The 72089-nt window shown below is 39.6% G+C and overlaps 1 protein-coding gene across 2 annotated transcripts; it reads left to right on the plus strand.

The window, feature by feature from the left end:
• Window positions 1–2379: 2379 nt before the first annotated feature.
• alkal1 (ALK and LTK ligand 1) lies at window positions 2380–58311 on the plus strand. Of its 2 annotated transcripts, none has more exons than XM_060824343.1 (6): window positions 2380–2748; window positions 3522–3782; window positions 7758–7811; window positions 7917–8000; window positions 49063–49137; window positions 58166–58311. In XM_060824343.1, the coding sequence occupies exons 2-5, from the start codon at window positions 3524–3526 to the stop codon at window positions 49125–49127; spliced, it is 462 nt and encodes a 153-aa protein (XP_060680326.1). In that variant the 5' UTR covers window positions 2380–2748; window positions 3522–3523; the 3' UTR covers window positions 49128–49137; window positions 58166–58311. The 2 variants fall into 2 exon arrangements, with proteins under 2 accessions (XP_060680326.1, XP_060680327.1); XM_060824344.1 differs by having other exon boundaries at window positions 7920–8000; window positions 58166–58310.
• Window positions 58312–72089: the final 13778 nt, after the last annotated feature.

Here is a 72089-nt window from a genome sequence, read left to right on the forward strand (position 1 = left end):
AGAGGCCTGATACTCCAACCACAATGCCATAAACAAACACATAGATCTAGACTCCATCTATCAACCCTTCAGAAAACGAACAGGAAATGACATCACCTCAAACCCCAGGAACCCCATCCAGGAGAAAGATATAAATAGAAAGCAGGAGACAACAGCTTCGATTCACTTGGAGGTCACCACTGATGATGTTACCTGGCCAGGTAATGAAACATCTGGATATCAAACCTACAGCTCAGTGAGCAAACCTACACCCTAAACTAATAAGCCTGTTTGGACATAATTTGCAGACTGAGGCACAGTTGATGATGATGATGATGCTGCTGATCAATGGGTTATCTACTGAGGGCCAAGCCTGAAAGGTGCTTCAAGGTAGATGGTTCACAAAGCCACCATGAGGCCACAGCACAACCTCCACAAAGACTTTTATGGATGGAAATTAAATGGTCGAAGAACTTAAAAAGTCCACATATGAGAGCAGAATACTAATAGAACCAGAATACTAATAAGGACCTTCCTTTGATGATTATGTCTGGTCACAGTGTTCAGTAGTGTTGCATGACTGAGAGTGGACATCAGGTTGCAATCTTCATTGCCACTTGTAAGAACATGCAGTTTTATGTTCACCTGGTAAATTTACATGTGACTCAGTAATTATAGAACAATATATAAATTCTTTAAATTATTAAATGCATTGTTGAGGCATGAAGATATATGTATATATGCACTGTGAAACATTACATTCATGTGAACCTATCATTACTTCCCTTGCTGTGCCACCACGCACTTGCACACATACTTACATTGTGTTTTTTGCGTTCTCTTGGCGGAATGGGACACAGGCTGCTGACCTGCCTGACTGCACAGTGTTCAGGAGTATGGCTGACAGCCTCTTGGGTCTGGGACCCAATGTGGACATGCCTAAGGGTACTGGTCCTACAATTTTGCAAGGGCAGCCATAGTCACTGAACCATGCAGCATTGATGAGGGTTTTAGCAATGTGGCTCAGGTAACGATGGATGATAAGGGTGCAGTTTAGTTCTGCTAACATCCACCTCATATTATACATTGTAGCATATTGTTACCCACTAACACTACTAAGATTCAGCCACCGATATGGCTGGACATGGTAAATCTTTGCTAATAGTAGTTGACTGCTGTGCAGATACTCTTTACTCATGCACAACAAGCAGACTTCATAGTCTGAACTTTTCAATGGGAGGCCCATGATGAGCTGTCTCTTGCAGCATGAATTACTGTTGGCTAATATTTACAAGTTATACTCACATAAAACATCCTACTTCTTCTCCCACAAAACCCTGAGACTCTTGTAACTTCCAGAACCTCATGAAGAATGTTGTGCATGGCAGCGCTCTAGTTTAGGTCTAGGTGTGAAATACCATTCTCTTTATTTAGGCCCATTTCTACCACTGAATGGTTTCCAGGGTTTTTCGTAAGGAGGACTATCATTTCAGCAGCTCAGAGCCATAGAAATGGTGTGAAAACCAGATATCAGTCTTTGAGCTGGCTCAACTTCAGCAGAAGTAGCAGAAAACACCCAACTAAATCCCAACATTCCTTACCTCAGAATGAAAGCTACAGCATTTAGGGCAAATTTCCCAGAGCTAGGCATGGGAGCTGTGGAATAGCCTGCCCCAAGCTACCAGCCTTAAAGATGAAAATCTAGCCATATTTCCAGGAGGGTGATATTTCAATACTCACTTAGACTGAGGTCCTGACCCTGCCAGCATCACAAATTGGACCCATTACATTTCTATCTTTGTCCCTCCAAAAATGCAGAGTACTACCAGCACCTTTTTTTTCAGGTTTGCAGGAATGCTCCCTAATTATATTCCTTGAGATGAATTTGTTATTCAGTGGAACTGAAAACTGTGCAGTTGAGGAGCAGTGACTCGCTATTGGTTTTTTTTTCAAACCATTAACAAACTAATTTCCACCAGTAACATTTATAAATGCTTGCAAGACAAATTTGCAGAAGATGAAGAATCTCAGAAGCTCACTGATATCATTCATTGGGCTGAATGTTTTTATTTGCACTAGCACACACTGTTGGGAGACTGACATTAATGGAGGAATTTCTTCTAATAAAGTTGTAAACTTGAAGTTAATTGTATTTTAACAAGGATTCCCCAGACCGTTTTAAATCAAGTACAGACCTAGTTCATAATTCCATGACTTATTTAGTGAACCCTTCTTTTGTTATTTGCAGATTGGTCTCATGTTTAAAATTGCTGAAAGCATTGCAGGCTCCACCAGACAGCTTTGACGTCAGCAGCTTTCAGGGAATCCCAAAATTGTGAACATAATCCTTACACAACACGGCACAGCCGCGCTTGATCAGATTTGCAAGTAACTCGACAGGCATTTCCTGCTCTTGGGGAAATCTCAATTTGCAGAAAACTTCAGATCGATCCTAATTGATGACCCTCAATGCCAGCCTACCGGGAGAAAAAGGATGTGCGCCAGCGGGAACTTCTGAAGGGAGATTACCAGGAGATGTTTTCATTGTCTGCCACCCACCTAAGGTCGATAGTATCATATTGAACTAACACTTGCTTCGTGTATATAAGCCTGGTCTGTGGATGGATGAATGCAGAACATTGTGCATTTCAGTTTGATCCACTTAGCGCAAACGAGCTATTTGAAAATTCTGGGACACCTTTTGGGGTCATTTTATTCTTCTTCGGAAGAAAGTTGACTAAAGCCCAAGACAGTTTCTTTGATCTTCAGGTGAGCTTGCGATATGTATGTTATAGCAAGAAAGGTTGAAATGCTCGGCTAGCTGACTTTTTTTTAAAAAAAACATGGATTTGAAAAACTTTGACTTTCAATTTAAATGTTTATCATACTTTGCGCCGGCTCATGTAACGAATGATTTTGGAAAGAAATGTTCTATTGGCATAAGAACAGTCAAACATGGGGGTGCACACTCACCTTAGTCAACGCGTAAATATTGAAAGTTACACTCTGATTTCCCGTATAAATTTCGCGTGGCTTTTGCATGCGCTTCTAGCCCCGAGCAACCTCCTCCAGTTAGTTAAATAGATCGGTCCAATGATGCGTGCAAAGTTGATCTGAACTAAAGCCTGGATTTCAATGTGCTGCTTTGGCAGTACCTTTCTTAATCCGTGTCTATAAATGTGAGCTCGCCAGATATTAAATCCGGAACGAAACAAGTGTTACGGGGAGGGTTAGAGCAACAGCTCGCATGATGTAGAACCGGATAAAAACTCAGGAATGTGGAGATTGAGTTGTCCTTGTGACACCACCTCATCCCGTGATGAGAAGGGTTAGATTTGGTTTAAGCAGTCTTATGTAAAAAAAAGCGCACACTTTGTGCTCTGGTACTCCCGCTCTGACTTAATCCATCCCTGGGCAAAACTGAACACTGTCTCGGTCAGCAGGCTGTCTGACAGGATTAGGAGAGAATTCCTGATTGTCCTTTCATTCCAAAAAGCTTCTAAAACAGATGTTAATCTTCTCTCGTCCTCTCTTTTATCTAGAGATGGGCCAAAGGAAATGGCACACCTCGCTGGGCATCCTGCTTTTGTTGGTCACTGTGGGACACTGTGAAACCAGAGCAGAACCGAGGCAGAAATCGAGACAATCACCTCTAGCTCTCATTTTACAAGGCGTGAAAGACAGCAATCACGGGGACAGACAAACAGCCAAACGATACAGCACTTTATATGCCTTGGACCAAGACTACAAGCACTTCACGAAAGAAAAAACCGCTCTTGTCCCGAGGTTGGACAAACCAATAGGTAAGAGCTGAAAGTGTAGGTGAGTGCTCCTATGTCTGTTAGACACGGTGTTCTCCTCTCTACACTAAGACTTTAATCCCGGGTTATCATGTTTGAGTACGTGGAGGTGTTTGGACCATTCCATTTATAATAGGGTCAAATATTTAACGGCAGGCACACTGCGCATTAGGAATGGTATTAAAACACGACAGGATGAGTCAGTTATTGTTGCTGCAATCTGAAATAAATAATTGTAGTTGTACTGTAGGATCACAACTCATGCCTTAAGGTTCTATCCGTCAGGTCGTGACTGATCTGAAATCAGATGATGTTTTTCGTCTGTACAATTCATACATCAGTGCCAATACATATTAATACATTTCGCTAGAAGTAGTAACTTATAAACAACCGACTCGACAAAACAGCCCTTTTTTTGTTAGTTTTGATGTCCATGTTTTTGTGCATCTTAAAACAGGTCAAATGTATTGTAAAAGTATGCGCGCTCCTTTGTCAAAACAAAACAAATGCAATGAAAGCTGTCCTTGTTTAGCATGTGAAACAGTGTAGACCCACGGCAGGGTCATGTGCTCCATGTCTACAGGACAAATTATTTCATCTGGGTGCACCTCAGTGGTCTGCTTGTGATCATGACAGGAGATGATTTGAGAGTCAGACAATGTAAATTCTGAACAGTTACAAAGTAGGAATTGCCCTGTTTCAAATGGACATGTTGTGATTGGGCATTTACCAGTTGGTACAGTTTATCATTCATACAGTATAATCTGGAAAATAAAATTACTAACAACATACAGTAGCAATAAATTCAAGCTTATAGTAAAGCAAAGCAACAACAAGTGTCACATTTTGAGCTTGGATTTGTTATTATTGCTTCAAAATCATATGTTAAATGGGAACTTGGGTTAAATTTAATTTTCAAATTCACAGTTACTGAAACTTCACAAATGTCCTGTTTTCAATTATTCTTTGTGGCAAAACACCCCAAAGGGACTCCAGTATATCCGTCAGAGGCATTTTAGCATGTTTTGCTGAATTCATGAAAAATAATAAAAATGTGGAATAGTGGCAGAACTAGATTTTACCCCATTTTGCAGCCCTGATTCAGAAATGTGGGAATTCTGCTTGTCCCTGAGCAAACAAATTTTCCAATCAGTTTTACTAACTTAAGAATAGGACTTTCCTGTAGTGGACAATGTAGAAATCACAAATGCCACAAAGTAGAGATCTTGTTGAATGCTGGCACTGTAATTTGAACTCACAGATTAATTGTGCAAACTAACATCAAGCTTAGTTGCAACAAAAGAAATGATATTGTATTGTTATATTTGATCTATTATTTTAATGGAAACAATGCATATTTAAGAAAATTGGATGGTATGTGTTAAATAATTTGGTCTCAACAAGTGTAAATATGAAATTCTTGGACTTGGGTGGAGGCTGCAAGGGATGGTTGGTGGGGTCTGTAATGCACAAAATTGTCCTCTTTTCTCATAGTGAAACAGCAATACTGGGCACTTTTGTTCTGTTGCCTTTTATTCTGGATACAAAGAGGAGGCAGATGAAGATAAAGTTGCCTGTTGAAAACCTAGTTATTCCCTCTCTACTTGTGCCCACATAAAATATTTTGAATTGAAGATATTGAATTGGATATGAGCACCACATAGATCCATCGAGTCATACTGCATGAAAACAGACTCTTCAGTTCAACTGGTCCATGCCAAACATAATTAGATTAGATTAGATTACTTACAGTGTGGAAACAGGCCCTTCGGCCCAACAAGTCCACACCAACCCGCTGAAGCGCAACCCACCCATACCCCTACATTTATCCCTTACCTAACACTATGGGCAATTTAGGATGGCCAATTCACCTGACCCGCACGTCTTTGGACTGTGGGAGGAAACCGGAGCACCCGGAGGAAACCCACGCAGACACGGGGAGAACATGCAAACTCCACACAGTCAGTCGCCTGAGTCGGGAATTGAACCTGGGTCTCAGGCGCTGTGAGACAGCAGTGCTAACCATTGTGCCACCGTGCCGCCCAATTCCAAACTAAAATAGTCCCACTTGCCTGCTCTGACACAACCAGGCTGGGGCTGCACAACAAGAGAAGTTCTACATTATACAGGATCATAGTCGCAGGCCATTCAGTCCATTGAGTCCACACTAATCATCCGAAGAGCATCCCACCCAAACCCAAGCCCCACTGCCCTATCACTGTAATCCTTCAATTTAACATGGCCAATCCATCTAACCTGGACATCTTTGGATTTAAAAAAAACAATATTCCTTCCTTTAACCAATTTTTCCAAATACACTATACTTGAACTGATGATCATATTTATCAATAGCTTGAAATTTGCAACAATACTGCCCTCTGTTGACTCAATTAAGAATAGTAAGTTGGCTTTTTTGAGAACAAAAGATGAAGATCACAATGAATCAGGCAGCATCCATGGAGAGAGAGCGAAAGCGAGCAAATGTTTTGCTGACTGATGAAGACTCTGATGAAGAGTCATCTAGACTCAAAAGTTAGTTTGCTGTCACTCGATGGATACTGCTTGACCTGCTGTGATCACCAGCAGTTTTTGTTTTCAGTACAGATTTCAGCATCTGCAGTAATTTGCTTCTAAGATTTTGTCCTCTTTATGACCTGTAGAAACAAAAACCAAAAATCAAGCAAAAATGGTCCAAGACTATGCAAAATTTTAAGTCCAGCAGGCAATCATTGATCTCTATTCCATTTGCTTCTGAAGTTATTTACTAAAGACTTCTACAGATGTTGCCAACATCTGGATGGTTGTGATGATTTCAAAATCTATCCTTTAAAAATTTGCAACTTTGCATCAATATTGGCAAACTAAATACTTATAAATGTTCTATGCAACTGTCATGATTGTATTTTGGATCAGGAGACATGCAAATGAATAGAAATGATACTGCATCAATTGTCACTTCAGACAGACTGAAATTGTGAAAATGACAATGGTAGTTATTGACTGTTTCCTATATGTATGTAATGATGCTACAAATATCCCTTTGCTAGAAAGCAAAGTTGAATAACTTTGCAGAGTACTTAAAAAGCTTCAGCTTGATTGAAGATCTTTTTTTTCCCTTGCATCTTATGAACTAATAACACCTTCCCCTCTTCAATATAATGAAATGCACACAACAGCATTCAAATCCCACCTCGTTAAAAATTATTTGTTTTTATATATTTGTTTCTGATATGAAGATCAATAGAATATTGCTGATCTCAAAAACCTAGTGAAATGTCATATGTATTTGTTAACGTCTTTCCATTGGATGTGTGAGTTCATGGAAAGGTATGGTTGGAGAAGGCAATTCCCCTCCATGGTTTTCATGTACTCTAGAGTTCATTAGAATTTCTTTGTTTTCATCAGTAAGATAGAGAATGCATCTCAATGAACTTGCTCCAACATTAGGGATAGATTGGGTAACCAAAATAAAATATTCATTAAATTAACAGCACCCTTATTCATATGTCCATAGCTAGAAGGAAAGTCTCAGGCATACAGTGAATATTTAAGGATACGACAAATAATGAAAAATAAAATATAGAAAATGTTGTAACTATGCAGGTAATCCACTATCTTTTAATAAGAAGCCAAGTTAACATTTTTGGTGAAACCGTCTGTCAGTATAAATAGATTTTTTAAAATACCTTTCACTTTAGATTTCCAGTATTTAAAGTTTCTATTTTGTAAATTAGGCTCCTTATTTGAATGGTGTCTTTTTAAATAATAGGGCTGGGGTAGCAGCCTCAAAGTAAGAGGGTCTGTGTAAAATACAATTACTTTTGTTTTCAAAATTGTACTTTTGATATTTGAGATAATGAAAATATGTGTCATGCAGTTTTTACATCAGTGTATACTTGTACAAAATATATTATAATTATCATCCAGATAAGAGTATAAGGATTAGCAATGTGGTCATCTTTTAATTTTCTTTCACAGAGGTTATCCATACAGTCCCCAGTGCAAAAGAAAAGTTCATAAAGCATTTTGCAGGTAGGAATATAGTCAATATATTGAGCTAAATTAATCAGGATGCATTAAAATAACACATTTTCCTGTGACTGAGCTAGTCTTATAAACCTTTTCCTAATTATCAAGCAGGACCAATCTCATTCTCATCCGAATGCAGGAAGCAGTTTCTCCGCCTCTATTATAACACAAGGGACTGCTCTACACCAGCTTGTGAGTACTAAACTCTTTATTTATCGAAAGCTTATGAATGGATTGTCTTCTTTATTTTAAAGCTTTGTAAAGTACCATTATGAACTTACATTGAAATACTAATTTGATGAAAAATTGTATTTGGCTAAAGAGCAACTAAATGTCAACGAAAACCTGATACATTTGGATATTAATCAACAACTAATGATTTGTAGGCAAAGAATATTATTTGCAGATGTCACAGAATGCGTGTTATAGTCTGCTCCTAAATAACTAATTTGTTCCAACTTAACTTTTTAAAGATAATATTGACTGCTGTTTTCAACTGCCATCTAAACTATTTGGAAATGTTAAACCCATGGTGCTGCAATTCTATGATATTCTCCAGCATGTTAACCAGCCTGACATTAGGCATGGAAATACCATTGACTTTGGTGGGCAGGATCCTAATTTAAGTAGCAAAGTCATGATTCAGTAGTGTCATCAGGCATGTATACTATTTTATCAGCTGAATTGACTAAATGCCACAAAGTCTCAAACCTGCCAGTCAAAAATGATAACATTGAAAACAAGGCCACATGAAGCCCACAGAAATAATTATATGTTTTACAACTACTAAAAAGAGAGCCTGTTCTTGTCTCAAAAGATTACAATGGGCCTCTCATCTCCTATGTTTTTCTTGCACTCATGAAAATGAACATTTCTGTTCCTCCTCCCAAGTTCCCATTCCGAACTTATTTTGTTGGGTACTTCTCGTGGGTCCCAGTGATCTTTCAGTGAATTTTCTTTGTGAGTGTTTTTAAAATTGGAAAAATATCCAATAAGTCACTTTTCAGGGACTCTGATATTCTGCTGTTCCTTCCTTACACTGAATTAAAGTTGAGCTTCTGACATTAAATGTCAGAGGATTCAACTGCAATGTTAGTAATAACTTTGATAACTAGCTTTGGATATTATAACACTATTTGGTTACTGATCAAAAGTTGGACAGAGACTTAATCTGTATTTACTTCATCTGCTTTCAAGATTTATGTGCGTTCAATTATATTCTCAAACCATGGTCAAAATTGTCTGGTGATAGTCTATTGAGAATCATATGTTCATTTTTAGTACTGACGTGTTGAGCTAATTGTCATTTTGTGTACTAGAGACAACCAAAGTTGTTCAAGTACAATGCTTCCATATTTTAAATAGAAAACAGCTTTAATCCAAAGAATATTAAATATACAGACATATTTTGTAAACTTTTGCTCCACTTTGGGAGGATATGTTGGAAAGTTGGACCTGGATTTGTAATCTCATGACTGCCTGGGATTTAAGTGTGTAAAATGTAGAAATGGTCAGTTGCTAAGGAAAAACAGTCTTCAGCATACAATGAAAGAGGATGGTGAAAACTATCAGGTGTAATTGATGCTCAAAATGTAAAGAACACTCATTATATATCAGAAGTATTCTGACAGCAGTACCACATTATATTCAGGATATTTCATCCAATCATTGGTAGTGGGAGACACTAACAAACCACACATTGGTTAAATGATGATGACCAATTTGTGTAATGTATCATAAAACAATATACAAAAGAAGTTATAAGAACGGATCACCCTGTTCCTAAGTGTAGAGGTTTGTACTTATAATGAGAGTAAGAATATACGAACGGAAACAGAAGTAAGCAATTGAAGCTTTCAAGCCTGTCTGTTCCAGGTCAACCTTTTCTTTCATGTGAACTTATCATAGGCCTCAACTCAAAGATATTTCAAAAATCCATCTTTTCTTTTACACTTCCAGTGATGTAGCCTTCACAACTCTCTGGGATCAAGATTACCAGACCTTTACTAACCTCTGGGAGATGAAATTCCTTTGCATGGGCAGCATGGTGGCACAGTGATTAGCACTGCTGCCACACATTGCCAGAGACCTGGGTCCAATTCCTGCCTCAGGCAACTGTCTGTGTGGAGTTAGCACATTCTCCCCATGTCTGTGTGGGTTTCCTCCCACAGTCCAGAAATGTGCAGATTAGTTAAATTGGCCTTGGGTATGGGTGGGTTGCTCTTTGGAGGGTTGGTGTGGACTTGTTGGGCTGAAGGGCCTGTTTCCACACTGTAAGTAATCAAGTCTCCATTTTAAATAAATGTCTCCTCATTCTGTCACTATGTCCCCCTAGTTTGAGATTCCTTCACTGGTGGAAGCATCATCTCAACATCTATCTTGTCAACGCTTACCCTGTTTAACCATCATTGAGAAGTCAACCCCTTCATCCCAGGAATTAACCTAGTAAACCCCTTTTGAACTGTCTCTAATGCCAGCATACCCTTTCTTACATATGGGGACCAAAACCATACATAGTACTTCAAGTGCAGCCTCAGCAATACCTTGTACAATTGTAAAAAGATGAGGTATAGTCTTGCTTTGGATACTGCCGCAGTGAGGGATTTGGAGGGCCGGTTTGGAGAATACAGTTGTCTGGCATAAGGAAAACATTTCCCTAACGTGGATGCATAGGAGATGAGTTGACATGAGTCAATACCCTACTTGGGTGACTGAGCAGATCTAGATGCATATGAACAATACATCTCTTCAGGGATGTTTCAGAGATTTGAACCTGCTGCGTTCTCAGCTTAGGGAAACTACTTTTATAACCTTTGCTGAGAAATGGCCCCTTTCAAATCCACATCTTGTTTTACAATCTCCTTCCAACCCAGTGAGTTAATTGATATTTCCTTATTCCTGTTATTTAATTCCTCTCAAGTTAATTGAAGAAAGAAATAAGGATTGTTAAATTAATGCAGGACAGGAACAACAGAGGAACAAGAAATTAAATGTTCATCCTCATCCTTCTCTTCATCATCATTATTTTCATTATCAATTAACAAGGTATAAGGATTTTATCTCCTCAACATCATAGGAGCAGGCGTAGGCAATTTAGTCCATCAAAGCTGCTGTATTATTCAATTGCATCATGGTTGAGAGAAAGATTTTGAAATTAAAATGGCACTACATTGGAACCGAATGGAGGTAGCCCAGCTCTGACCTCTCTTCAACTCCAAAGAAGAGTACATTGGATTCAAGGTGCTAATGCTGTTTCTGTCACCTCAGAAACTGTCAAGTCTTGCTGAGTTTAACAGGTTTTTCAACCATTTCTGTTTTTATTTCAAATTTTCAGCATCAGTAATATTTTGATTTTGAATAAATCATAGCTGTGTACATTTTCACCCTTTTTTTGTCCCTTCATCCCTTTACCTAGCAGAAAACAAATGTCGTCGTCATCATGATCCTCCACATCACCTTTGTGTTCTGTTGCCTCTTTCCCTTAATGACATGGCACTTACCACCACAGAACACACCAGATGGCCTCCTTCTTTAAAGACCGCAAGTTTCCTTCCCATGTGGTTGAAGATGCCCTCTAATGCATCTCATCCACATCCCGCACCTCCGCCCTTAAACCCCACCCCTCCAACCATAACAAGGACAGAATCCTGGTCCTCACCTTACAACCTTTGCATAAAACGCATCATCCGCCGACGTTTCTGTCACCTCCAAACGGACCCCACCACCAGGGAATATATTTCACTCCCCACCCCTTTCTGCTTTCCCCAAAGACCGTTCCCTCCATGACTACCTGGTCAGGTCCATGCCCCCCCCCACCAACAACCCACCTTCCCCTGCCACTGCAGGAATTGCAAAACTTGTGCACACACCACCTCAGCAAACCACAGCTCCCTCACTCGACCACGTTCTCCCTGCCTGACAGGTACATACTTGTCAAACTCACACAGTAGCTGTTCCTTGAATAAGTCCACATTTCAATTGTGCCCATCCCCTGCAGTTTCCTTCCCCATCCTATGCATCCTAACTCTTGCCTAATTGCATCATAATTGCCTTTCCCCCAGCTATAACTCTTGCCCTGTGGTATATACCTATCCATTTCAATCAATAAAGTAAACATAACCAAATTGTGGACACTATCACCAAAGTGCTCACCTACCTCCAAATCTAACACTTGGCCAGATTCATTACCCAGTACCAAATCCAATGTGGCCTCTCCCCTTGTTGGCTTGTCTACATACTGTGACAGGAAATCCTCCTGCACAGATTGGACAAAAACTGACCCATCTAAAGTACTCAAACTATAGTATTTCGAGGCAATATGTGGAAAGTTTAAATCCCTCATAATGACTAACCTGCTACTCTCACTCCTATCCAGAATTATCATTGTTATCCTTTCCTCTATATCTCTGAAACTATTTTGAGGCCTATAGAAAATTCCCAACAGGGTGACCTTTCCTTTCCTGTTTCTCACCTCAGTGCATACTATCTAAGTAGACGAGTCCTCAAACATCCTTGCTGCTAAAATAATTCTATCCTTGACTAACAATGCCACACCTCCCCCTCTTTTACCATCTTCTCTATTCTTACTGAAACATCTAAATCCCAGAACTTGCAACAACTATTCCTGTCCGTGCTCTATCCATGTCTCCGAAATGGCCACAACATCAAACTCCCAGGTATCAATCCATGCTGCAAGTTCACCTACCTTATTCCAGATGCTTCTGGCATTGAAATAGACACACTTCAAACCACCTTCCTGTTTGCCGGTGAATTCTTGCAGCCTTGAAACCATATTTCTGACCTCCGTACTCTCAATCTCCTGAACACTAGAACTATAATTTAGGTTTCCATTCCCTTACTGGATTACTTTAATCCCTCCTGAATATCATTAGCAAATTCCCTTCTCCACAGGATATTGGTATCCTCTGGTTCAGGTGAAGAGCATCCTGTTTGTAAAGGTTCCACCTACCCCAGAATTAGCCCTAATTATCCAGGTATCCCAAACCCTCCCTCCTGCACCATCCCTGTAGCCACATGTTCAACTCCCCTCTCTCTCTCTCTCTCTCTCTCTTTCCCTTATTATAACAAGGTACTTGGATAAGTTCAAGTTCCTCAAAATGATTTTGTGAAACTGTCAGCAATCTATAGGATGCATTTGAGGAGGTAACACATGAAATGGATAAAAGGGAATTGGTGAATATATTGTACTGCTCCAGAAAGAATTTGATTAGACCATAAGACCATAAGACATAGGAGTGGAAGTAAGGCCATTCGGCCCATCGAGTCCACTCCACCATTCAATCATGGCTGATGGGCATTTCAACTCCACTTGCCAGCGTTCTCCCCGTAGCCCTAAATTCTTTGTGACGTCAAGAATTTATCAATCTCTGCCTTGAAGACATTTAGCGTTCCGGCCTCCACTGCACTCTGCGGCAATGAATTCCACAGGCCCACCACTCTCTGGCTGAAGAAATGTCTCCGCATTTCTGTTCTGAATTGACCCCATCTAATTCTAAGGCTGTGTCCACGGGTCCTAGTCTCCTCGCTTAACGGAAACGATTTCCTAGCGTCCACCCTTTCCAAGCTATGTATTATCTTGTACGTCTCTATTAAGTCTCCCCTCAATCTTCTAAACTCCAACGAATACAATCCCAGGATCCTCAGCCGTTCCTCATATGTTAGACCTGCCATTCCAGGGATCATCCGTGTGAATCTCCGCTGGACACGTTCCAGTGCCAGTATGTCCTTCCTGAGGTGTAGGGACCAAAACTGGACACAGTACTCCAAATGGGGCCTAACCAGAGCTTTATAAAGTCTCAGTAGCACATCTCTGCTTTTATATTCCAACCCTCTTGAGACAAGAGACAACATTGCATTCGCTTTCTTAATCACGGACTCAACCTGCATGTTTACCTTTAGAGAATCCTCAACTAGCACTCTCAGATCCCTTTGTACTTTGGCTTTACTAACTTTCTCACCATTTAGAAAGTAGTCTATGCTTTTATTCTTTTTGCCAAAGTGCAAGACCTCGCACTTGCTCACGTTAAATTCCATCAGCCATTTCCTGGACCACTCTCCCAACCTGTCTAGATCCTTCTGTAGCCTCCCCACTTCCTCAGTACTACCTGCCTGTCCACCTAACTTCGTATTATCGGCAAACTTCGCTAGAATGCCCCCAGTCCCCTCATCCAAATCATTAATATATAATGTGAATAGCTGTGGCCCCAACACTGAACCCTGTGGGACACCGCTCGTCACTGGCTGCCATTCTGAAAAAGAACCTTTTATCCCAACTCTCTGCCTTCTGTTAGACAGCCAATCCTCAATCCATCCCAGCAGCTCACCTCGAACACCATGGGCCCTCACCTTGCTCAGCAGCCTCCCGTGTGGCACCTTATCAAAGGCCATTTGAAAGTCTAGATAGACCACATCCACTGGGTTTCCCTGGTCTAACCTACTTGTCACCTCTTCAAAGAATTCCAACAGGTTTGTCAGGCATGACCTCCCCTTACTAAAACCATGTTGACTTGTTCTAATCAGACTCTGCTCTTCCAAGAATTTAGAAACCTCATCCTTAATGATGGATTCTAGAATTTTACCAACAACCGAGGTTAAGCTGATTGGCCTATAATTTTCCATCTTTTGTCTTGATCCTTTCTTGAACAAGGGGGTTACAACAGCCATCTTCCAATCGTCCGGGACCTTTCCTGACTCCAGTGACTCTTGAAAGATCTCAACCAATGCCTCTGCTATTTCCTCAGCCACCTCTCTCAGAACTCTAGGGTGTATCCCAGGGGCCAGGAGATTTATCAATTTTAAGACATTTTAACTTTTCTAGCACTATCTTTCATAACGGCAACCATACTCAACTCAGCCCTGTGACTCCCTTTAATTTTTGGGATATTACTCATGTCTTCTACTGTGAAAACTGACACAAAGTACTTGTTAAGTTCTCCTGCTATTTCCTTATCTCCCATCACTAGGCTTCCTGCATCAGTTTGAAGTGGCCCAATGTCTACTTTTGCCTGTCGTTTGTTTCTTATGTACTGAAAGAAACTTTTACTATCATTTCTAATATTACTGGCTAGCCTACCTTCATATTTGATCTTCTCATTTCTTATTACACTCTTTGTTATCCTCTGTTTTTGTAGCCTTCCCAATCTTCTGATTTCCCACTGTTCTTGGCCACTTTATAGGATCTCTCTTTTTCTTTAATACATTTCCTGACTTCCTTTGTCAGCCATGGCTGTCTAATCCCTCCCCGGATAATCTTTCTTTTCTTGGGGATGAACCTCTGTACAGTGTCCTCAATTATACCAACAAACTCCTGCCATTTTTGCTCTACTGTCTTCCCGGTTAACCTCTGCTTCCAGTCTATTTTTGTCAGTTCCTCTCTCATGCCCTCATAATTACCTTTATTTAACTGTAACACCATTACAGCCGATTTTGCCTTCTCTCTTTCAAACTCCAGACTGAACTCTACCATATTATGATTGCTACTTCCTAAGGGTTCCCTTACTTTAAGATCTTTTATAGAGTCTGGTTCATTGCAAAGCACTAGGTCCAGAATAGCCTGCTCCCTTGTGGGCTCCATGACAAGCTGTTCCAAAAAGCCATCCTGTAAGCATTCCATGAATTCCCTTTCTTTGGATCCACTAGCAACATTATTTACCCAGTCCATCTGCATATTGAAGTCTCCCATGATCAATGTGACTTTGCCTTTCTGACATGCCTTCTCTATTTCCCGGTACATGTTGCGTCCTTGGTCCTGACTACTGTTAGGAGGTCTATACACAACTCCAATTATGGTTTTTTTGCCCTTGTGGTTCCTCAATTCCACCCATACAGACTCCACATCATCCGACGATATGTCATTCAATACCATTGATTTAATTTTGTTCTTAACTAACAAGGCAACCCCACCCCCTCTGCCCACCTCTCTGTCTTTTCGATAAGTTGAAAAACCATGGAGGTTTAACTGCCAGTCCTGACCCCCCTGTAACCAAGTCTCTGTGATGCCTACCACATCATAATCATTCACTGTTATCTGTGCCATTAGTTCATTGGCTTTGTTATGAATACTATGAGCATTCAGGTAAAGTGCCTTAATGCTAACTTCCTTATCATTAGAGATGTTGGAAGTCATATGATGTCCTAAATTATCCTTGCTTTTTTCTGCATTCTCAGTCTGCCTCAATTTTAAATCCGCCTGGACACATGCTATCCTGCTGCTTATCTTTCCATTTAACGCCATACTCCCTGTCGCTTTCACTTTCCCTTCCCCCCAACTCAGAAGTTTAAAGTCCTACTGACCACCCTATTTATCCTCTTCACTAGAACATTGGTACCTGATCGGTTCAGGTGGAGACCGTCCCAACGGTACAGATCCCCCCTGTTCCAAAACTGATGCCAATGCCCCATGAAGTGGAATCCCTCTTTCCCACACCAATCCCTTAGCCACGTGTTTACTTGCCTAATTTTCTTGTCCCTATTAGGTGTCAGATTAAAAGACAATAAAAAGTTCATGGTATAGGGAGTATCATTGTGGCATGGGTGGAAGATGGCTTGCTAACAGGAAGCAGTAATTGGCATAAATGGGCCTTTTTCATATTGGCAAGATGTAGCAAATAATGTTCTACAAGGATTGGTGCTGGAATCTCAATCATTTAAATTTGATCTCAATTACTTAGATATTGGGACAGAAACAATTACATAAAGATAAGCAGGAAAGTAGATTTAAAAGTAAAATAAGGAAATTATAAAAATATGTTGAAAATGAATAAGGCAAAAATCTTTCAAACTCAGTACAATGTGGGAAAATGTGAACTTATCCATTTTTGCTGGAAAAATAAAGAATAAGCAAGGTACCTAAATAGTGAGAATTGCAGACCTCTAGCACGCAAGAGAATGTAAAAATCCTCATCCATGGATTGCAGAAGGTTAGTGTCCAGGTATAGCAAATCATTAAGAAAATCAATAGAATGTTATGATTTATGAAAAAAGGGATGCTGCTGGGAATGTATTTGGAGTCAGGTGTGCAGGATTGACCACCTTTTTAATGAAGTATGTAAATGCATTGCACGCAGTTCAGAGAAATCTTGCAAGACTGATATATGGAATAGGGGGTTATCTATTTGGAAGCCAGACAGACTAAACTTGTATCTGCTGAAGTTTCCAAGAATAAGAGGTGATTTGGTAGTAATGTATTAGATCCTGTGGGGATCTTGACAGGGTAGGTGGGGAAACAAACACTTCCTTTTGTGGGAGAATCAAGAACTAGAGTTCATTGCATAAATATGAGGAGTCACCTATTTAAAACAAACATTAGGCAATTTATTTTGTCCCTTTGGAAATGTCCACTCTGTAAACCCCACCAAAATAAAATGACATCTGGGAGCAGATGGCACTGATACTGAGCGACTCCTTGCGAGCTCCCTACAGCAGATCTTATTCTAAAATTTCTTATAACTGTTCCATACTTTTAAACCTAAATTCTAAGTCCGTAAAAGTCACTAATCATATTCTTTATAATGTTGATCTTGCTTCACACACCTTCTGTACAGTCTAGCGTGTATGCCTCACTCTGTCTAAGCACCCTATGATCTGTATGTCCTTGCTTACTATGTACTGCTTGCAAACAAAGGTTTTCATTATTAGTTCCAGGTGACTACAATAAATCAAATCAACTCAAATCAAATGAGAAAGCATCTTTATTCAAGTGTAGCGCTTCATGATCCACTGCCTGGGTCCCCAGTGATGCCAGCTCTTAGTGGATACTAGCCTCTGATTGGCCAACAGCTTCAGGTGGTGATGCGAACTCAGTAGTAAAGCACCTGATAGGCTGAGAAGCCAATCTGACAGTACACAAATATTCAATCAGGACTTGATTTTCTGGGTTCTCTGTTGGTAGATACTGGTGTTTTGTCATCACTGAAGGTAACGTTCCCCCACACTTAGTGCAAATAGCATTAAATCCATCCCACACTTTTTTTAATACTTATATATTCTTCCGACAAATCATTATATCATTGAAGTGGTTCTAACAATCTTAAGTGGAACAAACTTGATTTGATTTATTACTGTTTTGATGCACAGTGAAAAGTATTGTTTTTTGTGCCATCCAGACAAAGCTGTTCTTGAATCTGGTGAAATGTGTTTTCAAACTTTTGTATCTTCTGCATGATGGAAGAAGATGGAAGAGAGTATAACCAGGGTGGGAGGTAACTTTGATTATGTTGACTACTTTTCCAAGACAATGGATGAAATAGCTCCACAGAGGCTGGTATTATGTCACCAATCATACTTTATTTACACATGGCTGGCATCTGACTCTCCTGTTCATTTTTGTCAGCCAGGGCTCTCTGATTGGGCCAGGTTAACAGCCCCAGTCAGAGAACTTATATTCTAAGAGGTCAACTTGGCTTACATCTTTACAATCACTGCATCTCTCATCCACCAGGCATGGGAACATAGGCCTGTTGCTTTTCTTATAGCCTCTTCTGGAGAGTTTTCACACCGGATCCGGTTCCTATGACTTAGTGTCTGATATAGGTGCTGTATTCTAAAATGTAGCCAGCCTCCTGCACCCAGAACAGCTATAAAAAAAATCTTCTTTAGGCTTTGACATCTGTAGTGTCCATCTTAGACTCCAAGGTTTCTTTGACAATAGACAGGGGAAAACTGATCGGTTTCAAAAGCCTTACCAGCTGTTCTGAGTGGCTGGGTATGTTTTCCTCCTGCCCTGTTTGTGAGCTTGCAGCTTTCATGTGGTCCACGTGCTTGTTCAGGACAGCCTCCCCTACCTGAAATTTGTACATCACGGGACCTGACCTTATGTCATCCATATCATTTCTCTACAGTTCCATGGTTTTGGAAACTTATGTCCACTGAAGTCAATTGTCCCTCTCACTTAGAGGTGTCTTTAGGTTTAGGCTGTGTCTTTAAGTCTATCATGAAAGATTGGATTGCTTTTTCTGCCAGACCTTTGGATGATGGATAGTGTGGAACTGCCATTCGACTTTAGGAGATAGACAAATTCTCTGCTGGTGAATGATGACCCTTTATCTGTGACCATCACTTCTGGCAGTCCATGTATTGCAGAAGATACTTGCAGCTTTTCTATCATTGTCCCCATGTTTGGTTAATGAATTTTTTTAATGTGTTCAATGGCTTTGAATGGTCATTCACAATGACTAAGAACATTGAGCCGAAGAAAGGGCTGACATGGCTGACATGTAACCAAGTTGAGAGTTTACTAATCAATTCCCAAGAATGTGGGGGAGTTGGTAGTGGTAAGTTTTGTTTTTGTTGGCACTCTAGACACTGCCCCACCAGTGTGGCTATGTCTGTATTCAATCCTGCCTACCAGACATAATTTTTAATCATCAACATCTTCACGTTGGACACCCCTGGCTGACACTGGTGGAATTTAGCCAGTATCTGTCAGCAACCTTTGCTTGGGACAATCACTCTTGCTCCCCATAATAAAATGCAGTCTTCTGTTGTGACCAGTCTTTTGGTCTCACCAGATCCAGAAAGGTTCCAATTCTAGTTGTGATGGTCCTTTTGTTTCCTCCATCATCACCAGTTGTTTTAGTTTTCCAGGACTGGATCTGTTTGCGTCCACAGTCTGATATTGTCAGCAGTGACTACAGAGTGTCCAGAAAGTTTAAAACCATTATGGACTCTTCCAGTGGTGGCACACCAGTGACGTATCTGGAAGTGGAAGGCATCCACTTTTTCCACTTGGGCTCCGGGATGGTGTTCAAACTTGTTACTGTATGCACTTAGAAAGAGAGCCCAGTACTGATTTCAACCTGAAGCTATGGGCAGCATGACCTTTTCCTTTTTGAGTAGCTCTAGCAAGGGTTGTGGTCTGTTACCATTACAAATTTACATTTGTAAAGATATTAGTGAAGCTTACTCACACCAAAGATGATCGTCAAACATCCTTCTATATCTGCATTTATTTGTACTCTGCATCAACCAAAGTCCAGTAAGCACACACTATTGGGCATTCCTTTTTCTTTATTAGCTATGAGCCAACACTACCCCGATACCTTATGGGGAGGCATCGCATGTCAGGACCAGATCTCACTTAAGATCATAGTGTGCAAACACCGTAAACATTGTTAGCTGCTTCTTCACTTCGCTAAATTCTACATCTTGGTTACGAGTCTATTTTCAAGGCTACCCTTTTTCAATAGCAGATGTAAAGGTGCCAGGATGGAGGCCAGGTTACGTATGAACTTTCTCTAACAATTCACCAACTTAAGGAAAGACCTAACCTTTGGTATAAACGTGGGAGCCGGGGCACCTTTGATGACTTTCACTTTTTCTTCCAATGTGTGTGACCCAGTCTTGTCAACTCCAAATCCCAAGTGCATCACTTGGTGTAAATGGAACATATTTTTTTCATTCACGGTGTACACCCACCTTTAAGAAATGTGTAAGGACCAAGTCCATGTTCTGTAAGCGCTCTTTATTTGTCTTCCCTGTTGTTAACACGTCATCCAGATCAATGGGAACCTGGGGTAGACCTTGTTAAATGTTTTCCATTGTCAACTGAAAAATGGCACAGCTTGATGATACCCAAAATGACAGTCTCATACATTGGTACAAACCATTGTGGGTAATTAGAGCATACTTCTGGGAATCCTCATCTAACCACAATCGCAGATATGCATGGCTCATACCCGGCTTATTGAAGGACAGCTCCCCACCAATTTTGCTTTTAAGTCCATTATTTGCAGATGGTTGGGTATTTATCCAGCTGTGAGAAGCAGTCTGAAAAACCTTTGAGTATTTAATAAGGGCTTCACTCAGGTAGCCATTTTCTAATTGAAATATGTTCAGCCAATCAAGCTAAATGTTTCTCAACAAATTTCTTGCCATCAGGCTTAGGCCCGAGTCATTTACTACAGTCAGTGGTAACTGAAGCAGCTGCATCTGGTAAGAGATTGGGACCGAAGGTGTACCCTTAATTTGTAAAGGTTCTCCGGTATAGTTCAAGACTGGTTCCACAATCACTGATACAGCTGTGCTAATACCAACCTCCATTAGAACTGGGTGACCATTTAACTAGGTGTTTATTTTGATTGGTTCTGATTATGAGGAGAAAGTGAGGTCTGCAGATGCTGGAGATCAGAGCTGAAAATGTGTTGCTGGAAAAGCGCAGCAGGTCAGGCAGCATCCAAGGAACAGGAGATTCGACGTTTTCCAGCAACTCATTTTCAGCTCTTGGTTTTGATTATGTATGGAATGAGTTGCCAGAGGAAGTGGTGGCAGTTGGTACAATTGCAATATTTAAAAGGCATTTGGATGGATAAATGAATAAGAAGGATTTAGAGGGAAATGGGCCAAGTGTTGGCAAATGGGACTACATTAGGTCAGGATATCTGGTCAGCATGGACGGGTTGGACCGAAGGGTCTGTTTCTGTGCTGTACATCTCTATGACTCTATGGTTGTCGTTAATTAATTTAACTATTACAACCAAATGTAGGTGGGCCTTCCAGGGTGTGCACTTGCCTGGAAAGTGGTCTATGAGTTCTCACACTCAGTTCAAGTCTAGTGGAACTCTTCTGCTGTCTTTAGTCCACATCCCGGCAGCAAGTACAATGGCTTGCCGGCCTGAATCACTCTCTCAGCAGAGCAGGTAAGGGCTGTTTGACAGTGGCTGCTTGAAGGCTCGTGACATTTGTTTAATGGTTTAAATTTGAATTTTGTGTTTAAAAAAAGCGCGGAGTGGACCCGGAAGCTGGTGTAGCGCAAGCTTACCTGGGTAAGTTGTTTTCCTATAAAAGCACGCAGGAGAGGAACCCGAGGCACTACAGAGGTAGAGCCTCCCATCCACCCTCCTCCTTTCACCTAATAATAAGACACGTTGTGGTAAGAAGGTAAGTGCTGCATTTTGCTTATTCTCGTGTTTAGACCTAGTTTTTTTTTTAAGGTTACTTTTAGAGGGATGGCAGTGAAAGCAGTGCAATGTTCCTCTTGCAACATGTTTGAGGTGAGGGATGCCATGGTCGTCCCTCCTGATTACACTTGCAGGAAGTGCACCCATCTCCAGCTCCTCCAAGACCGTGTTAGGGAACTGGAGCTGGAGTTGGATGAACTTAGAATCATTCGGGAGGCAGAGGGGGTCATAGATCGGAGCTTTAGGGAAGTAGTAACTCCAAAGATTGCAGACAGATGGGTGACAGTGAGGGGGACTGAGAGGAAGCAGCCAGTGCAGAGACCCTCTGCGGCCGTTCCCCTCAAGAACAAGTATACCATTTTGGATACTTGTGGGGGGGGAACGACTTACCAGGGGTAAGCAATGGGGTTCAGGCCTCTGGCACAGAGCCTGTCCCCATTGCTCAGAAGGGAAGGGTGGAGAAGAGCAGAGCAATAGTTATTGGAGACTCGATAGTTCAGGGCACAGATAGGTGGTTTTGTGTGGGCGAGAGAGACTCACGTTTGGTATGTTGCCTCCCAGGTGCAAGGATACGTGACATTTCTGATCGTGTTTTCTGGGTCCTTAAGGGGGAGGGGGAGCAGCCCGAAGTTGTGGTCCACATTGGCACCAACGACATAGGTAGGAAGAGGGATGAGGATGTTAGGCAGGCTTTCAAGGAGCTAGGTTGGAAGCTCAGAGTTAGAACAAACAGAGTTGTTGTCTCTAGTTTGTTACCCGTGCCACGTGATAGAGTCGAGGAATAGGGAGAGAGAGCAATTAAATGCGTGGCTACAGGGATGGTGCAGGCGGGAGGGATTCCAGTTTCTGGATAACTGAGGTTCTTTCTGGGGAAGGTGGGACCTCTATAAACAGGATGGTCTACACCTGAACCTGAGGGGCACCAGTATCCTTGGGGGGAGGTTTGCTAGTGCTCTTTTGGGGGGTTTAAACTAATTCTGCAGGGGCATGGGAACGTGGACTGTAGCTTTAGGGTGCAGAACCTGGAATGTAGGGAGGTTAGGAACATGGCATCAATCTCGAAGGAGGGTGCCTGTAAACAGGAAGGGGGCTTGAAGTGTGTATACTTCAATGCGAGAAGTATACGAAATAAGGTAGGTGAACTTGCAGTGTGGGTTGGTACTTGGGAGTTCGATGTTGTGGCTATTATGGAGACATGGGTAGAACAGGGACAGGAATGGCTGTTGCAGGTTCCAAGGTTTAAATGTTTTAGTATGGTCAGAGGTGGGGGTAAAAGAGGGGGAGGTGTGGCATTGCTTGTCAAAGATAATATTACAGCAGTAGAAAGGGCGAAGGATGAAGACTCGCCATCTGAGGTAGTTTGGGCTGAGGTTAGAAATAGGAAAGGTGAGGTCACCCTGTTAGGAGTTTTCTACAGGCCTCCTAATAGTCCTAGAGACATAGAAGAAAGCATTGCGAGGATGATTCAGGAGAAGAGTGAAAGTAAAAGGGTGGTTGTTTTGGGGGACTTTAACTTCCCAGATATTGACTGGGAAAGCTATAGCTCGAGTACGTTAGATGGGTCGGTGTTTGTCCAATGTGTGCAGGAGGGTTTCCTGACACAATATGTAGACAGGCCAACAAGAGGTGAGGCCATACTGGATTTGGTTCTGGGTAACGAACCAGGCCAGGTGCTAGAATTGGAGGTAGGTGAGCACTTTGGGGACACTGACCACAATTCGGTGACTTTTACTCTAGTGATGGAGAGGGATAAGTGTGCACTACAGGGCAAGAATTATAGCTGGGGGCAGGGAAATTAGGATGCAGTGAGGCATGACTTAGGATGCGTGGCTTGGAAAAGTAGGCTTCAAGGGAAGGGTGCAATCGATATGTGGAACTTGTTCAAGGAGCAACAACTGAGTGTCCTTGATAAGTATGTACCTGTCAGGCAGGGAGGAAAGGGTCGTGTGAGGGAGCCATGGTTTAATAAGGAATTGGAATCCCTTGTTAAAGGGAAGAGGGTGGCCTATGTAAAGATGAGGCGTGAAGATTCAATTGGGGCGATTGAAAGTTATAAGGTAGCTAGGAAGGATCTAAAGAGAGAGCTAAGAGCAGCAAGGAGGGGACATGAAAAGTCCTTGGTAGGTAGGATTAGGGAAAACCCAAAGGCTTTCTATAGGTATGTCAGGAATAAAAGGATGACTAGGGTAGGAATAGGTCCAGTCAAGGATAGTAGTGGGAAGTTGTGTGTGGAGGCTGAAGAAATTGAGGAGACACTGAATGAATATTTTTCGTCAGTATTCACTCAGGATCAGGACATCGATGCTGATGTGAATATTGAGTCACAATTAATTAGAATGGATGGCTTTGAGATATGTAGGGAAGAGGTGTTGGAAATTCTGGAAAGGGTGAATGTAGATAAGTCCCCTGGGCCTGATGGCATTTATCCTAGGATTCTCTGGGAAGCAAGGGAGGAGATTGCAGAGCCATTGGCCTTGATTTTTATGTCCTTGTTGTCTACAGGAATAGTGCCAGAAGACTGGAGGATAGCAAATGTTGTTCCCTTGTTCAAGAAGGGGAGTAGGGATAACCCTAGTAACTATAGGCCGGTGAGTCTTACCTCTGTTGTGGGCAAAGTCTTAGAGAGAATTGTAAGGGATAGGATTTATGAACATCTGGATAGGAATAATGTGATCAAGGATAGTCAGCATGGTTTTGTGAAGGGCAGGTCGTGCCTCACAAACCTTATTGAATTCTTTGAGAAGGTGACTAAGGAGGTGGACGAGGGTAAAGCAGTAGATGTGGTGTATATGGATTTTAGTAAGGCGTTTGATAAGGTTCCCATGGTAGGCTACTACAAAAAATACGGAGGTATGGCATTGAGGGTGAGTTGGAGGTTTGGATTAGGAATTGGCTGGCTGGAAGAAGACAGAGGGCAGTAGTTGATGGTAAAGGTTCATCCTGGAGTGCAGTTACCAGCGGTGTTCCGCAAGGATCTGTTTTGGGACCATCGCTGTTTGTCATTTTAATAAATGACCTGGAGGAGGGGCTAAAAGGTTGGGTGAGCAAGTTTGTGGATGATACGAAAGTTGGTGGAGTTGTTGACAGTGAGGAAGGATGTGGCAGGTTACAGCGGGATATAAATAAGCTGCAGAGCTGGGCAGAAAGGTGGCAAATGGAGTTCAATGTAGGTATGAGTGAAGTAATTCACTTTGGTAAGACTAACAAGAAGATGGAGTACTGGGCTAATGGTCGGATACTTGGTAGTGTGGATGAGCAGAGGGATCTTGGAATCCATGTACACAGATCTCTGAAAGTTGCCACCCAGGTATATAGTGCTGTGAAGAAGGCATATGGCGTACTGGCTTTTATTGGTAGAGGAATTGAGTTCCGGAGTCCTGAGGTCATGTTGCAGTTGTATAAGACTCTGGTGCGGCCGCATCTGGAGTATTGTGTGCAGTTTTGGTCACCGTACTATAGGAAGGATGTGGAGGCACTGCAACGGGTGCAAAGGAGGTTTACCAGGATGTTGCCTGGTATGGTTGGAAGATCGAATGAGGAAAGGCTGAGGCACTTGGGGCTGTTTTCATTGGAGAAAAGAAGGTTTAGGGGTGACTTGATAGAGGTGTACAAGATGATTAGGGGTTTAGATAGGGTTGACAATGAGAACCTTTTTCCACGTATGGAGTCAGATATTACGAGGGGGCATAGCTTTAAATTAAGGGGTGGTAGGTATAGGATTGATGTTAGGGGTAGATACTTTACTCAGCGAGTCGTGAGTTCATGGATTGCCCTGCCAGTAACCGTGATGGACTCTCCCTCTTTATGGGCATTTAAACGGGCATTGGATAGGCATATGGAGGAAAGTGGGCTAGTGTAGGTTAGGTGGGCTTGGATCGGCGCAACATCGAGGGCCGAAGGGCATGTACTGCGCTGTATTTTTCTATGTTCTATGTTCTATGTTCTATGAAACTGTTAGCTGTTTGGCCGAAGCTTGGCTTTGTTTTGGGGTGTTGCAATGAGCTGAGGATTTCTAAGATCCCTTGGTTCTTGATGTGTCCAAAATGAGGCTATGCATTGCCTTTACTCAAGTGGTGTCACCTAAGCTTAGTTGGCCCCGCAAAGGTATTTACTTCCACCAGCATATCCTGTAACTCATTTGCTCCACTAGCCACATTTTCTAATGACAAAGCCAGTTGAAGTGTTTGTTTAAAGTCCAGTTGGGCTTCAGGTAGTAGGCACTTTTACATGGTTACATTATTAATCCCACATACCAAATGGTCTCTCTGCAACACATTAATGGTTAAACCAAAGTAGCATGCCTCTGCCAGGCATTCTTAACCTCGTCAAATATCTTGACGTGGATTCTTCTGGTTCTTGAACTGCTGAGTAAACCCGGTACAGTCTCAGAATCGGAGGATTCTTGGGGTCATAATATTCCTTAACTAAATCCACCAACCCTTGAAAGTGTTTAGTATCTGGTGCCTCAGTGAAATTAGGTTCCTTATAACTGAAAAAGCTGCAGGTTCACATGCTGTTTGGAGAATTACTTGTTTTTCTTCATCTGCCCCAATGTCATTTGCCCAGAAAAAATAATGCATTCTTTACACATACAAGTCTTTGATGGCAGGATCAGACAAGTCAAGCTTCCCAAATAATGCCATGATGTCTGAAATGCCTACTGCCACTCAGCCAATGACTGTTGTGAGCAAATTTCTTCAAGAGCATTTTTTTTCTCTCCTCCACCATTGAAATAACTCCATGCAGGTTGATATCCTGTCACTAAGACATCCTTTATTTATAGGTGCACAGTTCTTGACACTGGTCCAGTTTCCTCAGAGCCACCTCTCAGAGTGAACAGAACTTATGATATTCCTGTTTATACCTGTCAGCCAGTGCTTGGGTTAACATTCCTAATCAGAAAACTATGAGGTCCACCTGGTTAACCTTGTTACAACCACTGCAGCAGGAAATGTGGATGGAGTCAATGGAAGGAAGACTGGTTTTCATGGTGGACTGGGCTGCATTCACAACTCTCCATAATTTCTTGTGTTCTTGGGCAGACCAATTTCCAGAGCAAGATGTGAGCATCTGAATAGAATGCTTTCTATGGTGCATCTATAAAAATTGGTAAATAACGACATTTTGAAGCTGAGTTAGTCCAATTCATTCTGTATTTAAACCTGGAGTTGGATCACAACTTACAAGAAAACTTCAATGAATGTTTAAGAATAAACCAAGCAGTAGCATCTGTTTTATTGCATATAAGAATCTATTTGATTGTTTCTTACACTAAAAGTTAATAAACATCTTACTGAATATGACATTGAAAGTAAAGATGAAAGGTTTATATTGAGGCAAAACAGCAAGCATCAAGCGAGAAGAAGGACAATTGGAGATGCTTCAAGTGAAAAGGGGAGTAGAAGAAGATTATGGCCTCTGCCATAATCCTCCAATCTTCCCAAATGCAGAGTAATTCCAGCTGATTGTAAGGTTGCAAAAGTTATATCCTATTTCAAAAAGGGGAGAAGGATAAATCTGGCAACTGCAGGCTCATCAGCCAAACACAGTATTGGAGAAGCATTTCTAACCATTATCTGTGTGAAAATTTACAAACATTTGGAAATGTATTTTGATTGAATTCTTTGAAAAGTGTCAGTGGATAGTGCAGTTGTGTGTATGAAGTTTTAAAAGATATTTAAAGTACTTCAGAATAGTGTGAACAAAACTAAAGTCCCTTATTGCACAAAATTGACAAAAGGATGGAAAGTAGAGTTTAGCAGTGAACAATAAACTTTCAGATTGGAGGAAAGCATAGAGTGGTGTTCCTAGGGGTGCTACTCTTTAATATATATTAATAACATAGTCTTGGGAATACAAAATTTAATTTAAAAGTTTACAGATGACACAGGATATAGAAATGATGTAAATACAAAGAAGGGCAGCAATGGATTTCAGGACACAGACTGACTGGTGTAATGGGAAGACTGACATTGAATTCAATTTAATACAGACTGAAAATTTTGGTGGGAAGAATAAGAATAATAAACTAGATGATACGATGTTTTTATGGAGAGATCTCTTTTGGGTGGCACGGTGGCTCAGTGGTTAGCACTGCTGCCTCACAGCACCCAGGTTTGATTCTAGCCTCGGGTGACTGTGTGGAGTTTGCACATTCTCCCTGTGTCTGCTTGGGAGTGCTCCGGTTTCCTCCCACAGTCCAAAGCTGTGCAAGTCAGGTGAATTGGCCGTACTAAAGTGCCCATAGTGTAAGGTGCATCAGTCAGAGGGAAATGGGTCTCGGTGGGTTACTCTTCGGAGGGTCAGTGTGGACTTGTTGGGCTAAAGGGCATGTTTCCACACTGTAGGGAATCTAAACAAAGATCTGAATAATTATGCATGCAACCTTTTGAAGGCTGTTTGAAAGAAAACTCACAACAGCTCTTTAATTAAAGCCAGCATAGAACTGAAAAGCAAACACGTTGTGTGAAGCACAGAACACTAGTTAGAGGTTAAATGGAATACTGTATCTAAATCAGAATTCAATTAGAAAATCAACTTGAAGTTTTGCTTGCAGAGATCCTTGTATTAAAGCCATGTCTACCTGTTTATCTCATGCCAATATCAAGCTCGCTGTTGAACCTGTTTCTTGGGGAAGTACCAGTCATCTGTTTAGCTCACATGACCCATTCAACACAGTTGCCACTGACTTGAGAAAAAAAAACATGCTGTGGATCCGTGCATGCTGGAATATTTCCATATTAAGCACTCTGCCTTGAGCAGCAAGAATGGGAGCTGCTACTTAGTTTGCATCAATATTTTTAAAAGTAAAGGATAACTATAGTTGGGTTTTGGTCCCTTAGAGAATCTGGGAAATTGATACTGAAAAGCAAGGAAATGGCAGAAACATTGAATAGGTATTTTGTATCTATCTACACTGCAAAAATTAGAAAGCTTCCCAAAATACTCCAAAAAATCAATGGCAAAGCATGGGGAGGAAGTTAAAACAATCACCATTGGCAGAGACAAAGTACAGAGAAAACTATGTAAAATGAAATAAGTCTGTGTCCCAGGGTCTTAAAGGAGGTATATGCAGAGATAATACAGAAATTGGTTATGATATTTCAAAAGTGTTTAGATTCTGAAAAGGTCTCAGCAGATTGGAAAATAGCAAATGTAACACCATTATCCAAAACAGGAGGAAGAAAAAAGCAAGAAATTATAGTCTTGAGTACTTGGATTTCCAAAGGGCACCTGATATGGTGTCATAAAGAAGTTACTGAACAAAATAACAGGTGTTTCATATAGCATGGATTAAGGATAACTTAGTTAACTGGAAGCAGAGAGTGGGAATAAATTGGTCTTTTTTGGACTGACAAGCTGCAACTATGGAGTGTCAAAGGAATTACTGCAGTGGTATCAACTATTTATTATCTATATCATTAACGTAGGTGAAGGAACCAATTGTATGTTTGCTCATTTTTCCATTAACACCAAGACATGCAGAAAAGTAAGTTGTCAAGAGGCAGTAAAGATCAGAAGCATTGTTTTGTTAATGTGTGGGCAAATATTTGGCACATGGAGTCTAATGTGAGAAAAGTGAGCTTATTGATTTTGGCAGGAGCATGGAAAAGTAGTGTATTATTTAAATGGGGAAAGTTTACAAAAAAAATAGTAGCACAGGGATGTCTGGGTGCCCTGATATGTGAATCACAAAATGTTGGTAAGCATGTACTGCAAGGGATGAGGAAGATTAATGAAATGTTGGTGTTTATTGTAACTGGATTGGAGTATCAAAATATGGAAGTGCTTCTGCAGTTATAGTGGGCATTATTGAGACCATATCTGAAATGCTGTGTACAGTTTTGAACGCATTAGATTGTTTACTCTACTCAGTCTTGTTATAAGGATTTAACTTGTGAAGACAAGTTGAACAGCTTGAGTCTATATTTGTTGGAGTGTAAAAAAATGAGAGTCAAAAGCTGTGTGAGTGATGTTGAGGGAGATTGAAACTAAAAATAAGAAATCTCCCTTTTAAGGTGAAGATGACAAAAGTATTTTTTTCTCTCAAAGGATCGTTAGGATGTGTTGAGTCAGTTAACTCAGTTGGCTGGATGATTGGTTGCATTATTATTGGCAGATTATTGCCAACAAGTTAGGTTTAGATCCTGCATTGGCTGAGGTTACCATGAATGACGTTCCTTCTCAATCGAAGTAACTTGCCTGAGATGTAGTGACCCTCAGGTTAAACTGCCACCAGTCATCTCTCCTCAATGAAAGAGTCACCCCATGGGCTATAAGACTACAGTGACTTCACCTTTTCCTATCCAAAGGGTGTTGAATTCTCCTCCCAGAAAACCATGGAGGCTAGGTCATTGAAGGAGTCAAGGATTATGGGAAACAGGCAGGTATGTTTATCATTATTATTACCATTACCAAAGCTGAATGCCTCCATCAACAACGGGAATTAACAGGGACCAGACACTGAACTGGATCAGTCGTAAAAATACTACAGCTACAAGAGTATGTCAGAGGCTGGGAAATCTGTGGTGAGTGAGTCACTTGTTGACCTATCAAAAACTACCTATAAGACACATGTCAGGAGTGTGATGGAATATTCACCACATTTTGGGTGAGTGCAGCTCCAGATACTTCAAGAAATCCAAAATCATCAAGGATAATGCAGCCTGTTTAATTGGCATCCCACTGATCACATCAAACATTCACTGGATACAGCATCATAGTACGAGCTGCAGCATCTAAATATCTGCAAGATGTAATTGAGCAACTAATACATTCCAAAATTGCAACTCTATCAAATGGAAGGGTGATGACTAGAGGTTTATGGGAACATCACTGATTGCAAGTTCCTCTCAGAACCAGACACTGTTGTATATGGATGAAAGGGTATGAAAGAGTTTACCATATGGAACATATTAAGCACCATAATGATGATGTCAAATGGACTTGTGAGCAGAATAGCTTAGGATCTCAGAGGGGTAAGAACTAACAAGTGAGCGTTCATCCTAGGCTCAGTAGCAATGTTTATCATCAGTTTGGCCTGTAACTCATTACTAGCATTTATTAATATGCTCATTTCAAGAGCCTTGTCTAGTTATGCCAGTAACTGTTTATTCTTTAACTAGACTAGATAAAGCAGGCCTTGTAGATCCCTACACTTAAGGTGGGATGGGGCAGCAAACCTAACCCAAAGTGAGATGCAGACTCAGTTTAATTGTACATGCAATATGGTGAGCTGTAGTGCAGTTTTAACTTAGCTGCCTCATATTGGATCCACCATACAAATATAACCTTCAACTAACTCTCAACATCATCGACAATAAACTGTTCTGATAAACTACTTCTGTTCAATGCAAGAACCTTTTGTTAATTTTCACAGCAAGTTTTTTTTTAACCACACTAGATCAAATATACCCTGTAGATCTCATTAATGGTGATGGTAGCTGAAACATTGCCATTGGTGAGGTGTATCCTTGGGTTTATCTACACCTTCTTGACTTGGATCTTTATCACACTTCCATCACTATTGCTGTTTCCAAACATTGGGCCTCCCTCACTTGAGTTTCTGTAGTTTTATATATATATATATATATATATATATCACACACACACCAGAAGGACTGCAGTAGTTCAAGAAGCTATCACATTCTCAAAGCTAATTCCAAATAGGGAAATAAATGCTGGCCTTGCCAGCACTACTCACATCTTGGAAATGAATTCGGAAAAAGAATTGCAAACCCTGACTCTTTCTCCCCATCCCCTTCTACATTGGAATCATTCTTGCATCACATTGAAAAGTAGCAGCCTCAGTATATCTGCAGCTGTATATGGCAACAGGTCTCTGTAACTGTGAGCACGGTTTGAGTTAATTTGAATATAAGATCTAACAATATGTTATCGTGCATCCTACTACATATTCAGTTGCTGTAATTCAGCCATTTTATACTGAAGAATTGAACTAAATGTATCCCAATGGCTTAGTCTGAGTCAATAATGAGATTAGTATAAGCTGGAGTGCCAGCTGCATCTGTCTTTCTGCATCTTGTGTTATTGAATACAGCTGAGAAGGAATATGCTCCAGTGCGAAATATAAGGCTTAAAGGAAATTACATCTAAAAACATGATCTATCATTCTTGCATAAATATATAGTTACTAGGAAGAAAAGACTGAACAAAATATACTGTACCAGCAGAGATTTGTAGCTGTTGACAAGCCTTGTGTTTACTTGTCGGGTGTTAAGTGGCTGTAGAGCTTGCCAATTTTTTTTACATTCACTCATGGGATATGGGTATCTCTAGCTAAACCAGCATTTATTGGTCTAATTACCCAGACGGCATTTAAGAGTCAACCACATTGCTGTGGGTCGGGAGTCATATGTAGGCTGGACCTTGTGAGGATGGTAGATTTCTCTCCCTAAAGGACATTAGTATTCCAGATGGGTTTTTCCCAATAATCGGCAATGGTTTCACAATCATCATTAATTCCAGATTCTTTATTGAGTGCAAATTCTACCATGCAGGATTTGAACTCAGGTCCCTGGGACCTTAGCTAAGCTTCTGGATGAATAATCTAGTGATAATACCACTAGGCCATTGCCTCCCCTTTTAATTTAACAATGAGAGTCTGCATTCACTCTCCACACGTGCTAGTTCCACTACTAAATTCATATGTCCCTTCTTAAGGCCTCTTTAGTGTATGTCTAACATCAGCGTTAAACCTCTAAGATACTAATGAATGTTGTAAAGGCTATTTCAAGGACTCCTTTACAACAATGACTTGATGATCAAAAACAGGACTAAAAATTCTTCATATGGCTGATGAAGCGATGATTAAATTTTTTTGTGAAATCAGGAAAAGCAATATTGCTCTCATCCTCAAACACCCTGTGATCCCTGACTCTAAGAGTGTGACATTCATCTCAACTGTGTCTGTTGTAACCCCTGTCCCAGAAACAACTGCTGGTAATGGTTCTCAATGTTGTTTTGTCTTTGATCTAGCAGCTTACCCTCAATCTAACAACCTATTTCTGTTGGTTCTTCTGACTTTTAGTTTGAACTTACACCAGTCACTATACTTTATTTTGTCTCATTTGTGTTAATCTCAACAGATGGAAAACATGAGTTTTATATTGAGATTATTGAGCCATAGGGTTATACAATACAGAAACAGACCCCTCTGCCTAACTTGCCCACGCTGACTAGGTTTCCCAAGCTAAACTAGTGCTCTTTGCCTACATTTAGCCCACATCCCTCTAAACCTTTCCTCTTCATGTATCTATCAAATGTCTTATAAATGTTTTAACTGTACCCACATCTGCCACTTCCTCTGGCAGTTCATTTTCTGTATGTACCACCCTCTATGAGAAAATGTTGCTCTTCAGATCCCTTTTAAACCATTCCCCTCTCACCTTAAAACTATGCCTTTGAGTTTTGAATTCCCCACCATGGTTCAGGTTATAAATCTTTGAAGTTTGCGTCATATATAGATGGGTTGGTTAAAGCGGCATTTGGAATGCTTGCAGTTATCACTTATAGAAGTTAGAAAGTCATATTGAGGTTGAACAGAACATTAGTGAGGCCTCTTCTGCAATACTGTGTGCAGTTCTGGTCACCCAGTTATGGAATGATATCATCAAGCTGGAAAGACTTCAGAAGAGATTTACCAGGTTGTTGCAGGGTATGGAATGTTTGAGTTATGAAGAAAGGCAGGATAGGCTGGGACTTTTTTCACTGGAGCGTAGGAGGTTGGGAGGCAACCTTATAGAAGTTTATAAAATAATGAGAAGTATAGACAGAGTTAATGGTAGTTGTTTTTTTTTCCCTAGGATGTGGAATTTCAAGACTAGGGAGTAAATTTTTAAGGTGAGAGGAGAGATTTTTTAAAAAGTCATGAGTGACAAATGATTTACACAAGGATGGTTCGGATGTGAAATGAACTTCCTGAGGAAGTAGTGGATGTGGGCACAATTACAACATTTAAAAGACATTTGGATAAATACATGAATATGAAAAATTTGAAATAATATAGGCCGGACAGGCAGGTGGGAATAGTTTAGTCTGGAATTATGTTCAGTATAGTTGGACCAAAGATATGTTTCTGTGCTGTATGACTGCATGACTCTATGACTAGGGAAAAGATCCTTGCTCTTCATCATAGCTATACACCTCATGATTTTATAAACCTGTATAAGGTCATGCTTCAATCTTCTAAGATCAATGGAAAAAAGTCTCAGCTTATCCTTTTAACTCAAACTCTCTGGTCCTGGTAATATCCTTCCATATCTTTTCTGCACCCTCACCAATTCAACAATATTCTTCATTTGCTAGGATATCCAAAACTGTACGCAGTATTCCAAAAAATGGCCTCACCAATGTCCTGTATGGCTGCAACATAACAACCCAACTTCTATACTCAGTGCTCCAACCAATGAAGGCAATCATGCCAAATGCTTTCTTGACCACTCTGTCTATTTGTGATACCACTTTCAAGGAACTATTTACCAAAATCCCTTGGTTTCTCTGTTCGATACCATTCCACAGACTGCTACCATTAACTGTGTTTAGCCCTGCCTTCGTTTGTCTTATCAAAATGTAGCACTTCACATTTATCTAAACTAAACTCCATTCCATTGGCCCAGCTAATCAAGATCTCATTGTACTTTTAGATAACCTTCTTCTCTGTCCACTATACACCAACTTTGGTGTCATCTGTAGACTTACTAACCATGCTTCCTATATTTTCACCCAAATCATTTATATAACTGACAAACAACAAATTTACTTTAAAAGAGTCCTTGTTTGCAAGTATGGCTTATGTATTTACAAGTGGTGAACGTGAACCTTGAAAAGTAAACCTGAGTACTGTATACTAACAGAAACAAGAGTGGAATCTGGAATCTACTCGCACTTGTTACATTCTAATATACAACTTTGAAATAAAGATCTAATGCCTTCTTGATTTTTAGATTTGATTCAGAAGCCTGATTGCATTTTCGTGAGAAAAATAATCAGCATCATCAGAAAATCAATTAACTGGAATTAGAGTCGAGAGTGTGGTACTGGATAAGCACAACAGGTCAGGTAGCATCCGAGGAGCAGGAAAATAGATGTTTTGGGCAAAAATTAGAATTAGAACCCACTATTACTTCCATCATACACAGTACCCCAATTAAACTTTATATTTGTAATCAGGCATACTTATGAAATAAGACCCCTGTTAAAGTTTGAAGGAAATTGTTTTGGAAGCAATTTTTGGAAAAAAACATCAAGAGCCAATGTCCTGAGGCCGGATCAAATGTCAGGGCCAACTCAAAGATGAACAGGTCAGGTGAATTGGCCATGCTAAATTGCCCAATCATGTTAGGTGCATTAGTCAGGGGTAAATATAGGGTAGGGGAATGAGTCCGGGTGGGTTACTCTTCAGAAGGTCTGTGTGGACTTGTTGGGCCGAAGGGTCTGTTTCCATATGCAGGGAATCTAATCTAATCTAATCAATTGACTACTGTTGGCGCATTGTTATTCTTAATTGTCAATGAACAAAAACTAATTCACAGCCAGGCTTTGCAAACAATTTGTTGACAACCAGATAATCTGTTTTGGATTAAGTCAATACTATTTACCAAGGCACCTCCCTTACTCTACCTTCTACTTACTGAAATTCATCCCAGAACCTCAGCATACATTAGGCACAAAAAAGGTAATTTGCCAGTTTGAAGAAAACCAATTTGAGGTTGAGACAAAGTTCTACAGCTCAATGGGATATTAATTATTGATAGACACAAAAGTCTAAAACTTCCTATATGGTGTGGTCTCTAAATCACAAACGCACCGCAAGAGCCATGCAGTATTGTCGCTATTTGATCCATAAATGATTGAAATTAAGCCCTTTACAATTATACAGAAAGTTGTGGAGAAATTCAGCAGAACTGGCTGGAGAGAGAAACAGAGTTAACCTTTCAAGTTCAGTATGGCTGTTCCTCAGAGTTCCAAACTTGATTGGACTTAAAGTGTAGTTGCTGAGTTTATCTAACACGTTCTGTTTTTATTTTAGGTCTCCAGCATTTGAAGTACATAGTTTTTATACTCTTTATATTTACTTTTTGCTGTCGTCCTCTACACTAGATCCTTCTCCTTGGACTGAGCTCTCATTTGATTTTAAACCATTTGACATTTTCGCAATTATCCAAGAATCAATGTAGGATTCTGTGAAAGTGCAAAACATTAATGGAAAAAGCCTAAATAAATATGACTGATTACATTAATTATAAAATATTTAACTGGGTAGGTTGCTTGCATTCACAGGAAGAGGATCATTCACCAGTTTTAGTAGATGGGAATATCAACCTTTTTTGAGGAAGTTTTTTGTGGCGATCTATGATTTTGCTGTACATGGATGCTACAGCAGGTGGACTTACTAAATATCCAAGAGGTTAACTTCTATAATCTGCTCATCATTATTTATTGTAAAGCATAAGGGCACACTGATGTATAAAACTGAAATATTCCAAAACCTACAGGAGCAAATAAACATTAAAGCATAAACAATAAACATGGGTGGTTACAACAGATGTGTTTTTAAAGAAAATTCAATTGAATGAAGTAATTACTTTCAGAGTGAAACTTAAATGTTTGGAATTGTATTTAAGCTTTGATCACAATTAGCTTCAGAAGCCTTCAACTTTTGCAAAACTGCCTTCAGTTCTTTTTGGCGTTGATTAAATATGTATTACATTTGCAGTGGTTTCTGAATAACTGGAATGTAACTCAGTTTTGGCACTATTTTCTTCCATTGTTTTGTTTTCAATGGTTTGTGAGCTTTTGGGGAATGCCAACAGTTTTTGAAGTCTCATGTTTTGAGATCCCATAATTGCTCACTTTATTTCTGTTGAGCCCAGACATTCAAACACCAAACCTTAAGGGTAGACACTATTGCCAATATTAATAGTACACATTTGGCACATTGTTTTCTTTGGCAGCTGGGGTATCTTAAAGAAGATGTCCTCCAGATGGAGTAACAATATTTGACCTACTTTCATAAGTGAAGCACTTTCAAAAAATTGCGGTTAATTGCAGAGACGTGAATATGATATGAACTTATTCACTGTTCATGCACTCAAGTCAATGTCAAATGTTTTTACCCTTATGTGTCATAATAGTGAGATCTGATTTCTGACAAATGAATATATTTTTGAAATGTACATTTTACTTTGTGGATGAATGAACATATCTTTTTATATATTTAAATAAGGTGATTTGCATTAATGTAAACTTGATGTAAATTGCACGTGTTATACAGTCAAAAGCAATATAAACTATGAAAAGGAAACAAAACAAAGTATCGGAAGACTCACCAGCAAAATGTAACAAAGGCAGCAAAGATACAAGGACAAAAGTTAAGAAAAAGACAACATTGCTTTCATTTTAAGGAAAACACAAGTCCTGCTGCAGGACATACTTCTGTGAAATGTGAGTAGCCAGAGGTTGGACTAGTTGGGACCAACGACCTGGGTAGGAAGAGAATGAGGCTCTGAAAAATACATTGAAAAGCAAGATCTCCAAAGCAAAGGTCACATGCTAGTGAGCATCGAAGCAGAAAGTTGTGCTTGAATGTGTGGCTAGTAAATTAGTGCATAAGGGATAGCATCAGATTCCTTTGGCATTGACACTGGTTTGGGATAACTGTGGCCTGTACAATCAGCTGCATCTTACTAGGACCAGAACTAATATCCTCACCAGGAGATTTGCTAGTGGTGCTGGGGAGCATTTAAACAGTTTGGCAGGGAGTTGTGAATGTAAAAGACAGCTCAGATTCAAGGAAAGATAAACTATTCAAAGGAAGTCAAAGGATTGTAGGCAGAAAAAATGCATGAAACAAAAGTAAGCATCAAAAAGAATCACAATAGAGAAAAACATAAAAAGACTGAATTAAAGGTACCCAATCTAATTTCTCAAACCGTTTGTGACAAAGTTGATTTTTAATTCACGGTTTCAGATAAATGCATATGATTTAATTACCATTATATACAGATTTGTTTAATTGGAAATTAGTTTTATCAAAGAAGCTTTACTTGAAGAATTAGCTGAATTATGTGTTAATATATCTCTAGGACCAAATGAGGTTCATCCAAAAGAGTTGATGAAAGTAACTAGAGTCATAAAGAATGGGTTGATAATAATCATTCATAATTCTATAGATTCTAACAGTAGAAGCTAGCGAATGTAACCTCATTATTTAAGAACTGAGGAAGAGGATGAGTGGAGAACAACAAACCTGTTTACTAGATGACAGTCATAGGGAAAGTGTTCAAAACAGAATATTTTAGAAAGAAAATGGCAAAATTGTGCATAGTTAGCATGAATATATGCAAGGGAAATTATATTGATTGACTTGCTGAACCTTTTGAGGGTGCTACTTTTAGCATAGGCAATGGAGAAGCAGTGGATGCACCTCTTTTGGATTTTCAGAAGGCTTTTCATAAGGTTAGTGAGCATATAGGATGGGGGAAGTACACCAATATAATTGAGAATTGGCTAACAGAAAACAGAAAGTAGTAATAAATAGATCATTCTCATAATGGTAAGCACTTAACTGAAGGGGATTGCAAGCGTCAATGCTTTGTCCAAACTGTTCTCAATCTATATACACGATTTAGGGAAGGCGATATGATGAGAGAAGTTGAAGTTTTGGTCAAGAATAAGAAGGAAGCATATGCCAGGTATAGATAGCAGGGATCGAGTGAATCCCTAGAAGAGTGTAAAGGCAGCAGGATATGCATAAGAGGGAAATCAGGATGGCAAAAAAGGAACATGAGATAGCTTTGGCAAATAGGATTAAAGAGATTCCAAAGGGATTCTACAAATATTTAAGGACAAAACAGTAACACGGGAGAGAATTGTGCCCCTTAAAGATCTACAAGGTCACCTATGTGTGGAACCGCAGGAGATGGAGAGATACTAAGTGACTATTTTGCATCAGTGGAGAAGGATATAGAAGGTAGAGAATGTGGGAAAATAAATAGTGACATCTTGAAAGATGTTCGTATTACTGAGGAAGGGGTGCTGGACACCTTAAAATGTATTGAAGTGGTAAATCCCTTGAATCTGATCAGGTGTACCCTAGAACTCTGTGGGAAGCTAGGGAAGTGATTGCAAGGACCTTTGCTGAGATATTGGTATCCTCAATAGCCACAGATGAAGTGCTAGAAGACTGGAGGTTGGCAAACGTGGTGCCACTATTTAAGAAAGGTAGGAAGGAAAAGCCAGGGATCTATAGATGGGTGAGCCTGACATCATTGGGCAAGTTGTTGGAGTGAATCCTAAGGGACAGGATTTACATGTATTCAGAAAGGCAAGGACTAATTAGGGATAGTCAGCATGGCTTTGTGGGTGGGAATTCGTGTCTCACTATCCTGACTGAGTTTTTTGAAAAAGTATCGAAGAGGATTGATGAGGGCAGAGCACTGGATGTGATCTACATGGACTTCATCAAGGCATTCTATAAGGTTCCTCATGGTAGACTGGTTGGCATGGTTAGATCACAGGGAATACAGAGAGAATTGCCCATTTGGATACAGAACTGGCTCAAAGGTAGAAGTCAGAGGGTGGTGTTGGAGGGGTGCTTTTCAGAATAGAAGCCTGTGTGCATCAAAGATCAGTGCTGAGTGCACTGCTTTTCATTGGGTATGTAAATGATTTGGACATGAACATTTGAGATATGCTTAGCAAGTTTGCAAATGACACCAACATTGGAGTGTAGTGGACAGCAAAGAATGTTACTTCAGAGTACAATGGGACCTTGATCAGATGGGCCAATGGGCTGAAGAGTGGCAGATGGCGACTAAGTTAGATAAATGTGAGGTCCTGCATTTTGGAAAGGCAACTTTTAGAGCAGGACTTATACACTTAATGGTAAACTCCTGTGGAGTGTTACTGAACATAGAGAGCTTGGATTGCAGGTTCATAGTTCCTTGAAAGTGAAGTCCCACATAAATAGGATAGTGAAGAAGCTGTTTAGTATGCTTGGCTTCATTGCCAGTGTATTGAATAAAGAAGTTGGGAGGTCATATTGTGGCTGTATGACATTGGTAAGGCTACTTTTGGATTACTGCATGTAATTCTGGTCTCCCTGCTATAGGAAGGATGGTGTGAAACGTGAAATGGTACAGGAAAGATTTGCAGAGATATTGCCAAGGCTGGAGTGTTTGAGCCATGGGAGAGCCTGATTAGGCTGTAGTATTTTCTCTAGAGCAGCAGAGGCCATGGGATTACTTTTTAGAGGTTTATAAAATCATGAAGAGCTTGGATGGGTTGAATAGACAAGGTCTTTTTCCCTGGCTGGGGGAATGCAAAACTAAAGGGCTTAGGTTTAAGGTAAGAGGGGAAAGACTTAAAAAGGACTTAAGGTAGCAACATTTTTCATGGAAAGGGTAGTGTATGTATGGAATGAGCTGCCAGAAGAAATGGTAGAGGCTGGGTACAATTACAATATTTAAAAGGTATCTGGATAGATATTTGAATAGGAAAGGTCTAGAGGGATATGGGCCAAATACTGGCAAATGGAATTAGATTTATCTGGTCAGCACAGATGAATTGTATAGCTCTTTGAAATGCAGTCACAGAGTCAACGTGGGGAATTTGAGGTAAGGTATGCAATTTATACATATTTATCTAGTTTGGATTTGTGATGTTGGCATCTGGATGTTCTGTTTGCTTGGAGGGATCTCATGACTAATTATAGCTATAGTGATTTCTTTTTAATAATGAGAAAGAGATTCTGGTGAGTTATTGGGTTTTGTTGTCAATGGGAGAGGTTTTGCCATCAAACAAAGTAAATGGTTGTGCATTAAGCTTTCAATTTATAAGATCAGTGATTTTTAAAAAATTTTGATCAGGAAATAGACATATAGCTTTTTGGCTTTCAGTTTGGAGATTTCTCAAAAATCTTTGCTGAAGCTGCATTTGTAAAGCAATTGATCCTGAAAAAGGAGCTGACTTAGAATTGTTAAGAAATGGGCTACCTGTGTGTATGCAATTTAGTTTGAAAGTTCCAGATCAAAAGTGTTTGGTTAAAACTATGAAGACATTATTTGAAGCTGAGAAACTTTAGCTCAATTGCATGAAGACACAAGGAAGAGGCAATCATACACATCAAACTGGGAATTGCAGTCATAGCAAAGTTAAACCCTTTGTGTGATAAAGAAGAAAGTTCGTTTTGGTGTTTGAATACAATAACAGAATTTTTTGGGATGAATGTAATTGCATTTCACAATGTGTTTCAAAATGTTTAAAACTGTGTGATATATGTAAATAGGTTGGTTTATTCCATTTAATCTTCATTTCTTTTGCATAATAAACATATGTCTCATTGCTAAAACAGACTCCAACACAAATACATATTTGTGTTTCAATGAATACTTTGCATCTGCTTTTATTGTGGAGGGAATTACTAACTGAGTCCTAGTGAGGCAGAAGAAAAGGAGGTATTGGATAGACTATTTGTACTTCATGTTAAAAATCACTCAACACCAGGTTATAATCAAACAGGTTTATTTGGAAGGACAAGCTTTCGGAGCACTGCACCTTCAACAAATAGCTAGTGGGGCAGGATCATAGGACACAGAATTTATGGTAAAGGATCAAAGTGTCAGATTTATGATGATTGGAAAAATATAGTTTGATGAAAAATAGTCAGCATGACTTTGTGAGCGGTAGGTCACGCCTCACAAACCTTATTGAGTTCTTTGAGGACATGAGGAAATGAGATGACGAAGTTCGAGCAATGGATATGGTATATATGGATTTCAATAAGGCATTTGATAAGGTTCCCCATAGTAGGCTCATTCAGAAAGTTAGGAGGTGTGGGATACAGTGAAATTTGGCTGTCTGGATACAGAATTGGCTGGCCAAAAGAAGACAGTGAATGGTAGTGGGTGGAAAGTATTCTGCCTGAAGGTTGGTGACCAATGGTGTCCTGCAGGGATCTGTTCTTGGGCCTCTGCTCTTTGTAGTTCTTATAAATAACTTGGATGAAGAAGTAGAAGGGTGGGTTAGTAAGTTTGCCGATGACACAAAGGTCGCTGGTGTTGTAAATAGTGTTGAGGGTTGTTGCAGGCTACAACAAGACATTGACTGGATGCAGAACTGGGCTGAGAAGTGGCAGAGAGAGTTCAACCTGGATAAATGTGAAGTGATTCATTTTGAAAGATCACATTTGAATGCTGAATACAGAGTTAAAGACAGAATTCGTGGTAGTGTGGAGAAACATGGGATCATGGGATCCACGTACATAGATCCCTCAAAGTTGCCACCCAAGTTGATGGGGTTGTTAAGATGGCATATGGTGTTTTGGCTTTCATTAACAGGGGGATTGAGTTTGAGAACCATGAGGTTTTGTTGCAGCTCTATAAAGCACTGGTTAGACTACAACTAGAATATTGTGTCCAGTTCTGATTGCCTCATTATAGAAAGGATGTAGATGTTTTAGAGATGGTGCAGAGGAGATTTACCAGGATGCTGTCTGGTTTGGAAGGCTTGTCTAATGAAGAGAGTTTGAGTGAGCTAGGGCTTTTCACATTGAAGAGAAGAAAGAAGAGAGAGGATTTGATAGAGGTGTACAAGGTAATGAGAGACATAGGTAGAGTAGATAGCCTGAGACAGGAATGGCTGTCACTAGGAGTCATAATTTTAAGGTGATGGAGGAAGGTATGGGGAGATGTCAGATGTAGGTTCTTTATGCAGAGAGTGGTGGGTACGTGGAGTGCACTGTTAGTGGTGGTAATAGAGTCAGAAACATTAGGGACATTTCAGCAACTGCTAAAAAAGCACATGGACCCAGCAGTAAATTGAGGGGTGTTTAGGGTTGGTTGATCTTAGATTAAGATAAATGCTCAGCACAACATCGTGGACTGAAGGACTTGAACTGTGCTGTGCTGTTCTATGTTCTATCTTCTATCTTCTATCACGCAAACCCTCCCAGAGAGCTGCAGACATGTTTGCCCCTCATTCATACAGCCATGTATACAAGGGCTAGAGCGATCACCTGGAAGACAGAAGGCACGCCTGTGTGATTCACTATTGACCTTCTTTCCATTATATACTCGAGGGAACATTGCTTCAGCCTGAGAGATTTTCCACCCGGCCCTTATCAACAATGAATAGGATACTCAAGGGCTGTTAAAGTTCCACTCTGGCACAAGCCTTAGTCCACGCAGTCGTTTGGAATCAATGTTATTGAAACACAATGATTGAATGCTTGACATTCAATTAGCTTTGCAGTTATAATCATCCTCACTGAATGACTTCATTGAAGTTTCAGTTTCATGGGGTCAGGAAGTCTCAAAAGTCATTATTTTCAAAATCCTTTTCATTGAAATGGTGAGGGGCAGTCAGCACCTCGGAATTCTGTTTGCATTTTTAAGTAACGTCCTCGAAATATTGTCCCTGTCTGAACAGAAATCACAATCATTTGACCTATTAGATTCCATTTTGTGAAGGGACAATGTCCTTATATAACTTTTAAAAATTGATATGTCTTCCTCGCACTTTACTTGCAAAGTTGTACATTGCAAATGAATTCTCCTTTGTATTGTAATTATGGTTTGTCAACATTATTATATAAAGTAGAACATTATTCCAGTTTCAAATAGTTACAATATCATTACACTTTGAAGGGAATGTTTTAAACCAAATAGTTTCAAAGAGTTCTGGCTGTGTTTGGAATCATTTTTGATTCTACTCTATGGAATGTGCTGATTTCAACATTAGAAATCCCTGCAACAGTCAGAAGTCAGAGAGCAGAGGCAAATGCAGAAATCACTGGAGAAGCTCATCATGTCTCGCAGCATCTTTCGAGAGAAAGCTTAATGTTTCAAGTCCAGGGGCACTTCTTCAGATCAGCTGAATTTCTCAAGTAACTTCTGTTTTTGTTTCAGATTTCCAGCATTTGCAGTTCTTTGGTTTATTTTAGTCAGAGTGCACAGTTTTTTTTACCTGCTATAAGGGGAAATAAACAATGCTTTGGATAGTATGAACAGTTGGATAGTTTTTTCAAGAATGGACTGTACATGATGTATCAAATAGTCTCTTGCTCTGTAGCTTTTTATGATTCAAGTACAAATGGAAGGATCATACAAGGACATAGTCAATGATCTTATGCCTGCTTTTCCTACAATAATCTGAAACAAACAGGCACTAAAACTTGTTTCAGCCCGCTGTAATGACTATATGCTGGTTGTCACGCAGTATTATAGCGTAACAGCAACATAACATCTGGGTGCCATTGTCAATGTGAAACAGTTCCGGTAAATGCAATTTAAAAACAAACTTTCTTGCAATTTAACAGAATACAAAACATTCTGGGCCTCCGTAGTGTAGTAGTGGTGTTTCTACCTTTGGGATCCAAAACCAGGGTCCAAATCTCATCCTACTCCAGACATACTTGAACATGTTGATAAGAAATATCTGATCAACAAACTGAATATCCCATACGGAATTCATCTCCTGCCTTTTAAATTACTTTTCAGGCATGTTATGACATGCTTCTGGGACAGATGTGATTTGGATTTTTATTTGAATCTACTGCTGTGAAGAGACTGAGCCTTAATCCAGAATCTTTCACTGCCTGACCATGCTACTTGGTTCTCCTTCCTTATGCGTCTGCAGATATTGGGCAGAACCTTTAAATTGTCTTGTGCTTTGCTAAATTTACCATGATGCATGCTTTTCTCATATGGATTCTGCCACATAATGTCAAAATCCAGATTTATTGGTCCAACATATGATCCAACTCATTAAGTAATAATGCTTCAGGGTGTGGAGTTGCATATTTTCCTCAACTTGTGTCATTGGCTTTTATCTGTTTTGCAGTAAGAGTTTGCAATAAAAAAAAGTCTAAACAACTGAATGAGTTCTAACTTATGATCTGTTCGTGTTGGTTGGAGGCTCTGTGTGATACTTTCTTGGTTCTTTAAGTTCTGGTCATTGTTTATCCGTGCTCACTCATTTTCAGAAATACATTGAGTAGCAAATTGGGAGCTGACAACCTTTGAGGCTTCAGGGTTTTTGTTTGAACTAGGCATTTGGGATCCAAAAAATGAGAATGTAGGACCCAGACCAGATCTAAAAGTTGAAGTTCTAAACCAAAGATGTGCAGGTTGGGTGAATTGGTCATGCTAAATTGCCCGTAGTGTTAGGTGAAGGGGTAAATGTAGAGGAATGTGTCTGGTTGGGTTGCTCTTCGGAGGGTCGGTGTTAACTTGTTGGGCCAAAGGGCCTGTTTCCACACTGTAGGTAATCTAATCTAAAATTGGAGAAAGGCCAATTTTGACGGTAGAAGGCAAGAACTTTCGAAAACTGATTGAAGACAGATGTTCACAGGTAAAGGGATGACTGGAAATGGGAAACCTTCAGAAATGAGATAACGAGAATCCAGAGAAAGTATATTCCTATCAGGGTGAAAGGAAAAGCTGGTAGGTATAGGGAATGCTGGATGACTAATGAAATTGAGGGTTTGGTTAAGAAAAAGAAGGAAGCATATGTAAGGTATAGACAGAATAGAGTGAGTGAATCCTTAGAAGAGTATATAAAGGAAGTAGGAGTATACTTAAGAGAGAAATCAGGAGGGCAAAAAGGGGACATGAGATGGCTTAGGCAAATAGAATTAAGGAGAATCCAAATAGTTTTTACAAATACATTAAGGACAAAAGGGTAACTAGGGAGAGAATAGGGCCCCTCAAAGATCAAGGCGGCCTTTGTGTCGAGCCGCAGAATATGGGGGAAATACTAAATGAATATTTTGCATCAGTATTTACTATGGAAAAGGATATGGAAGATATAGACAGTAGGGAAATAGATGGTGACATCTTGCAAAATGTCCATATTACAGAGGAGAAAGTGCTGGATGTCTTGAAACGGTAAAAGGTGGATAAATCCCCAGGACCTGATCAGATGTAACTCTGTGGGAAGCTAGAGAAGTAATTGCTGGACCTCTTGCTGAGATATTTGTATCATTGATAGTCACAGGTGAGGTGCCGGAAGACTGGAGGTTGGCTAACGTGGTGCCACTGTTTAAGAAGGCCTGTAAAGACAAGCCAGGGAACTATAGACCAGTGAGCCTGATGTCAGTGGTGGGCAAGTTGTTGGAAGGAATCCTGAGGGACAGGATGTACATGGAGTTGGAAAGGCAAGGACTGATTTGGGATAGTCAACATGGCTTTGTGCATGGGAAATCATGTCTCACAAACATGATTTGAGTTTTTTGAGGAAGTAACAAAGGGGATTGATGAGGGCAGAGTGGTAGATGTGATCTATATGGACTTCAGTAAGGCGTTCGACAAGGTTCCCCATGGGAGACTGATTAGCAAGGTTAGATCTCATGGAATACAGGGATAACTAACCATTTAGATACAGAACTAGCTCAAAGGTAGAAGACAGAGGGTGGTGGTGGAGGGTTGTTTTTCAGACTGGAGGTCTGTGACCAGTGAAGTGCCACAAAGATCGGTGCTGGGTCCTCTACTTTTTATCTTTTACATAAATAATTTGGATGTGAGCATAAGAGCATAAGTTAGTAAGTTCGCAGATGACACCAAAATTGGAGGTGTAGTGGACAGCAAAGAGAATTACCTCAGACTACAACAGGATCTGGACCAGATGAGCCAATGGGCTGAGAAGTCACAGATGGAGTTTAATTCAGATAAATGTGAGGTGCTGCATTTTGGGAAAGCAAATCTTAGCAGGACTTATACACTTAATGGTAAGTCCTGGGGAGTGTTGCTGAACAAAGAGACCTTGGAGTTCAGGTTCATAGCTCCTTGAAAGTGGAATCGCAGGTAGATAGGGTAGTGAAGAAAGCGTTTGGTATGCTTTCCTTAATTGGTCAGAGCATTGAGTACAGGAGTTGGGAGGTCATGTTGCAGCTGTACATGACATTGGTTAGGCCACTGTTGGAATATTGCATGCAATTCTGGTCCCCTTCCCATCGGAAAGATGTTGTGAAACTTGAAAGGGTTCAGAAAAGATTTACAAGGATGTTGCCAGGGTTGGGGGATTGAATTATAGGGAGAGGCTGAACAGGCTGGGGCTGTTTTCCCTGGAGCGTCAGAGGCTGAGGGATGACCTTATAGAGGGGCATGGATAGGGTAAATAGACAAAGTCTTTTCCCTGGGGTCGGGGAATAGGTTTAGGGTGAGAGGGGAAAGATATAAAAGAGAACTACGGGGCAATTTTTACACTCAGAGGGTGGTACGTGTATGGAATGAGCTGCCAGGGGAAGTGGTGGAGGCTGTACAATTGGAACATTTGGATGGGTATACGAATAGGAAGAGTTTGGAAGAATATGGGCCAGGTGCTGGCAGGTGGGACTAGATTGGGTTGGGATATCTGGTCGGCATGGACGGATTGGACCAAAGAGTCTGTTCCCATGCTGTACATCTCTTAGACTCTAATTGAAATTAGTTAACACTTGGGCAGCTCATGAATTGTACATACTCTATTCAGATTTTCAGTATCCTAACCCACTAACCTTAAACTGACTGAGAAGGTCACTTCAAAATGTTTGGATCATACTTATAGTTTCTTTTGCGTGGAGCCAAAAAAAGTAAGAGTGCTCCATCTCGCATTTCAAAATACTTAACCAACGCCAGACAGACTCCTTTTGCCAATTCTTTTCCTCCCATCTGAAGACCTACAAGACAGATGAAGACAGAACTGGCTGGAATTTGCCAGGTTTCGATAACAATTTGCACTATACATGAGTGTTCAGTTATTGAGTCATAGAGATATACCGCTTGGAAACGGACCTTTCTGTTCACTCACCCATGCTGACCAGATATCCTGAATTAATCTAGTCCCATTTGCCAGCATTTGGGCCATGTCCTTTTAAACCCTTCTCATTCATATATCCATCCAGATGCCCATAGGTCCATCTGATCAAGGTCTCATTGTGATATGAGGAATCTTCTTCGCTGTCCACTACACTAGCAATTTTAGTGTCATCTGCCTCCTATGTTCACATCCAAATCATTTATATAAATGACAAAATTCTCAAGTTTCATGATTTTAGATTGGACTTCCGGCTGACACCTTTGTGTGCATCATACAATTTCTGCTGGAAATAAGGTGTAGGTTGCATTTCCTTCATGGTCTTTGAAAAAGAACTTTTGCCGATTTAATATTATAATAATAACCACACTTAAAAATTACTTCATTTAAAAAACAATCTGGGACATTCTGAGCACATGAAAGTCATTACATAACTATCTGGTTTTCAAATTTAAAAGGCCTTAACCTATTGACATTAATTTTAAAAAATATTCTGTTTTGTATTCTGTTCATTAATTTAGAGGGTCAGTTAGCTTAGCCTCATTCCTGATGAAGGGCTGTTGCCTGAAATATCAATTCTCCTTGTCAGATGCTGCCTGACCAGCTGTGCATTGCCAGCACTATTCTCTCGACTCTGATCTTTAGCATCTGTAGTCCTCACTTTCTCTTAGTTGACTGGACAACTAGTTTGCAAGGTGGAATGATGCCAATAGCATGGATTCAATTCCCAGACTGGCTGAAGTTACTATGAAGGATTACCTTCAACTTTTCCCCTCACCTGAGGTGTAGTGACTTAGAGAGCAGCCCTGTGGTCTAGTAAGACTATGGTGACTTTATGTTTAAGATAGTTTATTCAACCAAAAATTCTCAGTCTCTTCCCATTACCATGCATTTTTTTTCTTTCACATGCTTAATTATTTTATTCAATACCCTTTGAAAAGCCCCATTTACTTTGACTCCACAACCCTTTCTGATACAGCATTTAAGACTATAACCATTTGTTATATAAAAATGTTTTTCTTCATGTTGTTTAAGGTTCTTTGTAAAGCATTTCAAATTGATGTCCATTCTCTGGTGCTTGAACACTCTGCAATAGGAAAAATATCTCGTCATGTATTTTATCTAAACTCCTCATGAGTTTGAACATTTTGTTTAAATTTCCTCATAACTTTCAGTTCTCAACAGAATATGACCACAGTTTATTCAATCCATTCTTGTAACTGACATCCCTCATATCTGGAAACATTCTTGGAAATTTTTCTACACCCTTTCTGAAGCCTTTATTCTCTTCCTAAAATGTGGTGTCTGGAATTGGAAGCAAAATATTAGATGACGAAAAACCAATATTGAAGATTATTCATAACTTCCTCTGGAGTTTAGCTTTCTGGACCAGGTTCAGTTTTACATTAAACTTTAGCAACTGATTAAAAATGTTCAAGACTTCCACTAGATTTTGAATAGAATTGTTCATAGAAGTAATTGCTGTCTGAGTAATTAAAATTTCATTGTGTGTTTTGTTTCAGACTATAAAAGATGTGCAAGGTTGATAACAAGATTAGCTATGAGCCCGTTGTGTGCACAACACTGAATATTGCCACGTAAGTATATATGTATACTATGATCTTAGCTATAAGCTTTGAAATTCTCTGATTCTGTCATGTAAACCAAGTAAACCTGGAATCCCAATGATGGGCAAAACTGCTGGAATATTCAGAGTTATTGAGGGTATTAATTTGAAAAACTCTGAAAGGTTGTAAATTTACTATATTTTATTTTGGATACGGACTGGATCAGTATTCTTCATGAAGGATAAGCACTAGTGTCACTCTAGAATGACTCTCTAGATATGTAGACACATTTTCCAACATGGAAGAGTCATATCTTTGCCTTGAGAATTTCTCATGAACCAATTCTAACAAATCACTTATGACCATAGATCAAATTAACTGGACTAAGTCTAGAAGATTCAATCAGGGAATCTCTGGTAACAAAGAACTAGAAATCTACTCTTTTGCCTAATCATGTATTTGTGACAACATACCTTATTCAGAGACTAATTGTAACGCAGTAAAGTTCTGTGTTTGCAGATGACAGACAGTATAATTCAACTGATTCACTTTCAGATTGCTGCTTTTGTCCTGAAAAAATTTAGACCTAAAGTAAATTTTCTAATGCAATTGTAATGAATTGGTATATATTTTAAAAATGGAATTAATCCTACCATTATTACATTAGCTGTAGTTGCTGTTATCAGAATAGCTTCTGGGAATCAAATTGTCAACCATAACTGTCAACCATAACTAGGATAGACTAATGTTATGTTTCATTTTGTAATGGTCCTATACAATCCACTAACACTTGACTGAACAGTTTTTCAAGTATGGCATGGATATTAAAGTTGTTAATTTGATCATATGTTAAGCATACCAAATGCTTTCTTCACCCTGTCCACAAACCCTATCTTCAAATTAGGCAGTGGGTTAATAGACCATAAGAAAAGTAAACCACAAATGGTAGACATTAGGACTAAGAAACTGCTGGTTCTGATTAGTTAACAGTTTCTGAGATCCAGTCATAATGTCATACCACTACCTGCTATGAATGGCATGTTTTCAAAAAGTACACTTAGGAACGTTTGGCTATGTAAAATGATTGCATTCCAAATTGGTCTGCCATAGGAATTTCATGTGCTCTTTGAAATGTCTTCCTAGAATATTTGGGCAATACCACTATCTGGTAAACAACTATCCATTCCTCATCAGGTCAGTAAGGGTGTCCCACTTCCTCAATAGAAGTCTGTTTTTCATAAATTAACACTCTGGATCTCTTCCAGTCTCAGCTTTAATATAAGCTGACTATTTTAACCTGCTAACTCTGGATCTGCTTTCTAAACCCCAGTTAACAAAGACAGATGAAACTTTTTTTTGAAAATTATCCCCATCCTTAAAAATAGTTTCAACAATTCTAGTATATGGCTTCACCAGAGGTTCACTGATGATGTTACCTTGAATAGTGACAAAATATCTGTGATCAGCTGACCAGCTCAGCAGGCAAGTCAACAACCTCAAAACTTAATTCTAATATCTGTTTATGGCATTGTTTCAATCTCTGATTTTTTAAATTCATTCATGGATGAGGGCATTGCTGGCCTGGCCAGCATTTATTGCCCATTCCTCATTGCCCAGAGGGCAGTTAAGAGTCAACCCACATTGCTGTGTGTCTGGAGTCAAATGTAGGCCAGACCAGTTAAGGATGGCAGTTTCCTTCCCTTAAGGACATGAGTGAACCAAATGTTTTTTTTTTACAATTAACAATATATTCATGGCCTTAAACTCTTAATTCCAGATATTTATTAAATTCAAATTTCATCATCTACTATGGTGAGATTCAAACCCAGGTTTTGAGAACATTACCTGCGTCTCTGGATTAATAGACCAACAATAATACGACTAGGCCATTACTGGGGTCAACACGAGCCATGGAAATATACTTGGAATGGATTCCTGTAACTAAGCCATCTCTTATCATTCAAACTTACAATGGATACAGATTAAGCTATAACCTTCACTCCAGCCAAATCAGTTCCTAGGAGTAAGTCAGCTCCATCCATGGGTGATTTCTTAACAACCATTGTGTTGTCACTGTTCTGCACAGCAAGTCACATTCTAATTTTAATTTATACAATGGAACTGATATATACTTTCCATCTACTGCCACTTTGTTTACAATACATTCTCTGGAGGAAAGATTGTATATTTCTCCACAGAAGAGTTTGAGTAGCTCCTACAACCCTTAAAATTGTATGAGCTTAGTAGTGTCATTTGAACAAAAAGGATGTGCTCTCCCTTTTGGTAATAATACTCTTCATATCTCTCATCTACCCTACTCGCCTCATCAGCACTCTTAGCAGTTCTTACATCCAATTTTCTTTTTTCCACCTAGAATGAGATGGTGGCAGGTATTACAAGACATGAATGTAAATAGCTCAGCAATTGGTTGGGCAGTGCAGAGGGCATATAGGGATAGTTGGGGGTGAATGACAGCAGGTGAAAGGCAATTCAAGGCACAATGCAAGGAAAATGGCTGACCTTTGAAAATCTTTGACTTCTTTGACTTGCCCCCTTCCATCCCTTCCACAGCCTCACCCTTCAAACTAAGCATTGCGTTAATAGACCATAAGAAAAGTCAACCATGAATAGCAGTCATTAGGACTAAGAATCTGTTAGCTCTGATTAGTTGACAATTTCTGAGATCTGGTCATAGTGTCAATGCTTATGACTCAGCAACCTTAGTTCATTTGTTAGCTCTTCATGAGCAGATTAGCAGGTGACATGGTGAGCCATCTGAAACATCCACAGTTTACATTAGAAATATTGTGTGCAGTTCTGGTCGCCCCACTACCAGAAGTTCGTGGCTGCCTTGTAGAGGGGGCAGAGAAGGTTTATCAGGATGTTGCTTGGTCTGGAGGGTTACAGTTATTGGGAAAGGTTGGATAAACTTGAATGACTGGAAAAATGGAGGCTGAGGACCGACCTGATAGAACTTAACAAAATTGTGAGGGGTGCAGATAGGATGGATAGTCCCTTTTTTTTCCAAGGTTGGAAAGGTCAACTACAACAGTGCAAAGGTTCAAGATGAGAAGGGGAATATTTAAGGGAGAGGTGCAGGGAGAAGTTTTCACACACGGGATGGTGAGTGCCTGGAATGCACTGCTAGTGGAAGCAGGCACATTAGCAATGCTTAACGTGTATCCTGATTGACCCATACATGTGAGGTGAACCGAGGGATAGATACTGCGCATAGGCAATAAGTAGTGTGTCTAAGTAAGGATTAGAAATTGGAGCAGACTTGGTGGGCTGAAGGGCATTTTTTCTGTGCTGTATTATTTTCTTTGTCTTTGTTTGGTGAGTTACCTCGTCAGTGTGAACACTGTGTTGTTGACCATCCAACATGCTCATTCCTACACTCATACAAAACAAAGAATGCCATCCCTCCCCTCTCCATGTAGCACACTTTTGCAACAAGTAAGTAATTGCATGGATCCAATACACTACATCTTGTTTACTCTGTATGACTCTTTTCATTTGACCCGAAGATGGCTACAAACTGGACCATGTCAAATTCCCAAAAGAACCTACACATTTAGAAAGCATAGATTGCAGTGCACACATTCTGTAATGTGCTCATATCCAAATCCACTCTACAATCTAACATTCAGGAGTTACTGAGCAGAAGAGCAGAAGAGCATCAAGCAGACAAATCACTGAGCAGGGAACCATGAGAAAAAAATATGTAACAACATAGAAGATTTTAATATTCTACTTCTCCCTATATCAGAACACTGTAGGCAGAATTCTGTGAGCAGAATTCTGTAAGCATTGCTGAATGTTAACTTTGAAGTAATTGGTTTGGGTATGGTGGGAAGTTAAGTCCAAAGAAAACACTGGGAATCAGGTTTCAATACCCCAAGTTACACTCTTGACTTGATTGTCTCAGGCTGTTTGTAATCACTTTAGAAGAATAAAATTCTACTATTGAAACTAGCATCATTTACAAAATACCATGCAAGAAAAGGATACAAAAACACCAACTAGCCACCAAAAGACACAACCCAATATCACTAGCTTCCATACATACAGACAAAGAAGGACACCACTTTGCCTGGGACAATGAACACATCATAGGACAAGCGAACAAAGACACGCACAAGAATTCATAGAGGCTGGCATTCTGACTGGAACTCCATCAATAAACACATTGATTTAGACCCCATTTATACTTTACCTTGAAAAAAAGAACTGGAAATGACGTCACCCACCTTAAGAAACCAAGACCTATAAATAGAGAGGCAGGAAGTTCCACCAGCTCTTCACTGGAGACCCTCACTGATGATGTTACCTAGTATGGTGACAAAACATCTGAAAACAAATCTTCAAGCTCAGTGAGCTAATTTATACCATATCATCAACCTGAGCAACAATTCTTCTCAAAAATCGCTAGTAAAATTATTTATTAACAAGGGAGTTGCTTAATTGGAATGACATTTTAACATAAATGTAAATTTCACATGGCATCCCAACTTTCTTAAAATGCATTGTTGAAAGCAAGGTGAGAATGCAGCAGCAAATGAGGGATTGATTTGAATGCATTTTCATAGTGCACTAAATATTTCAGCACTTGTCATTGCTTTCATTGCCAATAGGTGTTAACAGTTTTTTCAATATTTTTGGAGAGCATACTTTGTGTAGTTCATGAGGTTTTCTGAATCACAGCAAACTGGGTGTACTTCCTCGGCTACTTAAGAGCCTAATTTGGACCAGTGAAGAGCAATAGGATCAACACTAGACACAGCAGCAACAGCATCAGTTGCTCTTGAGAAGTTTGCAGCAGTAAAGAACAGAGAGCTGAAGCTCATAGGAGGCACTATCCATATTCACAACCAACAGTTCAAAAGTCAAGGCTTAAGTTCTTTTGATTTGTTAAAACAACAGTGCTTCCAAAGGCGCAATGTTAGCTGGTGAGCAGCTATATAGAAAAAGACCTACTCCCTGCTGGACTTGACTGCACATTACCAAAGTTTGTCAAAGTCTGCAACATCTCCAACTTTTTAACCTCTGGACCCTTCCAACGGTATGCTGAAGACACATCCAGGTCTCGTGAAAGCACCCACAGTACTTAAAAAATTATTGTCCCACGTAACCAATTATTTGAACTTTGTGATAGCACCAGTTCAGATGATGCAGTGCACTGGTTTGTGTCTCTGACTGGCTTTCAACAAGGGCAGCGAGTCAATTTTGGGAAAAAAAGTGCCTCTCCCTTTATGCAGGTAGATACAAAATTCTATGATGTTTTTATGCTTAGGCAGAACAATCCCACTGGCATCCTGAACCTGCACATGTTAATAGAATTAGCTGTAAGGAAACCAGGGATACATTATGTTACTTCAAATTTGAAGAAAAACATCCATGATAAATCTGACCAATGAATTGCAGTAGTACCATGTTCCTGTTGGATGTGTGATTGAACAAGTCATTAGCATACTTAAGATATTACATGACAATAGATCTGAAGTAGGTTTAGTGCACAAAGTGGTTGGTCCCAGACAATGGTATTCATTCCTTTTTGACTTTTCAATGGTGTGGTGAAAGAACAGAGGAAATGCAAAGCAGGAGGTATTTTGAGAGCAGGAGTTGTTTTGAGAGCATCTCTCTGTCCTGAACCTCAGTGATGAATAATATGTTTGTAATTTCAGCTTTACTCAGTACGACCACGCTAAAAGATATCACCATTGCAGCTACCAATACATAACTTTGGCCTACTGTCAGCAACATAAACAATGATCCTCAGTTAGTGCAGCATTATGATTTAAAGATTGCTTTAAGGATTTTCCTTCTATTATCTTGTTTTAATTGGAAGCAATGAGTTGTTGCTGGTAATTTTAAAAGAGTTAACAACATTTAGCACGTTTACAACATTTGGCAGTTGATTGATTTAATGAAGGCTTACCTGAGGCAAAGTGGAAAGAAGTATGTGTGTAACATAAATCAGATGGACTGAACAGTCTTATTTCTGTGTCGTTAACTCTCTGCAATCTTTTGAAGGTATTTTCCAAAGAAATTCTAGTAGCTGCACAACTGAGCCATTATGTTACACATTTGCTTTGGATATGTCTTTTCTTGGCAGGGATTAGGAAAGACATGCTTGAAAATAAGGTTTCCACACCACCCCTGGGAAGGTTACCGTGGTGATTACAGTTCTGAGGAAAATTCTGGCCAAGGTTTTACATGAATAAATGTTATCTTCCTGTGTTCTCACAGAATTACAATGATGTAACTATGATTTTCCAGATTACAAAAAAAAGTCTATGATAATATTGCAAAAATAACGTATAGTAGTGTAATAGAAAAAAGCCACGCCCTAAAAATGATGCTGCAATAAGCATGGTTATGTTAGTAGTATGAATTTCTCTAATTTTTTTTCCCTTGGCCCTGAATTGAGACGTTTCTGTCTATGGTGTTACTGAGCAAACAATGGTCGAACTGAAAAAGTTTGCAGGAATTAAACCTTGAGCAATAAACACAGGACTGCAAACAGCATGTAAATGATTTCAGAGTTACGAGCAATTTTAAATATATTTTTCTCAAAGGCAAATTTATGACCTTTCAAAGAACTGACAGCCAATATCTCTCTTCTCTCAGTTTTTCTGTTTACTCAGAGCTTATCTATGAACTCACCTAATACCAAAGCTCGCAGATTTTGTGATGACCGTGAATGGTGATCCTGAGAACAATATGCAGCTCATTTGTTTTACACTTATGAGACCTAAAGTCAAATATGTCCTAACTACAATCTTTCAGAGTTCCCTGGATTTAGGAGTTGCACCTCAGGGGATTAGAAATTTGTTCATTTAACTTTTCTCTTTAAGAATGTTGACAGCATGAAACCAGGGAATACAGACCAATTAGCCTGACATCTGTGGTTGATGAAATTTTTGGAGTCCATAATCAAAAATAAGGAACTGATCTCCTAATAAAATTTTAGTTAATTAGGGAGTCAGCATGGATTCATGAAGGGTAGGTCATGCCTAAAAAGTCTGATTGAATTTTTTGAAGTGGTAACAGAGATGGTGGACAGAGGTAAGTTTATATGTACTTCTAGAAGCCTTTAGATAAGGATAGATCAGGATATTTTTAGAAGGCACAAAGTTAAATTCAGTGGATAACAAATGTGATTTGAGGGTTCAGGTACATATCTCTTTAAAATGCCACGAACAGATGTGAAAATAGTCATGAAAGTTAAAGGAATGCTGGCATTCACATTTAAAGGCTGGAATATAAGAATGCAGTCATTATGCTGCAGTTATACAAAACCATAATTAGACCAATTTCGAGTTCTGTGAGCAGATCTGTATAACATACCTTAGGAAAAATGTCTTTTAGTCCAGGGAAGAGCTTGGTGCAGGTTTAAAAGGATTATACCTGGACTTCAGGAGTTAAGTTATGAAGAGAGATTAGACAAATCAAGCTTTTATTATCAAGAATTTAGATGGTCATTTGGTGATCTCATTAAGGTTTTTAAGGATATAAACAGGGAAAAAAAAACAGGGCAGATTCTAAAAAGACAAATTATTTCCCCTAGATGAAAATTGTAGAACCTGGGGGCATAGTCTGGGAATTAGGACCAGGCCATTCAAAAGAGATGTTAGAAAACACATCTACATGCAAAGAGTAGTGGAGGTTTGGAAATCTCTTCCTTAAACAGCAGCCAATACTAAATCAACAGTTAAGTTTAAATTTGAAATTGACAAAACTTTTATTAAGCAATCAAAACAAAGGATATGGGCCCAAATGGAGTTATGCCACAGATCAACCAAGGTCTCATTGAATGGCAGTGCAGGCTCAAGTCCTGAATGACCTACTTCTGTTCTTACATTTCTAATATCCAGTAACCCTCAGACATTCAGACTTGGGTGTCGTTATTGGCTTGTGACCCAATCTTTGCTGCCATCCTGTGCAAATCCAGTTTATATTCATTAGTTCCTTTCTACTCTGATCCATCCTTCATAATTTTCAATACTTCTATTATATCAGATATAACTCTCTACTTTAATGAAAGCCATGGGATTAGTTGATTGATATAATCTGTTTGATCAGTATCTCAATTCCATCTACCACTTAAGCTCCTTATCAGAACAGTTAGTTGGAATATAGTATGAAAAGGAAGAATGAGAGGAGAAAGATTTAAAAGGGGACCAAAGGGGCAACTTTTTCACAAAGAGGGTGGTGCATGTACAGAATGAGCTGCCAGAGGAAGTGGTGGAGGCTGGTGTAATTACTACATTTAATAGGCATCTGGATGGGTACATATATAGGAAGGGTTTAGAAGGATATGGGTCAAGTGCTGACAGATGGGATTGGATTAATTTAGGATATCTGGTCATCATGGATGAGTTTATTGAAGGGTTAAGATTAGAGTGGTGCTAGAAATGCACAGCAAGTCGGGCAGCATCTGAGGAGCAGGTAAAATTGACGTTTCAGGCAAAAGCCCTTCATCACTCTGATCTCCAGCATCTGCAGTACCCACTTCTGCCGAATTTATTGAAGGGTCTGTTTCCATGCTGTGCATCTCTCTGACTCCATGAATTCGATGAAAAGAATAGTACTCTGGTCACAGAAGGTTTATGAATTAATTGACCAATAAGTTGTTCTCCAATAAAGCTCTTAGATAATACAGAAGCTCGAGGGGAAGATGATGGAAAGAAATAAAACAAACAATAGAATTTGCAAGTATTGTAGATGATGAAAAAACATGGCAGAGGAAACATTGAAAAAAAGGGCATGTGAATAAAAAAGAAAAACAGATGGAATTACAGCATAGGAAATATTGGCAAAATATATTAGTTACTACATGATCCAGTTTCATCTCCAATTGGTTTCCAACTCTGAATAACAAGATGGCTAGCTCAGAAATCCCACCAGCACTGTGTTCAGTGATTCCAACTAAGTTAACATTTTGGTGTTACTTTATAAAAAAAAGGCAATGCAATAAATGCATGCACAGGTTACGCAAATTAAACATATGTAAATAGCGTTACACCCTAAAGTGCTGATTTTCATTTTCTTGCAGACCAAATCATTGAAGATGGAAATGTGATTTGCCTAGGAAGTGCCTTGAGAATTTCCCAAGATGGATTTGAATTATCGCTGATGTTGTTTTGGTTTACAGCATTGTTTATTAAAGTACTAAATGCTTTTTATTTTCATATTTGTGCAAAAACATTCCACCTTTCATGTTAATTAAACATATCTTGATTTATAATATTATCACATAGAATTCAAATAAACCAATTATTTATTGAAATACTTTGTATTTAATGATCTGCACTGATGAGCTATTGTAATCAATTACAGAAAATCTCTGTGATATGAAGTGGTAGCCTTTATAGGTTCTCATTTTATTGTTGTGGCTTAAAACATGCCAGCAGTAGATCAAGGCTGTGAAGTTCCAGTGTCAGCAGTTATTTTAACAGAAGTGCCAAATAAACAGCAGTATTCGAATTAGAGAGAGTAGTAAAATTATGGAGATAGAAATCATTCTTCCATTCTTCCTTGTGTAGTAAAGAGATTTATGAGATTCCCAAAGCTTATTTAGATCAATTGAAATGAAGGTACAGAAGTTACCATAGTAAAAGTTTAATGCATGAAGACATGTTCTCTTTATACACTCCCCGGTTGATGTCAATGGTTTATCCCTTTTCAGTGACTTGACTTCATGCTGCTAATTTAAAACATTCTTCACAGCTGGTAGTCGGTGTTTGATTATTGTATTTTAAATTTGACCTTTTTTTGCAATTTGGAATCAGCTAAGATGTTGTGCTGATTTTGTTTTACGACAATATATGTCATTGTGTTTAACTCTACAATTTTGCTTAGACTTGTTTTCATTATTTGCACTGATCTTGAGTGCAATGCAATTCACCTTCAATAGGAGTGTAAAATAATCATTATTCCTTACAAAAAGTAGCAAACAATATTGGTATGTTATTTTAGTTCCAAAGTTCTTTTGCAATGTACTGCACATTGAGAATTTAAGCTCAAACTATGCTTTGGAGTCATATCTTGTAGCTATTATGAATTACCAATGGTACTGGCACTCATGTAAAATGTTGCAAATAATGTAGATAATGCAAAGACTGGAATACTACAGAGCAATTTATGGAATAAATTATAGAAATAATAAAAAATGCTTTCTGGTATTCTATACTTGTGCCATGTTTTCTATGTAGTATTTAAGTCTGCACACGTATGGTAATCAAAAAGTATTCTGAATGCTTAACTTGCGAGTTTTGACATCAACTTTTAGTCCTGGGCGGAGTTTGCCCAGGATTTTGCACCTGATACAACTGAGCAAGCCACTTTTGGAAACAAGCATACATGAGAGACTCTGAGGGCCAGAGGTTTAGGTTCAAGTCCCACCTGCTCCAAAGATGTATCACAAGATCTCTGAATAGGACATTTAAAAAAATATCCATATCAAAACTGCAGAGAGGGGAGGCCCCATACCAGCAACTCATTTTAAAAAATCAATCACTGTGACATTCCGTCCTAATTCTTCAGCTACAGATCAGCCTCAGAAAACCATTGCATAGCCACTGAAACGCTCCGAAATACTCCAGATGATAAACATGGTCATCTTCATCTTGAAGGTAAAGAAAAAGATGTATGGCATATTCATAGCCTGTTTTACAAAAACATAGGCATGTTTTACAAAACTGTGCCACATCCCTTTTCAAACCTTCAGTAAAATATCAACTTCTGTGTGCTTAGGCCTGCTGGACTTCCCGATGTCATGACATAACTTATTTGAATATTCTTGATGTTTCCTGATGATTTTTGGTGACATTGTTATCAGAACCAACTCTTACCCATAGAACTACAGGGGCTCCTCTAGTTCCTCATCAGAATCCCAGTTTTTAATACAGTTGCATAGAACATAGAACATATTAAAGTCCAGCACAGAACAGGCCCTTTGGCCCACGATCTTGTGCCGAGGTTTAATCCTAAAGTAAAATATAATAACCTACGCATCCCTCAACTCACTGCTATCCATGTGCATGTCCAGCAGTCACTTAAATGTCCCTAATGACTCTGCTTCCACCACCACAACTGGAAACGCATTCCATGCATTCACAATTGTCTGCGTAAAGAACCTATCTCTGACATCTCCTTTATACCTTCCTCCTAATATCTTTAAACTATGACTCCTCGTACCAGTCAATCCTGCCCTGGGGAAAAGTGTCTGGCTATTTACTGTATCTATTACATACCAAAACTCTTTTGTCTTCAGCTTTAATTTGAGACAACAGTGCTACTTGGTTTATTTCTGGATCAGCTTGCTGAGCAGCAATCAGAAAAGACTTGTTGAACATTTCCTTTGGTTTATTCAAATCCAAAGGTTTCAGATAACCAAATATCTGCCTGTGGTTCCAATTTGACCTCCAATGACAGAACTTGTTTAGCCATTGCTCCACTACTTGCACATGAAGCAAAAATTCTTGGAAATATTTTCTTCAGTGTTATGTGTCCTTGACCTCACTTGACATTTCTGTGTCGGCTAGACAAGTTTCTAACTTAACATTTGCCAAAACTTTGTCTGGAAATAGATTGATTCTGTCAGCAGGCAAACGCAGACACCCCCTCTAAGAAGCATTTTAGACATAAGGTTACACTACAAGTGTATATGAATGTACAGTTATTTTTCCTGTGATAGGGTTACGGTGAGAGTTAAACCATCCATTAAAAGCTTGGCTTTCAACACATTCTCCAGTGGGAAAAGGTATGCCTTTAACATCAAAAGAATTTGAGTGACTCCTATATCCATTAGTAAAATTAACAATTTAAGTTACTTACTTTGAGAAATAAGGAATTATTTTTCCCTTTGGAAGAATTGCTTATAAATCTCATGGATCATATTTAATTCCTCCATACTCACAGCAGTGTTTATACTTAAACTCACAGCTGCAGTTAGAATTCCAATTTGGCTTGTTCCCCTCTCGGTCAGGGTTTGTATCTTTGAGGTGACTGCCTATACAAATTCTCCTGCAATCTGCATCATTTTGAGACAAAGAAAGCATTAGTTCTTTGGGCATTACTTTCACCCACAGTACCTTGCTTTCTACCCTGAGGAGGACATCCTGGAGCATTTCCAACTGTCCCTTCTCATCTTTAGCTACTTGCTTTCATTTCACTCTGCTACCTCCATCCTCCTTGTATTTGTGGAGATCATAAAAGATTCCTCAGGTCTTTGTGCTGATGTTGTGTTCTATTATCATGGGAACAAATCAGATGATACTTAATTGCATTCTCCCTGACATGAGGAGACCAAAACTGTGCACAGTACTCCAGGTGCGATCTAACTAAAATCTTTTACGATTGAAGCAACTGAGTACTTGAATACTTAAATCCTTTTGTGCTAACATTTCACCAGCCTTCTTAATAGTTTGCTATACTGACGTGTTTGCCTTCATTGTTTTATTGACAAGGACACCTAGGTTGCTTTGTATATCCAAAGCTTCCAACTAATCACCATTTATGAAATAATTTTTACATCTATTTCTCCCACCAAAGTGGATGGCCTCACATTTTTCCACATACTACATCTGCCATATACTTGCTCATTCACTAAGCCTGCACAAATACTCTTGAAATCAATTTATGTCTTCCCTTCACACACATTTCCACATAATTTTGTATTATCCTCAAATGTGTAGCTATTAAAATTGGATCCCAAATCCAAAATATATATGGTCAACAGCAGAGACCCTATTGTCTGTCAATGTAGGAATGATCCAAGCCAAACAGAGGCAGAACCGTATCCAGTGCACAGAATCTAAACCACACGACCAGACCACTGTAGAAAACACTTTATATTCAATAATTCATCCCTTTTACTAGCACCCATTGTTCATATTTAATGTTTATTCTGCCAGTCGTTGAAAACCCGAAGTTCATTTGACAACCAGCATGTAAAATTTATAAAAATGGAGATTGAACTTTAAAATAATGCTTATGTTGCATAAAAATGAGTTTGGAAACTGAAAGGATAACACCATTATCTAGAATGGCTACTCTGTTCACATGTTTGGGGATGAAGTTGAAGACTTAAGAAGACTTCATCAAATAATATCTTTCTGCAGCAACAGAACTGTTGCATAAGGAAATGGTTTAGAAATCGTTACTGCTGAAGAATGTATTAGGCTCCGTCTAGTCTCATGAGATTACACAATTTTATGTGGAGTATTGTGGAATCTAACTCCAGATCTCAATGATATTAGTGGTGTTATCTTTGGATTTTAATTGTCTTATTGATAATTACTAACAAACCATGTAACTTGTACTTGTTGCTATCTGTTTAGACAAGAATGTCATCTTGTTCAGACTTGTTCAGATTTGTTCAGACTTATCTTTTCTTTAATACTACTAAACAAATGGGCTCTTAAATAGTATAGAAAGGAAGATTGGTGGCAACGTTCGACCAGAACCACAAACTGGTCATGAGTACTATAACATACAACATTAACGTACAAATTTTGAAGGACTGAGGGGCAGATGGGGAGATGTTTGAAGGTGAGAAATGAATGTGTTTTGAACAGTCTCGCTTCAATGTCTCCTTTCTTCATTTTTTCTCATGCTACATCCAGTTTTCATTCCTTGCAAAAACTACAGAACACTTTCTTGCATTTCAGTGACATATTAAATGGTCACAGCAAAATATTCCTTCATCCTTAATGAGTTATTATTCATCATAGGCAGACTGCAAGTGAGACTAGTTTGCACTTGATTTCCAGTTGCTTCTAATGTTCCACGTAGGTGACTACTCTTTCAATGGTTGGGGAAGCAGGGGACACAATGTAAAGATAGGGAGGATACCACTTAGGTCCAAGATTAGGCGAAATTTTATTACTTGGAGAGTTGTGAGTATTTAGAATTTCTCTACCAGCTGCAGCTGGACTAAAAATGTTCATTAATTGGCCATTTAAGCGTCTCAGTTGGCAATGGGTAGGTCTATGTTCCCATCTAGAACATAGATTTAGTGGAGCTGAAAGCAATGGAGTTCAGCAACGTCATCTCCTAACATATGCATTTCCCACCTCCAACTCCCACCAACAAGAGCAGAAGAATCCACTCATACTAATTAGCCAATACATCTGCAAAGATCTCTTCACATTCTGTATGCATATTTCTAAACTGTCATTTAATGTGGCAATTTATGAATTTTGAACTGTATTGTCTCTTTATTTACTCAAAAATATTTAATATTTTATGGCTAAATGCTAGGTCACTGCCTGATACCAATACCTCTACGCATAAATTTCAAAACGACAGTTCAAAATCTCAATAATTTTTGTTCTGTGGCATAATTTCAACATTTACCCTCTTGAGATAGCTATTGAACAAACAACACGTTTCCTCTCCACTTCAAGGTACTCAATGTATACTCATTGTCATAGATTTCTTCTACTTGATGCTAAATTGAAAAGAAATTTTTGGTTGATCATTTCTCAACAGCTTGTCTTGAGGCCTGTTATTCACAATATAATTAACCACTTTATGGAAAATCATATCCGTGTGGGTGTTTTACTAATTTCTCTGGCAGACATTTGCCTAGTCTTATGAAATATTAGTTGTGCATTGCCTAACTTCAGCATTTAAATATATGATTTGTAATTTTCTTAAGGAATATTTTGTAGTCATTTAGAGCTTACTCACTATTAGTGATCTCCACTGAAAATAACTCAGCCCAATTTAGTCCTGGCTTCTTTAGACAATTACTTCCCCTGGGAAGGCACTTCCTACTCACGACAACTAACTAGTTACATCACCTTAACAATAAGTTGATTCAATACTGGAAAAACTGGATTTAATGCTGTTTAACTAGTCAATTTTTATCAGGGAATGTGACTGAGGAATTTCTTGTATTTTGTTTCCAAGATAACAAATACAATTGCAGCTGGATGAATGGTGAAAGTAAGTTATGAATCCTAACCTTTTCATTTCTGATGTGGAGGCTGGGATTATATCTTCAAAATTATGAACACTTTGTTTTCTCTCCTTTTGATTAAGTGCAATTCTGCATTTTCCTGCTTGATAATAACAATCTCCAGGTTTTAAACCGGCTTTAAATCTACCACAACCTTAATCTGGAGAATGACTGTAATTTGATGTTGTATTTCACTTCAAGCCATTTCAATATGATTGACTTTCCAAGAGATGTACCACTTTAACCAGGAGGGAAGATGCATTGATGGAAACCATTTCAATGGTAACATCTAAATTTCGGTTTCTCAATCTGTGAACTTCATTGCTACGGTCTCGAGTTTCCTGAAATCTGGTGCACCACCTCTGTTGCCTAAGGAAAAGAATTCCCATGAAATTTGCAACTTTTTCTTTCCGCTGTTTCCATTGTGATGGCCAAATTTAAGATTTCATTCCAAATTAATGAATGCATTAAAAAAAGTGTCACAATCTACTTTTGAAGTTTTAATTCACTGCTGTTAAGAAAAATACATCACAATCTAGCCTCATTGTCATCTTTCTGTTGCAAACCACATCAAAAAAAGATCTGACAGCATGGTCATTCTGTCAGCAGCTATGTTGAAAAATGTGTTTATGTTACCTCCAGGACAAATAGAGCTGTTCAAACTGATGTAAAGGCTAAACAGAGAAGAGTGGGAGAAATGGACAAGGAGGGTTTAAAGCTATTGGCAAAAGAACCACTGCTCATTGCAGGATGAGTTCATTTACACAATAAGCGGTTACAATCAGAATGCACTGTGTGAAAAGATGTTGAAAATAGAATCAATTGTAGCTTTCAGAAGGAAATTGAATAAGTACCTAAAGGGAAACACATTGCAGGGCTATAATGAAAGGGCCAGACAGCAGGACTAACTAAATTGATGTCGCAGAGAGCAAGCAGGGAACATTGTCACATTGAAAGCCATTCAGTTAACTCAGCCTGCCCTATCAAACTGATCAAACACTTCAATGTCTTTTATCTATCAGCCACATAACTCTGTATGTTACTGATAATCAGAAATCTATCAATCTCTAGCTTAAACAGTACTCAAAGGTTGTCATACTGTCACTTTAACAAGATTATTTTATCCTTGGTTTTTTTTGAGAGGTCATAAAGGCAGAGGTGCTGGGGAGTCTAGAAAGAGCCTAGCTTAACAATGGCAGGGCAGTGACCAGTTCTCCCAGTTCAGGTTTTTTTATAGTTTGGTTTAGCTGTTAGAGTCACAAGATGCTGAAGTCCATGAAAGTTTGCAGCTTCAGTGAATGATTCCTAACTGACTTTCTCTCTGAAATCTCTTTAGATATTGTTTCCTCTTGCTTGTAAGAATCTGTTCTTCAATTTACCATTTTGCTAAGGGATGTTACTTATGGGATGTTACTGGATTGGAACAGTTCCTTAGTTAAATTGCTGTATTGGGTTGATTTGATTTTCCAATAGTTAAGTTATTCTAAATTCCATTTTCTTTTGTTCATGTTTCAACTGTTGTGTTTAAATAAATTCTGTTTTGCTTAAAGCCGAGTGCTTTGACCAGCTGCATCACACCTGGAATATCCATTTCATATCTACCTTTAAAATAAGGCCCTGTTGTAATCTGAAATAACCTTTTTTCACCCTCCACTATACCACCAGTTTTGGTGTCATCTGCAAACTTATAACCATTCTTCTTGTATTCATATATCTCCATTCTCAATGATGGAGGAGCCCAGCACTTCAGTGGCTGAAACTTTCACAGCAATGTTTAGCAAGAAATGCCGAGTGGATGATCCATTCCCAGCATTACAGATTATAGTCTTTAGCCAATTCAACTCACTCCATGTGCTATCAAGAAATGGTTGAGGCACTGGATACTGCAATGGCTATCAGCCCTGACAACATCCCGCAAATAGTACTAAAGACTTATGCTTCAGAACTTATTGCTCCCCAACCAAGCCACTCCAGTACAGTTACAGTCCTGGCATTTGCCTAACAATGTGGAAAATTGTTCAAGTACACCCTATACATAAAAAGAAAGACAAATTCAACCCAGTCAGTTACCATTCCAGCAACATACTGTCGATCATCAGTAAAGTGATGGAAGATGTTATCCACAGTGCTATCACACATTACCTGCTCAGTGATGCCCAGTTGGGGTTCTGCCAGGGTCACTTAGCTCCTGACCTCAGTACAACCTTGGTTCAAGCATGGACAAAAGAGCTGAATTCCAGAGGTGAGATGAGAATGGCAGCTCTCGACATCAAGACTGCATTCAACTGAGTTGGCTTCAAGGAGCCCGAGCAAAACTGGAATCAGTGGGTATCAGGATGCAACCCTCCAGTGATTAGAGTCATATCTAACACATAGAAAGATGGTCATGGATGTTGGAGGCCAGTCATCTCAGCTTCAGGACATCTCTACAAGAGTTCCTCAGTGCAGAATCTTAGTCTCAATCATCTACTGCTGATTCATCAATGGTGTACATCATTGAATCTCCCATGATCAACCTCCTGGGCGTTATCATTGTAAGGTCAGAATGGGGGTATTTGCCAATGATAGCATAATGTTTAGCACCATTCATGACTCTTCAGATACTGAACAAGTCCATGTCCAAATACTACAAGGTTTGGACAATATCCAGGCTTGGCTGACAAGTAACATTCTGACAGGCTTGGCAAGCAACATTCGCAACACACAAATACCGGGCTATGACCATCACTAATAAGAGACAATCTAACTAACGCCCCTTGACATTCAATGGTGTTACATCATTGAATCTCCCATGATCAACCTCCTGGGCGTTATCATTGACCAGAAACCACTTCAGCTAGAAGTGCTGAGTGGATGACCCACCTTGGCTTCTCCAGTGGTCCCCAGCATTACAGATGCATTATAAGAGCAGTTCAGAGGCTAGGAATACTGAAGCGAGTAACTCATTTCCAGACTCCTGAAAGCCTGTCCACTATCTAAAGGCACACTGACACGCAAAAAGCTTGACACCATCCAGGACAAAGCAGCCTGTGAGTGTGGTGCTGGAAAAGCACTGAAGGTCCGGCAGCATCTAAGGAGCAGAAGAATCGAGGTTTTGGGCATAAGGCCTTCCCGAAACGTCCATTCTTCTGCTCTTAGGATCCTGCCTGACCTGCTGTACTTTTCCAGTACCACACTCTTGACTCTGATAACCAGCATCTGCATTCCTCACTTTCTTCTACGGCAAAGCAGCCTGTTTGATTGACATCACATCCACAAGCATCCACTCCCTCAACCACTGATGCTCAGTAACAGCAGTATATACTATCTGCAAGATGCACTGCAGAAATTCACCAAAAATGCTCAGACAGTACCTTCCAAATTCATTAACACTTCCATCTAAAAGAACTTGGGCAGCAGATGTATGAGAACACCACCACCTGCAAGTTCTACTCCAAGTCATTCACCATCCTGGTTGGAAATATATCGCGGTTCCTTCACTGCCACTGATTGAAAATCCTGCATTGTGAGTCAACCTTCAACAGATGGACTGCAGCAGTTCAAGAAGGCAGTTCACCACCACCTTCTCGGGCAATAAGTACAGGCCAGCCAGCGACACCCACATCCCACAAAATGACTAAATAATTTTTAAAAATACAATTTATTGACATAAATGACAAAAAGCAGTGAATTCAGCACTGATCTTTGCAGCCCACTGCCTGTCACAGGCATACAGTCCAAAAAACAACACCCCACGACGACCTTGAATCTCCTACTTTCAAGCCAATTTTATATCCAAATAGCTAGCGTTCCCTGGATTCCATATGAAATAACCTTGCTAACCAGTCTACAATGCAGGACTTTGTTGAATGCCTTGCTGAAGTCCATATAGATCATGTCCACCACTCTGCCTTCATCAATCTTCCTTGTCATTTCTTCAAAAAAACCTCATTCAATTAGTGGGACTGATTTTCCATATACGAAGCCATGTTGCTGGTCTATAATAAGTCTTTGCTTTTCCAGATATATGTAAGTCCTATCCCTCAGAATCGTTTTCAACAACATTGACATTGGGCTCACCAATCTACTGTTCCATTGCTTTTCCTCACCAGCTTCCTTAAATAATGGCACCACGTCAGACACCATCCTGTCCACTGGCACCTCACTTGGCTATTGATCACAGAGATATTTCAGGAAAGGGCCCAGCAATCATTCCCTAGCTACCCACAAAGTTCCCACATGATCGGGGCCCAGGGATTTATCAGAAACAAAAACAGAAGTTACTAGAAAAGCTCAGAAGGTCTGGCAGCATCTGTGAAGAGAAATCAGAGTTAACTTTTGGGTGGGTGACCCTTCCTCAGAACTGATGGTAGCTAAGAAAATGTTGGTTTACAGAAAAAGACAAGGTGGAGAGTGTGAGTGAGGAGTACATGATAGGTAGGCATAAAGCCCAAACAGAGAGAAGAACAGTTGGATTGACAAATGAGTGGATAACGATCTGGCTATGAGGGTGAATAGCTGTTAACGGAGACTGTTGGTGACTAACAATAGGCAACATGTAATGGCAGACTATATGATAACAAGGCTTTGTATGTGGGGTAGGGGGCAAGGAAATGGGAGAGTTCAGGCCCTAAAGTTATAGAACTCAAAATTGAATCTGGAGGGCTGCAGGGTCCCCAAGCAGAAAATATGGTATTGTTCTCCCAGCTTGCGCTGAGTTTCACTGGAGCACTGCAACAAGAGTGAGACAGAGGTATTGGCCAAGGAACAGTATGTTAAAGTGGCAGACAACTGGAAGCTCAGGGTATCTTAGAGGGAAGAATGGAGATGTTCTGCAAGCCAATCGCCCAGTCTATGCTTCCTTTCCCCAATGTAGAGGAGAACACATTGTGAGAGAAGACATTTTTCTTCATCTCAGTCTTAAGTGGTTTACCAGGTCTCCTGAGACTGTGTCCCCTGGTCCATTCTTAATGAGGGAAAATAACCTGCCTGCATCTAGTTTGTCTACTGCAGTTAGAATTTTATGTATTTCAATCAAATCCCATCTTATTCGTCCAAATTCTAATGAGTACAGATTAAGTCGAATCAAGCTTTCCTCATAGAGTAGTCCAGCTCCACACAAGTACTAAGCAATTATATCTCCAACAAGGGAGGCTCTAACTATCTCTCCCTAAGATCTATTGAAATTACTATCACAGAATATTTAATGATCAATAATCTGCAGGATTACCATTGACCAAAAATTGAACTGTAACAGAGTAGTCAATAACGTGGCTGCAATAACGAGTTCAAGGAATTCTGTAACATGTAACTCACCTCTGACTCTTCAAAGTCTGTCCATCATCCACAAGGCGCAAGTTAGGTGTCATGATTTGGAGATGCCAGTGTTGGACTGGGGTGTACAAAGTTAAAAATCACACAACACCAGGTTATAGTCCAACAGGTTTAATTGGAAGCACTAGCTTTCGGAGCGCCGCTCCTTCATCATGTGGTTGTGGAGGACACAATTGTAAGGCACAGAATTTATAGAAAAGTTTACAGTGTGACGTGACTGAAATTATACATTGAAAAATACCTTGATTGTTTGTTAAGTCTCTCATCTGTTCAAATGCTCATATTAGTGTCACTTCTTTCATATCTAAATCACAAAATCATTTTTAAAAGTTACATTCTCAGGTGAACTTTAGCAATTAGTGTCAGCCCAGATAAATCTATTGAAGGTGCTAAACCCCTGTGTGCTGTTGTCTGTGCCATAATGTTTAGACTGATGGATTCATGCAATTTTTGAGCAAAATACAATGTAACTCTGCAAATATAAATTCACCCCATAAATGTATATGTGTATGTGTGCATGTGTGTGTGAGTGCGTCTGTGTTGCTTATTGCTTAGGTCCAGCAAATTAGACCCAGATGAAAGAAATCTTATACACATTGGAAAACCATTTAATTGAACCCAACATAACATGGTAGTCATGTTAGTATGTCAACTTAATGGTTCAATCCAATTCAGCTTAGACTACAGAAAGTTCAATGCACTAACAAAGGCAGACTCCTGCCCAGTTCAACATTTGGATTACTTGTTGATAAATTTGAGAGTGTGTTGCTGGAAAAGCACAGCAGGTCAGGCAGCATCTGAGGAGCAGGAAAATCAATGTTTTGGGCTGCAACCCTTCCTGCTCCTCGGATGCTGTGCTTTTCCAGCAACACACTCTCAACTCTGATCTTCAGCATCTACAGACCTCACTGTCTCCTTATTGATAAAGCTGTTGTCTATATTTCTTACTAAAGTAGATTCACTAAAGAGATACTTACAATATCTTTAAAATCATGACTGAAGAAATATCAGCCTTTGTCACACCAGAGCTCTTTTCCAGTGCTAAATGAAGCCATTCCAGTTAAAACATTCTTCAGTAACATCCCAGACATTGGTTGATAAAGTGGTAAGCAGTGTTTTGAAATAAGCAGTTTACCCTGTTGATATATTGGTATACGTCAAAATTTAGGAAGATCAACTAGTAGCTTAGTTTAGGAAATTATAGTTGAAGACTGGTGATTGGCTAATATGGTGCCATTATTTAAGAAAGGTAAAAATGAAAGCCAAGGACCTACAGACTGGTGAGCCTGACACCGGTGGTAGGCAAGCCATTGGAGGAAATCCTGAAAGACAGGACTTACATTTATTTGGAAAGGCAACGTCTGATTATGAATAGTTAGCATGGCTTCATGGGTGGGAAATCATGCCTAGCAAACTTGATTGAGTTTTTTGAAGAAGTAACAAAAAAGATTGATGAAGGCAGAGCAGTGGACGTGATCAATGAGGGCTTCAGTAAGGCTTTTGACAAGTTTCCTCATGATGGACTGGTTAGCAAGGTTAGATCACATGGAATACAGGGAGAATTAGCCATTTGAATACAGAACTGGCTCGAAGGTAGAAAACAGACGTTGGTGGTGGAGAGTTGCTTTTCAGACTGGAGGTCTGTGACCAATGGTGTGTCACAAGGATTGGTCCTTGTTCCACTGCTTTTCGTCATTGATATAAATGATTTGGGTGTTAACATAGGAGGTATAGTTAGTAAATTTTGCAGATGACACAACAATTAGAGGTGTAGTGGATAGTGAAGAAGGTTATGTCAGAGTACAACAGGATCTTGATCAGATTGGCCAATGGGCTGAGGAGTGGCAGATGGAGTTTAATTTAGATAATGTGAGGTGCAGAATTTTTGAAAGGCAAATCAGGGCAGGACTTAAAAATGCAATGGTAAGGTCCTGGAGACTGCTACTGAACAAAGAGACCTTGGAGTGCATGTTCATAGTTCCTTGAAAGTATCACAGTTTGGAGGTCATATTGTGGCTGTACAGGACAGTGGTTAGATTACTTTTGGAATAATTCTATTGGAATGTTGCCAGCATTGGAGGTTTTGAATGTAAGGAGAGGCTGAATAGGCTGGGGTTGCTTTTCCTGGAGTGTTGGAGGCTGAGGGGTGACTTTATAGACAATTACAAAATCACGAAGGGCATGGATACGATAAATAGACAAGGTCTTTTCCCTGGGGTTGGGAACTAGAGGGCATAGGTTTAGGGTGAGAGGGGAAAGATATGAAAGGGACTGAAGGAGCAACCATCTCGCTCAGAGCATGGTGCGTGTATGGAAAGAGTTGCCAGAGGAAGTGGTGGAGGCTGGTATGATTACAAAATTGAAGTCATGGATTCATCAGTTGAGCCAGTGTGTTTTTCTGTGAACATTTTGTCGTCTCGCCAGGTGACATCATCTATGCATCTTTGATAAGGTATTGGAGGTCTGTCCTGCTTGGTATTTATATATCTTGGTCTGTTGGTACTTCCAGTTCTGGAGCTGAGTGGTTTGTATGTGGGGTCCAGTTCAATGTGTCTATTGATTGAATTCCAGTTGGAGTGCCAGACTTCAAGGAATGTGACCACTTTAGACTGGATAGAGAACTGGCTCAAAGGGAGAAGACAGACGGCAATAATGGAGGCTTGCTTTTCAGACTGGAGACCTGTGATCAGCAGCGTGC

Source organism: Hemiscyllium ocellatum, chromosome 4 (assembly GCF_020745735.1).
Source record: "Hemiscyllium ocellatum isolate sHemOce1 chromosome 4, sHemOce1.pat.X.cur, whole genome shotgun sequence".
Lineage (NCBI taxonomy): Eukaryota > Metazoa > Chordata > Chondrichthyes > Orectolobiformes > Hemiscylliidae > Hemiscyllium > Hemiscyllium ocellatum.

Bases quoted from the DNA above. Each gene is read 5' to 3' on its own strand.
- alkal1 (XM_060824343.1), top strand. From the start codon at position 3,524: ATGGGCCAAAGGAAATGGCACACCTCGCTGGGCATCCTGCTTTTGTTG. The intron at 3,783-7,757 runs GTAAGAGCTGAA...TTTCTTTCACAG, and splicing joins GAGGTTGGACAAACCAATAG to AGGTTATCCATACAGTCCCC. The intron at 8,001-49,062 runs GTGAGTACTAAA...GTTTTGTTTCAG, and splicing joins GGACTGCTCTACACCAGCTT to ACTATAAAAGATGTGCAAGG.